Source organism: Canis aureus, chromosome 17 (genome assembly GCF_053574225.1).
Source record: "Canis aureus isolate CA01 chromosome 17, VMU_Caureus_v.1.0, whole genome shotgun sequence".
Taxonomy (NCBI): Eukaryota; Metazoa; Chordata; class Mammalia; order Carnivora; family Canidae; genus Canis; species Canis aureus.
The window spans coordinates 23,715,158-23,780,175 of NC_135627.1; the positions used below are offsets into that span (position 1 = coordinate 23,715,158).

At 36.5% G+C, this 65,018-nt stretch overlaps 1 long non-coding RNA gene across 1 annotated transcript; it reads right to left on the reverse strand.

Moving 5' to 3' along the window:
- Window positions 1-15,058: 15,058 nt before the first annotated feature.
- LOC144287470 (uncharacterized) lies at window positions 15,059-43,466 on the reverse strand. Its single transcript, XR_013355260.1, has 3 exons — window positions 43,102-43,466; window positions 36,709-36,779; window positions 15,059-15,634 (listed from the first exon to the last, which is right to left on the reverse strand). It is a non-coding gene; the product is annotated as an uncharacterized LOC144287470 (long non-coding RNA).
- Between the last annotated feature and the right edge of the window lie 21,552 nt (window positions 43,467-65,018).

Consider the following 65,018-nt stretch of genomic DNA (forward strand, 5'->3'; position numbering starts at 1 on the left):
GTTGTGATTTAGTTCTAATTTCAAGGCATTATGGTCCGAGAATATGCAGGGGACAATCCCAATCTTTTGGTATCGGTTCAGACCCGATTTGTGACCCAATATGTGGTCTATTCTGGAGAAAGTTCCATGTGCGCTTGAGAAGAATGTGTATTCAGTTGAGTTTGGATGTAAAGTTCTGTAGATATCTGTGAAATCCATCTGGTCCAGTGTATCATTTAAAGCTCTCGTTTCTTTGGAGATGTTTTGCTTAGAAGACCTATCGAGTATAGAAAGAGCTAGATTGAAGTCACCAAGTATAAGTGTATTATTATCTAAGTATTTCTTCACTTTGGTTAATAATTGATTTATATATTTGGCAGCTCCCACATTCGGAGCATATATATTGAGGATTGTTAAGTCCTCTTGTTGAATAGATCCTTTAAGTATGATATAGTGTCCCTCTTCATCTCTCACTACAGTCTTTGGGGTAAATTTTAGTTTATCTGATATAAGGATGGCTACCCCTGCTTTCTTTTGAGGACCATTCGAATGGTAAATGGTTCTCCAACCTTTTATTTTCAGGCTGTAGGTGTCCTTCTGTCTAAAATGAGTCTCTTGTAGACAGCAAATAGATGGGTCCTGCTTTTTTATCCAGTCTGAAACCCTGCGCCTTTTGATGGGGTCATTAAGCCCGTTCACATTCAGAGTTACTATTGAGAGATATGAGTTTAGTGTCATCATGATATCTATTCAGTCTTTGTTTTTGTGGACTGTCCCACTGAATTTCTTCTTAAAGGGGAATTTTAAGAGGCCCCCTTAAAATTTCTTGCAGAGCTGGTTTGGAGGTCACATATTCTTTTAGTTGCTGCCTGTCTTGGAAGCTCTTTATCTCTCCTTCCATTTTGAATGAGAGCCTTGCTGGATAAAGTATTCTTGGTTGCATGTTCTTTTCATTTAGGACCCTGAATATATCCTGCCAGCCCTTTCTGGCCTGCCAGGTCTCTGTGGAGAGGTCTGCTGTTACCCTAATACTCCTCCCCATAAAAGTCAGGGATTTCTTGTCTCTTGCTGCTTTAAGGATCTTCTCTTTATCTTTGGAATTTGCAAGCTTCACAATTAAATGTCGAGGTGTTGAACGGTTTTTATTGATTTTAGGGGGGGATCTCTCTATTTCCTGGATCTGAATGCCTGTTTCCCTTCCCAGATTAGGAAAGTTTTCAGCTAGAATTTGTTCAAATACATATTCTGGCCCTCTGTCCCTTTCGGCGCCCTCGGGAACCCCAATTAAACGTAGGTTTTTCTTCCTCAGGCTGTCGTTTATTTCCCTTAATCTATCTTCATGGTCTTTTAATTGTTTGTCTCTTTTTTCCTCAGTTTCCCTCTTTGCTATCAACTTGTCTTCTAGGTCACTCACTCGTTCTTCCACCTCGTTAACCCTCCTCGTTAGGACTTGTAGTTTGGATTGCATCTCATTCAATTGATTTTTAATTTCTGCCTGATTAGCTCTAAATTCTGCAGTCATGAAGTCTCTTGAGTCCTTTATACTTTTTTCTAGAGCCACCAGTAGCTGTATAATAGTGCTTCTGAATTGGCTTTCTGACATTGAATTGTAATCCAGATTTTGTAACTCTGTGGGAGAGAGGACTGTTTCTGATTCTTTCTTTTGAGGTGAGGTTTTCCTTCTAGTCATTTTGCTCAGTGCAGAGTGGCCAAAAGCAAGTTGTATTGGGAAAAAGAGAAAAAGAGAGGAGAGAAAGAAGGAAAGAAAAGAGAAAGAGAAAAAAAAAAGGGAAGAAAAAGAAAAAAAAACGAAAAAAAAAAATAAAAGAAGAAAAAGAGAAAGAAAAAGAAAGGAGAAAAAAAGGGGGTGGGGGAAGGAAACAAATCAAAAAGCAAAACAAAACAAAAACAAAAACAAAAACAAAAACAAACAAACAAAAAAAGAACCACAGGGGAGTATCTTCTGATTCTGTGTACTTTAAGTCCCTTGGCTTCCTCTGGAAGTTGTCCGTCTAGCTGGTGTTCTGGGGGAGGGGCCTGTTGTGCTGATTTTCAGGTGTTAGCAGTTGGGGGAGCTGCTGTGCCCCTGCCTGGTGCAGGGCTCGGTGGGGGTTGTTTACCCCGTGAGGCCGCAGGAGGAACAGCCCCAGTGGCGGGGCAGCTCTGGAAACCTGGAGTCAGCTCCGGCAGGAACTCCGTCTGCAGGGCCTGGAGGCTCCGGGCGGGGCCGCTGATCTGCTCAGCTGGGGCAGGAGCGTCCTTGCTGTCCTGGGCCCTCCCGGCCTCTGCCTGTCCCGGGGGAGGCGGGATCCTGGGCTGTGTCCCGGCGCCCAGTGCTCCGGAGCCTGCGCTGGTGGATTCGCGCTCCCGGGCCGCGCAACCCCCTCCGCGGAGCTGCCGCCCGAGCCCCTCCGAGCTGCTCCTGGAACCGCGCAGCCCCCTCCGCACGGAGCCTCTTCCTCTGCCCGAGCCCCTCCGAGCTGCTCCCGGGGCCGCGCAGCCCCCTCCGCGGAGCCGCCGCCCGAGCCCCTCCAGCTGCTCCGGGTCCCGCCGGGTCCCGCCGTGCGCGCTGCAGCCCTTAGGGCCCTCGGCGCACTCTCCTGGGCGCGCAGTTGCTGTTACTGTCCCCGGGAGCCCGAGGGCATCCCCGCCCTCCTGGGTCCTGCTCCACCTCCCCGCGAGCCCCTTTCCGCCCGGGAAGGTCGGTGCAGCTCCTGCTCCTCCGGGACGGGGCTCTCCTGTCCTGGGGACACTCGCCCCGGCCTCAGCCCGGCTCCTCGCGGGCCCCTCCCCCTTGGAGGCCTTTTGTTTCTTTTTTTCCCATCTTCCTACCTTGATAGAAGTGCGAACTTTTCTCACTGTAGCATTCTGGCTGTTCTCTCTTTAAATCTCAGGCCGAATTTGTAGATTTTCAGGATGATTTGAAGGTTTTCTAGGTAGTTTGGTGGAGACAGGTGATTTGGGGACCCTACTCTTCCGCCATCTTGCTCCTCCCCTGCAACCAACTTCTTTAGTTAGAGTTAGTTTTTAGCTAACCATATAAAAATAATTGTATTTCCCTGGTAGCAAAAATAGCCTTCAAAATGTACAGTGAAAATATACAATTATTCAAACCTTAACAGTCCCTGAGTCAGCATTATATGTACTTAGTGAATCAGAAGATATACGCACAGAAAGAAACCTAGAGGTAATAATGCAATGTTTCATGAATCTCCTTAGTAATCATCTGTAATAAAGATATTTATGTCCTAATACTGGTAATCTGTATATATGTTACCTTATATGGCAATAAGATATTGTGGATGTGATTAAGTTAAAGACCTTGAATTGGGGATACTATCTTTAATGATTCCTCAGCTTTGGAGGTAGAGGAAGGGAGCCACAAGTCAGGAAACATGGGCATATTCTTGAAGCCAAACAAGGAAAGGGAATGAATTCTCCCCCAGAACTTCCAGAAAGAAGTGCAGCCCTGCTGACGCATTTATTTTAGCCCAATGAGTGACACCCGTCAGACTTCTGACATCCAGAGCCATAACAATAAATTTGTGTTGCTTTAAATCACTAAATTTGTGCTAATTTGTTACCTTAGCAACAGGAAATTAATATGCCATCAGCTCTGGGTCACTAGGCAAACAAATCCTTCTAAAGTGCTTCTTCACTCTAGTCTGCCACCTTCTTCTACAGGCTATGCAACCAGGGTCACTACGCATTGTTAGCCTGTGGGATATATACTCAAAATGAAAAATTAAATATACAAGCCATACATGTTCATCTTTTCAAGAACTTCAGAAGAACTCACCACCAATCTAAAATATAAATATTTTCAAGAGTCTTCCTATTTTTTTTTTAGCATCTCTGAATATCAATGAGCCAACTGCATGAGACCACATTCTTTAGTGCTAAGTTCAGTTTGGTAGCCCTGTCCAATTCAGCAAGTTCAGTAACCTCTAATTCAATCATTTTTGATTGCATATTTTCCAGTTTTCAAATATGGCAAAAATAATTACTAGCAAATGACATATGAAATGCCAGAAAGTAAGAGACAATACATTAAATATTTTTTTAATTTTTATTTATTTATGATAGTCACACAGAGAGAGAGAGAGAGAGAGAGAGAGAGAGGCAGAGACACAGGCAGAGGGAGAAGCAGGCTCCATGCACCGGGAGCCCGACGTGGGACTCGATCCCGGGTCTCCAGGATCGCGCCCTGGGCCAAAGGCAGGCGCCAAACCGCTGCACCACCCAGGGATCCCCACAATACATTAAATCTTAAATCCAAAACTCATTGAAGAATTTTCTGGTCCTTTCAGTTTATTGCCCATCTCTGCCTTATATGGAAGGGGAAAACGTCTTCATTCTCACTTTAAGACACTTATGCATATTGTAGCTCTTTTACACAAAGCAGTCATGTGTCAAATATTTAAGTTCTAGAATATCACTATATGTTATACCGGTATGATGTAATGGAGTCTTATATAAAATAGAATGTTTTCTCTACTTCACATAGAAATCCAGAAGTAGAAAATGTAGGACTGTGTTTCTTTTTGTTCTACAAATCCTCAGGGATGTAGACTCTTTCTAGATTATGCCAGCAATTTCAGAGTGTGGTTTTAATTACCCTGTTCCAAAATAGTGGAACAAGATTCAATATCACATCTACATTTTAGGTAAGAGAACAGAATAAGGGTTAAGAAATAAAATAGGCAAAACTGGTACATCACCTATATTTTACGGAAAATTTCCAGAAGTTCCTGCATGGCACTCCGTTATTCAGAACCCAGTCATATGACCATAACTCATTGAAAGGGGTTTTGGAAATTTTGTGTCTTTTCTGAATAAGTATACCCAACTGAGAGCTGGAATTCCCATTACCATGAGAAAAGAAAGGAACATATATTGAAAGAGGCAGCAGTCTTTGCCACATCATACATGGAAAGAGAGAAAAAGGTAGACAGATAGGTTGATAAATAGACAAACAGATAATCACATTTCATCCTCAAAAAGTCTTATGTGGTAGAAAATACTACATTTCTCATTTTATCAATGAGAACATTCAAGCATACAGAAGTTATTATAAATGTTTGAGGTTACATAGCTAGGAGGTGATGAAAAGAATTTGAAGCCACTTTTACCTGAATCAATACTCTCCGCCCATATATAATTAGAAGTTTTACCAAATGCTATCATTTTCAATAATTTTTGTTTTCATATATATGAACAGAACATACAGTATATATATTTTCTATAGATAATTGTCACATATTCTACAAAAGTAAAAGATTAAGTAAACTTTAAATAATACCTTACTTATTAAAAAGACTGAATCAATGATGAGCACTTGGAAAAGCCATAGAAATGTTTTATCAATTCTATTAAGATATTTATAAAAGCAAATGTTTACAAATTTAGCACAATTTTAAATACCTTTAAATGCTTACTATCTCATTACTTGGTACTGTCTACCAACGTGGAAAGTGTTAAAGATGAAATAGGACTGGAACATGAGGTATCACCAGGTATATAGAAGATTTTAGAGTATAAATATTGAATAAATTGATGTACTGAAAATACTTGATTTTTTTTTTTTGGTAAAAATGACTTCCACAAAATTTTTAAAACAATGGATAATTATCTCAAATATTCTAAGAACATGAATAATACAAAAATCAGACACTGTATAAGGCTTAAATAAATAAAATATTATTTAAACTGTGTTGGATCAAAAGGTAATCCAGGTATAAAAAGTGACTTTTAAGTTTATCATGATCTGCATTTCTCTCTGATTGTGTAGAATCGCTTCTGTCCATTACAATTGTAATTTTTCAAGGATTCTTAAGATATTAAGCAGAAATAAAGATGACGATGGGGAAAAGACAGAGGATTTAGAGTTTAAAAGTCACCTTCTCCAAATGTCTATCTAATATAGATAGCTTCAACTTCCTTACCTGCTGATAAGAAGATCTCTTGATAAGAGAAAGGTGTATATATATTTTACTTGGTCATGTTCCTGAACCTTATTTCTCTTAACTATACGTCTATATTTTCACTTTACATTACACCTATTTGTATGTTCATTTATTCACCAGGTACAGTTTATAATCCTTGTGGAACGAATTAATATCTAATTAATATCCAAGAAAATAAGACAAATGAGTCATCTTGCACATGAGATGTTTAAAGTATTTATTAAACCATTAATTTATTCAATCATTTCATAATTTCCTCTATCTACTATAGCCCCCAGAAGACTGTCTAAATGGTTTACATGTACAACAGTCATGTGGGACCCTCTACTTTTTAACTAAGCTGATAATACAACATCATTCTGTAACCTAAATCCTATCAGAATAATTGTTTCCATTAATGCATTATCTTCTATGTGTCAGCTACTCCATTAGGTACATTTCACATATACTAGCTAATTCTCAGGATAATACCACAAGCTAATTAACCTGGCCAAAATTACAAAACAAAAGAACTGTTTTCACATTTGATGTCACATAAGTGATAATTACAAACACTTTCTTTTGCAGAATATATAATTTAATAAAGAATAAAGTTGCATTACAGTAAATGAACATTTATTGAAAATAGCATTATCTTGACTATGATTAAGACAAATATGACAAAATCTATTTATGATATGTTTGTGCTCTTAAAATTCACTGTACACACTTAGTACGGGTGAGAAAGTTATTAGATATGAATGCTGTAGATCCATCAAATAACAAAGACAGACTCTGTGCCACATTGAAGCCAAAAAGAATTGACATTAGAGGGTTTTAGAAAATGATTGTCTGCATCTGTAGGCAGTTTAACTTTCTGCCAAGTTTCTCAAATTCTTTTGTTTACCAAGGATACATTTTAAAGTTAAACATCTTGAGAACTGGCGCCAGGGTTTGTGACATATAGCAGCACTTTGACATTCTTTTGGTTTCACAAAGAAACTAGTTATCTGCAATTTAGTAAACACAATAGCATGAAATCATATTTTACTGGTTTATTTAATAATCTTGCTGTCAATGTTAAAAATACAGATTCTAAGCCAAAAGCTTGCTGTTTGGGGGCTTTCATCAGTAGTTAACAGCAAGTTGATATTTTGATATTGAAGTGAATATTCTATCCAGTGTTTACTCATATATTTCCTTTTTCCTATTTGATGATAATATGAAAATAAGTTAGCAATGATAATGTCGAGGCCAGTGCATTATCATCCTCAATAACCTTTTAAACTCTGATTTAGTTTGCATTATGCATGGGAATCATTTATTCTTTCTTTCATTTACTCAATTCATTAAGCACTTCCTATGTTTCAAAGATACATATTTCTTGTTAGAAAGGTTGCATAGGAGGGACATCTGGGCTGCTCAGTGGTTGAGATTCTGCCTTCGGCTCAGGGTGTGATCCCGGGGTCCTGGGATTGAGTCTCATATCGGGCTCCTTACAGGGAGCCTGCTTCTCCCTCTGCCTGTGTCTCTGCCTCTCTCCCTTTGTCTCTCATGAATAAATAAATAAAATATTCAAAAACAAAAAAGAAAGAAGGTTGCATAGGGGCTGTCAAATGGAGTCAGAAATGCATGTACTGTGATTGGATGAGATAGCCTATGGAGAAGGGGTAGACATTGGTTCTCAACTTTGGTTATGTATCAATAATTTGTTGGAGCTTTTGCAACTCTACTTCTCAGTCCTCTATCCAAAAGTCACTAAATAAAAATCTCAGTGATAATATCAAGCAAGTTATTTGATAAGTTTTATAGACAATAGTGTTTCCAGCAAATGTTAAGGACATCTGTGTAGAGAAAAACAAGAGGAGAGAAAAGATCACTACCCTTCAAAACACCAGTATTTAACTAGGTAATTGTATGATGAGCCAACAGAAGAGACTGCAAAGAGCAATCAACTGGAAAAAGGAGAACATGAGAGAAGGAAACTATAAAAATCAGATCAAAAGTTTCAAGAATGAAATGGGATAAAAAATGTATCTTGAGAATCCAAGAATTATGAGAGTTACATAGAAGCTAACAGATTTTTAATTTCTGAAATGATTGATATTTTTCAGTGAAATCATTGGGAGATTCTGGACTGAGAAAAAAAAAGAACAGAGAACTTGTAGGAAATTTTCAGGTATAGATTTTATTTTGATATAGCGTATTAAAAGGGAATCTCATGTAAGCACACAATTGCCTCAATTTTTTCTATGAGATTTTAGGTAAGGCAAAATGCTAAATCAGACTTAAAGATAGTCTGGTAACTACTTCTGGTTACTACTTTGTTAATAATTATTAACAATGACAAAACCCAGCAATAATGACAGTAATAATAGCAATATTGTTAGTATTTATTAATATCTTTTATACCAGGTGTAGGATTTATGTGTTATTATTTAATCATAAAGTTAATTGACATGTTCATTTCTTCATAGTTACTGTGCACCTGAAATCTACTCTCTTAGTTTCCAGTATAGAAAATGGTATATTAACTAATGTCGCCCTATCATGCCTCAGATCTCTGAATTTATTCATCCTACATAACTGAAACATTGTATTCTTTGACGCATATCTTCTCTCCATTTTTCTCACCTCCACAGCCATAGAACCACCATTCTACTCTCTGCTTCTATGAACTTGACTTTTTAGATTATACATATAAATGAGATCATGTCATATTTTTATTCTACATCTGGCTTATTTCACATAGCATAGTATCCTCCAGATTTATCCATGTCGAACCCTTGTACACTGTTGGTGAGAATGTAAGTTGGTTCAGATATCATGGAAAATAGTGTGGAGGTTTTTTAAAAAGCAATTTAACTACCATATGATACAGCAATCCCTCTTCTGGGTATATAACCAAAAGAAATTACATCAGTATACCTCAGAGTGGTATCTGTATTCCTGTGTTCATTGTAGCATTATTTATAATAGCCAAGATATGGAAACAATGTAAGTGTCTGTCAGGGGAGAAATACATAAAAGTCAGATTCTTTACTAGGAAAAGATTATAGTCAAATAGCTTAAGGCAGAAAATTGGTTGTTCTTTTGACATTTGTGTCAAATGTGTTTTGCTGTATCAAATAGGTCCTTATATAAACTACTAATTCTAGTTTTAGCAAAGTTGTCATTTTTCACTGAGTAGGTGCCCTCAATTAGATACTATGACAAACTACATACACCTTAATTTATGGTCTGGTCTCTCTTGAGTTTTTTTTTTTTTTTCCCCTCAGTTTGTCTTTCTGACATTTTAAATCTTCTTGATTTAATCAACTATAATGTCAGAGCTCATGAAGAAAGCATAATGACAGTACTAACCAATCCTTGTCACATGTTTACTCCAGAAATGCTGGATTCCAGGATTAGAAGGCCTTCAACCAGAAGCATTACATTCCCAATGACTCTTTTTAAATGAAATAACATAATTTGATTGACAGTGGAAAATGCATATTTAGCAATAGTTCTGAAGCAGGAAAACTATAGTATAACCGCAATTTAACCATCTAACTGCACAAAGACTAGAACCTATTTAGAAATAAATTTACCTTGCATTTGTTTCATGAAATTAAAGTTTACCCTAATTTATAGTCTTCCAGAGTTTTGAATTCTAAGTCTTCAAGTATATTAAAATTTCATTTAACATGATACTCATGATTATTAAAAAACTATGTGAAAGAGTAATCTTTTAATTTCCTGACTTAATCATACTGCATGGCGTTGTAAGGAACTATATCTCAAATACCCAGAACAACCTGTGGATATCTCTATTATAAGTCTTATAACTTCAAATAATGACTCTTTGTTTATGTAACTATTTCATCTACCTATTACATTGCTGGAAAACAGTAGCCACCTAATAATAACGGTAAAATTTAGAAACAAAAGCCAAAGGCTTATGTAGAAGGTTTAATAAACATCAAGATATTTGTTCCTGTGGGGAGGTGGTAGGGAATTCAAGATGTCATTTAATAAATTGATCTCAAATAAAATTTCAACTTGATTTTAATGATTTAAAACTTACAGAATTTGGGCTAACAGCTAGTTAATGGATCCAGCCTAAGCAAAAGAGAAAGTAAATTAAATCCATCTTTTTAAACTTCCTCTAATGTGATGCTTCCATAAAAGCTACTTGTGAGCAGATTAGGCTGGTTCCAACTTTTCTGTTATCCTAGTGGGGCCCACTCTTCCAAAGCAATATCCAGGATTCTAAAATTATTTTATTTGCTTCCTCTTCTACTTTAAATCTCAGACTAAGTCATCCTGGATTTTAATTCAGTTCTAATTTTTACTGCCTAAGTTTGAGTCAATTAACTCTTCTGAATCCTTATCCATATAATGGTGATAATAATGGTACTTGTTTTACAGGATAACCTTGAGGGTTAATTAAATCAAAATATTAACATCTTAGTGCCTGAGCATAGAAAGTCCTAAAGTAATTATACTTACAAATATATTACATACAAATGACTATGCTTACTCAGATTTCCTAGAAATGAGTTCTTTTATTGCTCTTAGGTGGATGGATATGAACTCACCTTGAAGTGAAGTGGTATGGGTAGGTTAAGGCACAGCTTAACATCATGAAATATGTATTTCTTCTTGAAATTCTGGATCCTTATTAGAGAAAATATCTTGGAAAGAGCAACTTATTACTGACAGGCAAGGAACACTAAGGGGGTCCTGAAAGCAAATCTCTAAAGTGGTACTGTCCTTAGATATTAGAGCTACTGAGTGACTTATAGATGGCTCCTTGGCTTGTACTGCCGAAGGCAATAGTTGGTTTCAACTGATCCATACCTGGCCCCAGATGAGTCTTTACAAAAGAGAATTAAGTGGCCTAATGTCATTATGCAGAATTAATGTAATTAAAGACACATACACTCGGCATATGACAAGGGGTCCAGCATTACACATAGTTATGATCCTTACTGGTACAGATATGGTCTAGCCACTGGTATTCTAATAATTAGAGCCTAAAATTAAGGTTTGTATAGACCAATTTCCTGTGGATAACAAATATCTAGCAGATTAAAAATCAAATCCTAATGGCCCCTGAAAATTCACATCATATCTCAGGAAAATATTCTCAGTGAAAATGCTATACTTGTCCCCTTAAGTCGGATGGTGAAATTGAAGAGGCAGAAAATGTGAACATAAACTTTGTTGGGTTTGTGAAGGAAGTCATCCTTAAAATGAACATGGTTTTGTGAAATCCCATCAGATTCCTGGACCAAAATGACTAGGATTGGTATTTACCTTCCATGCCTTAAGGCACTGAAATTCTTGTGAGAAGCAGATAAAAGACGTTGGGCCATGTCTTATATGAACAAAACTTATTATGTTCTAACAGAATTTCATTTTTGCAGAAAGTATGACCAAACTTCTTGGATGCTTTCCAAACATTAATAAACTTTATATCATAGAAGCATATATTAAAATGGATTGGATGGTGTAGGCATGACTAGATTCTGTGGGGAAAAGTACCCAAAGGATAGGTCAGGCCCCCTGAGAATCTACTTGCAACCTTTCCACTCTGACTCTAGATACCTCAACCAATCAAGAATGTGCCTGTCTTCTCCCCTGGGTTTTTTTACAATCTTCCTATGTTCAAAGAACTGCAGTTTTATTTTGAATAAAGAACTAACAAGAATAATAAAATGTCCTTTTACAGATTTAGGAAAGTTAAAAGTAATATTCAAATGATTCAAGATATATAAGTCACATCAATATAGATGATAAATTAGTAATATGTCATGAATTAATTACATGTCCAAAACCAAACTTGTACCTCCAACTCTATGATAATATTTTATGGATCAAAAAAGGAAGCTTATCAACCATACTAAAATCATGACTACCCCTATCCATTGTGGGTTTGTTTTACCAACTCAGCTTAAAATTCCTAGAATCCTTTAAATTATATGTTCTGTTAAAATATCTGGCTTTAATCTAGTAGGTCTAGCATCTATAGGTCTAACATTGGACTATTTGCTAAGGATGGAAAATTATGGGTGAATTTTAATTCAAAAAATATAATTCAAAGAATGTTTTTCAATTTAATTAGTCAATTAACAGTATTACCAGTACCTCTGTGAGGGCTAAAATCTATAAGACTATAAGCCTCCTTCCCATTGGTGAAAGAAAGATTTTTCATTTCAGGAGTATATATAAATAGAAGTAAAATTTAAAGAGTCATGGTTTTCATTTGTGGAGTATTTTAGGGATTATTTTAAACTGTATTAAATTAAAATGGAACAATTCTCTGTGCAATCTTTGAAAAGTATTATAATAGATTGTTTTAATTAACCTTATTTATAAAAACAAAAGCAAAAACAGTAAGTCATGTAAAATTTGCCTCCAAATGATTACAATAAAGCTGCATAGGACTGGGATCATTGAAAACTTGTCATCATCTAGTTGAATGCTATTATTTTACTAGTGGTATGTTGTTGCAGAGCCAGATGTGCACCATATCCTTTTTTATTTGTGTCTTGAAAGACAGACAATAAAAGTTTTTGTTTTTGCTTTAGTGCTTTAAAGTAATATTTCTGAATGAACATGTGTTGAAATCTCTGAAGGGATCATTTTTCACTGTCACATGCATCGCATGATGTTTCACACCCCTGTTATCTACCCATTAAATGCTGATAGTTGGCTTTCAGTTTTTAAGAAAGAAAATTTTCAAATGCTTCCTAACATGTCCAAGTATCCCTAGGAGGGTTGAGAACTTCTTTACCAAGCATTGTACCCATCTGTTCCCAATGAATGAAAAATTGCAGGGTGAAATGGGCCATGTGACCCTTGGAGAACCCAGACTCACAGCGAAGGCATTTTGGCCATTATCCATCTGAATATTTTTTGTTCATCTGGGAAAAATTGGGCTTGGAAAGATACCATTGGGAGAGAATTGTATAGAAGGCAGAGGCCATGTAATTCCCAAGGGAGGGGGTTGAAGTATAGTGGGCAGCAATTCTTCTATTTCATAACTTGTCATACAACATGTAATGCTGCACCGAGAGACCAGAGGGAAGCAGCCTCACAGCACCCCAAACTAGAAGAAACAATTATATTTGGGACCACCCCCATCATCAATCATTTCACAGTTAGAAAAGGAGATAGATCACCTCTATCACCTTAAGTAGGTGTTGATAATTTTTGTGTTTCTGTAAAAGACTATATACCTGACTTTCAATAAAAAATAAGAAAAACTTTGCTTTTCTCTGTTTAAGAGACAGAGTCAGCTGTCTCTTAAACTTAGGAATCTTAAATTAACATATTTAGAAAAATATCCAGTTATTATAGTACCTGGGAAACAAAAGTGTCTCATCAGTGTTTTGTCCAACAATTCAAGTGGTATATCATGGCATAATGGTTAAATTCCAAGTTAAATGCTAAATTGTATTTGCTGACTCAGACCTATATTGATCAAAACAGCTTCACTTCCAAGCCTCTGGTCTTCTTTAATTTTTGAAAAGTATTTATCTTTTTTTTTAATTTTTATTTATTTATAATAGTCACACACAGAGAGAGAGAGAGAGAAGCAGAGACACAGGCAGAGGAAGAAGCAGGCTTTATGCACCGGGAGCCCGACGTGGGATTCGATCCCGGGTGTCCAGGATCGCGCCCTGGGCCAAAGGCAGGCGCCAAACCGCTGCGCCACCCAGGGATCCCGAAAAGTATCTATCTTTTATTCTTAGGAACAACAACATTCTCTTTAAAAAGTCTACTTCAAAACTTGAGGTATTATAATACTGATACCAACTCTCAGGAGGTTAAGATAATAAATGAGAAAAAAAAAGAAAGCAAGAGAGAGAAAGAGATTGGGGGAGGGATGATAGAAACACATAAAGGATTGGGGAAAGAGAGAGAAACCAAGTTTGGCAGAATATTTAAAAATGTTGAAACTGGTTACATTAGAGATAACTATTCTAATTTTGCTGCTTTTCTATAAATTTGAAATTATTTTAATGTAAAAGAAAGTTTCTAAAAATAACAGTATGGAGTCCTTTTCCCAGAGAGAAGACAGGAAAAGATGGAAAGAGGAGGAGAGAGAGCGGTGTATAGGGTTCCTGGACAAAAAAAAAAAAAAAAAAAAAAAAAACTCTCCCAAGACCCCTGGCTGGGAGTACAGAGGAAGTGGCTATGATAAGATTTTGTGAACAGCTGAGTTCAGATTCTGAGCTTTTATTTATTTATTTATTTTTAATAGTCACACACACACACACAGAGAGAGGCAGAGACACAGGCAGAGGGAGAAGCAGGCTCCATGCACCGGGAGCCGACGTGGGATTCGATCCCGGGTCTCCAGGATCATGCCCTGGGCCAAAGGCAGGCGCTAAACCGCTGTGCCACCCAGGGATCCCCAGATTCTGAGCTTTTAGATGTCTGTGCCATTTGCCAGAGTCAAGTGGGGCAGGCAGTGTTGCTCCTGGGGAGAGGGGGACAGAAACCAGGGAGCAGAAGGTAGGTAGAATGGTGTGGGGATCCCCTGGGTCACATTGGGAGAAAACATTTCCATTCCTGGAGTACATTTGGAAGAGAGAATATTGCCTCTCCAAGGACAAAAGGCCTGCCAGTCACCATTGATCGGTTGTTCAACAGCAGGTGACAGAGGTGCACAGAGGGCAGATAACCTGGTTGCAGCTTTTCAGGAGTCTTCACCAGAGACTCCAGTTACCTGGCACAGCCATACAACTGCTTTTATGGAGTAGAACAGCATTGAGTGCAGCACTGCCGGGCTCTCTCCCCTCACCCCCAAGGAAGGGAGCAGGTCTGTGCCTTGCCTGGTCCTTTAAGATTTGGAGTTCTGAATCCCAGCTTCTGGCCAGAGATAAAACCCAGGAGAACTGTGGCATTGGGTGCACAGATGGCCCAGACACAGGTTGAGGGCAGGCATCTGATGGATGCCGGATGCCTGATATAAGAAGGGATACTGTTTGCTTTTCTGTGAGAGCTTCCTGAACACTGGTGGGTGTGTGTTGAGGGGAGAAGATGGCCTTCACCCCACCTTCTCCCCTCAAGCTTCTTCCTCCCAGCTTGAGGGGAGAAGGTGGGGTGAAGGCCATCTTCTCCCCCCAACACACACACACCATCACCGAATGACTTCAGTGAGCAGCATAGCACCCCCACTGGAGGAGGAAGCCGCTTACAGAAGACCCTTCACAACCCTGCACTCTGCAGGGGCATCTTTATTGGAGCAGGTCTGACCCTGAGTCAGGGCAGCGGGGCCTCTCCCAGCGGACCAACAGAGGCCCAGAGCAGGTACGAAGTCTATTGATCACAGAGTGCTCTAAAGCATCGGCTTCAGTTCTGCTGGAAATAGGGCTGGTATTTCTCTTTCTCTTTTTTCTTTGGAATCAGGCTTATAGGTTTTTTTTTTGTTGTTGTTGTTATTCATTTGTTTATTTGTTTGGTCCATTTCTGTTTCTTTTTTCCAGTTAGGCTGCTCTTATTTTTCTTTTTTCCTTCTTTCTTTTTCTTTGGACTCAGGCTTAGTTTTCCATTTATCTGTTTTCTTTGCTTTTTTTTGTTCCTTTTCCTTTTCTCTTATCTTGGATCAGGGTTTTTCTTTTTCTATCAGGCTTATTTTAACAAACAAAGCACACCTGGTTAAAGGTCCAGACACTCCCCACTGCAGGCAAGGAGGAACTCCGCAGAGGACTGACCTGTGGGAAAGAGCAGCCAAAACATAACAGCGGAGTGCACAAAGCATACACCAAAAACACGTCTTGAAGCACCAGCCCCTGGTTGGTGCATGACCCCTTCTTAATATTCTCAGAAGCAGGAAACATAACAAACTTTCATAATGTGCAAAAGACAAAATCCTAGAAAAATGGCAAAATGGAGGAATTCTCCTTAAAAGAAACATCAAGAAGAAATCACAGCCAGAGATTTGCTCAAAAGAGATATAAGCAACATATCTAAACAAGAATTTAGAATAACAGTCATAAGAATGCTAGCTGGGCTTGAAAGAAGCATAAAAAGGCACCAGAGAAACCCTTGTTTCAGAGATAAAATAACTAAAAATTAGTCAAGTTAAAATAAAAAATGCTATATTTGAGATGCAAAACTAATTGGATGTAATAACGATGAGGCTTGAAGAAGCAGACAAATGAATAGGTGATATAGAAGACAAATTATGGAAAGTAATGAAGCTGAAAGGAAGAGGGAAAGAAAACTATTATACCTCTAATATAGACTTAGGGAACTCAATGCTCCATATAGCGCCATAGGAGCCCCAGAAGAAGAGCAGGAAAAGGGGGCAGAAGGTTTATTTGAACATATTATAGATGAGAACTTCCCTAATCTAGGGAAGGAAGGAAACAGACATTCAAGTTCAAGATGGACAAAGAACTCCCCTCAAAATCAGCAAAAACAAGTCCACCAAGATATATCATAGTGAAACGTGTGAAACACAAAGATAGAGAGAGAATTAGGAATGCAGCTCGAGACTAAAGATCCTTAAACATCTAGGTAGACACAGTTAGCAGCAGACCTATCCACAGAAATGTGGCAGGTCAGAAGACAGGGACATGATATATTCAGTGTGTGAAATGGGAAAAATATGTAGCCAAGACTACTTTATCCAGCATGGCTGTCAGAATAGGAGAGATAAAGAGTTTCTAAGACAAGCAAAAACTAAAGGAGTTTGTGAGCACTAAATCAGGTCTTTAAGAAATATTAAAGAGGATTATTTGGGCGGGAAAGAGAGACCAAAACTAATAAAGAATAGAAAGGAACAGAGACAATTTACAGGAATAGCGACTTTAGAAGTAACACAATGGCACTAAATTCAAATCTATAAATAATTACTCTGAGTGTAAATGGACTAACTGCTCCAATTAAAAGACACAGGATGTCAGAATGGATTAAAAAAAAAAAAAGAAAAACAAAAAACAGGGACACCTATGTGCTATGCAGTTGAACATCTGCCTTTGGCTCAGGACATCATCCCGGGGTCCTCACTGGGCTTCCTGCATGGAGCCTGCTTCTCTTTTTGCCTATGCCTCTCTGCCTCTCTCTCGCTCTCTCTCTCTGTTTCTCTCATGAATAAATAAATAAAATCTTTAGGAAAAAATCACAAGACTCTTTGATATCTTGCTTACAAGAGACTCATTTTAGACCCAGAGACACCTCCAAGGGGATCCCTGGGTGGCTTAGCAGTTTAGCACCTGCCTTCAGCCCAGGCCGTGATCCTGGAGTACTGGGATCGAGTCCCACATTGGGCTCCCTGCATGGAGCCTGCTTCTCTCTCTGCCTGTGTTCTGCCTCTCTCTCTCTCTCCCTCTCTCTCTCTCTCTCTCTGTTTCTCGTATGAATACATAAATAAAATCTTAACAAAAAAAAAGACACCTCCAGATTGAAAGTGAGTGGATGGAGAATCATTTGTCATGCTAATGGACATCCAAAGAAAGCTGAAGGAGCCATTCTTATATCAGACAAACTAGATTTAAAAGTAAAGACTGGGGGGGAGGAGCAAGATGGCGGAGGAGTAGGGTCTCCAAATCACCTGTCTCCACCAAACTACCTAGAAAACCTTCAAATTATCCTGAAAATCTATGAATTCGGCCTGAGATTCAAAGAGAGACCAGCTGGAATGCAACAGTGAGAAGAGTTCGCGCATCTATCAAGGTAGGAAGACGGGGAAAAAGAAGTAAAGAAACAAAGGCCTCCAAGGGGGAGGGGCCCCGCGAGGAGCCGGGCTGAGGCCGGGGCGAGTGTCCCCAGGACAGGAGAGCCCCGTCCCGGAGACGCAGGAGCTGCACCGACCTTCCCGGGGGAAAGGGGCTCGTGGGGAGTTGGAGCAGGACCAGGAGGGCGAGGAGGCCCTCGGGCTCCCGGGGACAGTAACAGAGCAACTGCGCGCCCAGGAGAGTGCTCCGAGCTCCCTAAGGGCTGCAGCGCGCACGGCGGGACCCGGCGGGACCCGGAGCAGCTGAAGGGGCTCGGGGGCGGCTCCACGGAGGGGGCTGCGGGGCCCCGGGAGCAGCTCGGAGGGGCTCGGGCAGAAGAAGAGGCTCCGTGCGGAGGGGGCTGCGCGGTTCCAGGAGCAGCTCGGAGGGGCTCGGGCGGCAGCTCCGCGGAGGGGGTTGCGCGGCCCGGGAGCGCGAATCCACCAGCGCAGGCTCCGGAGCACAGGGCGCCGGGACACAGCCCAGGATCCCGCCTCCCCCGGGACAGGCAGAGGCCGGGAGGGCCCAGGACAGCAAGGACGCTCCTGCCCCAGCTGAGCAGATCAGCGGCCCCGCCCCGGAGCCTCCAGGCCCTGCAGACGGAGTTCCTGCCGGAGCTGAATCCAGGTTTCCAGAGCTGCCCCGCCACTGGGGCTGTTCCTCCTGCGGCCTCACGGGGTAAACAACCCCCACCGAGCCCTGCACCAGGCAGGGGCACAGCAGCTCCCCCAACTGCTAACACCTGAAAATCAGCACAACAGGCCCCTCCCCCAGAACACCAGCTAGACTGACAACTTCCAGGAGAAGCCAAGGGACTTAAAGTACACAGAATCAGAAGATACTCCCCGGTGGTTCTTTTTTTGTTTGTTTGTTTTTGTTTTTGTTTTTGTTTTTGTTTTGTTTTGCTTTTTGATTTGTTTCCTTCCCCCACCCCCTTTTTTTCTCCTTTCTTTTTCTTTCCCTTTTTCTTCTTCTTTTTTTTTTTTTTTTTTCTCTTTCGTTTTTTTTTCTTTTTCTTCCCTTTTTTTTTTCTCTTTCTCTTTTCTTTCCTTCTTTCTCTCCTCTCTTTTTCTCTTTTTCCCAATACAACTTGCTTTTGGCCACTCTGCACTGAGCAAAATGACTAGAAGGAAAACCTCACCTCAAAAGAAAGAATCAGAAACAGTCCTCTCTCCCACAGAGTTACAAAATCTGGATTACAATTCAATGTCAGAAAGCCAATTCAGAAGCACTATTATACAGCTACTGGTGGCTCTAGAAAAAAGTATAAAGGACTCAAGAGACTTCATGACTGCAGAATTTAGAGCTAATCAGGCAGAAATTAAAAACCAATTGAATGAGATGCAATCCAAACTAGAAGTCCTAACGACGAGGGTTAACGAGGTGGAAGAACGAGTGAGTGACCTAGAAGACAAGTTGACAGCAAAGAGGGAAACTGAGGAAAAAAGAGACAAACAATTAAAAGACCATGAAGATAGATTAAGGGAAATAAACGACAGCCTGAGGAAGAAAAACCTACGTTTAATTGGGGTTCCCGAGGGCGCCGAAAGGGACAGAGGGCCAGAATATGTATTTGAACAAATTCTAGCTGAAAACTTTCCTAATCTGGGAAGGGAAACAGGCATTCAGATCCAGGAAATAGAGAGATCCCCCCCTAAAATCAATAAAAACCGTTCAACACCTCGACATTTAATTGTGAAGCTTGCAAATTCCAAAGATAAGGAGAAGATCCTTAAAGCAGCAAGAGACAAGAAATCCCTGACTTTTATGGGGAGGAGTATTAGGGTAACAGCAGACCTCTCCACAGAGACCTGGCAGGCCAGAAAGGGCTGGCAGGATATATTCAGGGTCCTAAATGAAAAGAACATGCAACCAAGAATACTTTATCCAGCAAGGCTCTCATTCAAAATGGAAGGAGAGATAAAGAGCTTCCAAGACAGGCAGCAACTAAAAGAATATGTGACCTCCAAACCAGCTCTGCAAGAAATTTTAAGGGGGCCTCTTAAAATTCCCCTTTAAGAAGAAGTTCAGTGGAACAGTCCACAAAAACAAAGACTGAATAGATATCATGATGACACTAAACTCATATCTCTCAATAGTAACTCTGAATGTGAACGGGCTTAATGACCCCATCAAAAGGCGCAGGGTTTCAGACTGGATAAAAAAGCAGGACCCATCTATTTGCTGTCTACAAGAGACTCATTTTAGACAGAAGGACACCTACAGCCTGAAAATAAAAGGTTGGAGAACCATTTACCATTCGAATGGTCCTCAAAAGAAAGCAGGGGTAGCCATCCTTATATCAGATAAACTAAAATTTACCCCAAAGACTGTAGTGAGAGATGAAGAGGGACACTATATCATACTTAAAGGATCTATTCAACAAGAGGACTTAACAATCCTCAATATATATGCTCCAAATGTGGGAGCTGCCAAATATATAAATCAATTATTAACCAAAGTGAAGAAATACTTAGATAATAATACACTTATACTTGGTGACTTCAATCTAGCTCTTTCTATACTCGATAGGTCTTCTAAGCAAAACATCTCCAAAGAAACGAGAGCTTTAAATGATACACTGGACCAGATGGATTTCACAGATATCTACAGAACTTTACATCCAAACTCAACTGAATACACATTCTTCTCAAGCGCACATGGAACTTTCTCCAGAATAGACCACATATTGGGTCACAAATCGGGTCTGAACCGATACCAAAAGATTGGGATTGTCCCCTGCATATTCTCGGACCATAATGCCTTGAAATTAGAACTAAATCACAACAAGAAGTTTGGAAGGACCTCAAACACATGGAGGTTAAGGACCATCCTGCTAAAAGATAAAAGGGTCAACCAGGAAATTAAGGAAGAATTAAAAAGATTCATGGAAACTAATGAGAATGAAGATACAACCGTTCAAAATCTTTGGGATGCAGCAAAAGCAGTCCTAAGGGGGAAATACATCGCAATACAAGCATCCATTCAAAAACTGGAAAGAACTCAAATACAAAAGCTAACCTTACACATAAAGGAGCTAGAGAAAAAACAGCAAATAGATCCTACACCCAAGAGAAGAAGGGAGCTACTAAAGATTCGAGCAGAACTCAACGAAATCGAGACCAGAAGAACTGTGGAACAGATCAACAGAACCAGGAGTTGGTTCTTTGAAAGAATTAATAAGATAGATAAACCATTAGCCAGCCTTATTAAAAAGAAGAGAGAGAAGACTCAAATTAATAAAATCATGAATGAGAAAGGAGAGATCACTACCAACACCAAGGAAATACAAACGATTTTAAAAACATATTATGAACAGCTATACGCCAATAAATTAGGCAATCTAGAAGAAATGGACGCATTCCTGGAAAGCCACAAACTACCAAAACTGGAACAGGAAGAAATAGAAAACCTGAACAGGCCAATAACCAGGGAGGAAATTGAAGCAGTCATCAAAACCCTCCCAAGACACAAGAGTCCAGGGCCAGATGGCTTCCCAGGAGAATTTTATCAAACGTTTAAAGAAGAAATCATACCTATTCTCCTAAAGCTGTTTGGAAAGATAGAAAGAGATGGAGTACTTCCAAATTCGTTCTATGAAGCCAGCATCACCTTAATTCCAAAGCCAGACAAAGACCCCGCCAAAAAGGAGAATTACAGACCAATATCCCTGATGAACATGGATGCAAAAATTCTCAACAAGATACTGGCCAATAGGATCCAACAGTACATTAAGAAAATTATTCACCATGACCAAGTAGGATTTATCCCTGGGACACAAGGCTGGTTCAACACCCGTAAAACAATCAATGTGATTCATCATATCAGCAAGAGAAAAACCAAGAACCATATGATCCTCTCATTGGATGCAGAGAAAGCATTTGACAAAATACAGCATCCATTCCTGATCAAAACTCTTCAGAGTGTAGGGATAGAGGGAGCATTCCTCGACATCTTAAAAGCCATCTATGAAAAGCCCACAGCAAATATCATTCTCAATGGGGAAGCACTGGGAGCCTTTCCCCTAAGATCAGGAACAAGACAGGGATGTCCACTCTCACCACTGCTATTCAACATAGTACTGGAAGTCCTAGCCTCAGCAATCAGACAACAAAAAGACATTAAAGGCATTCAAATTGGCAAAGAAGAAGTCAAACTCTCCCTCTTCGCCGATGACATGATACTCTACATAGAAAACCCAAAAGTCTCCACCCCAAGATTGCTAGAACTCATACAGCAATTCGGTAGCGTGGCAGGATACAAAATCAATGCCCAGAAGTCAGTGGCATTTCTATACACTAACAATGAGACTGAAGAAAGAGAAATTAAGGAGTCAATCCCATTTACAATTGCACCCAAAAGCATAAGATACCTAGGAATAAACCTCACCAAAGATGTAAAGGATCTATACCCTCAAAACTATAGAACACTTCTGAAAGAAATTGAGGAAGACACAAAGAGATGGAAAAATATTCCATGCTCATGGATTGGCAGAATTAATATTGTGAAAATGTCAATGTTACCCAGGGCAATATACACGTTTAATGCAATCCCTATCAAAATACCATGGACTTTCTTCAGAGAGTTAGAACAAATTATTTTAAGATTTGTGTGGAATCAGAAAAGACCCCGAATAGCCAGGGGAATTTTAAAAAAGAAAACCATATCTGGGGGCATCACAATGCCAGATTTCAGGTTGTACTACAAAGCTGTGGTCATCAAGACAGTGTGGTACTGGCACAAAAACAGACACATAGATCAGTGGAACAGAGTAGAGAATCCAGAAGTGGACCCTGAACTTTATGGGCAACTAATATTCGATAAAGGAGGAAAGACTACCCATTGGAAGAAAGACAGTCTCTTCAATAAATGGTGCTGGGAAAATTGGACATCCACATGCAGAAGAATGAAACTAGATCACTCTCTTTCACCATACACAAAGATAAACTCAAAATGGATGAAAGATCTAAATGTGAGACAAGATTCCATCAAAATCCTAGAGAAGAACACAGGCAACACCCTTTTTGAACTCGGCCATAGTAACTTCTTGCAAGACACATCCACGAAGGCAAAAGAAACAAAAGCAAAAATGAACTATTGGGACTTCATCAAGATAAGAAGCTTTTGCACAGCAAAGGATACAGTCAACAAAACTCAAAGACAACCTACAGAATGGGAGAAGATATTTGCAAATGACATATCAGATAAAGGGCTAGTTTCCAAGATCTATAAAGAACTTATTAAACTCAACACCAAAGAAACAAACAATCCAATCATGAAATGGGCAAAAGACATGAACAGAAATCTCACAGAAGAAGACATAGACATGGCCAACATACACATTAGAAAATGCTCTGCATCACTTGCCATCAGGGAAATACAAATCAAAACCACAATGAGATACCACCTCACACCAGTGAGAATGGGAAAAATTAACAAGGCAGGAAACAACAAATGTTGGAGAGGATGTGGAGAAAAGGGAACCCTCTTACACTGTTGGTGGGAATGTGAACTGGTGCAGCCACTCTGGAAAACTGTGTGGAGGTTCCTCAAACAGTTAAAAATATACCTGCCCTACGACCCAGCAATTGCACTGTTGGGGATTTACCCCAAAGATACAAATGCAATGAAACGCTGGGACACCTGCACCCCGATGTTTCTAGCAGCAATGGCCACGATAGCCAAACTGTGGAAGGAGCCTCGGTGTCCAACGAAAGATGAATGGATAAAGAAGATGTGGTTTATGTATACAATGGAATATTACTCAGCTATTAGAAATGACAAATACCCACCATTTGCTTCAACGTGGATGGAACTGGAGGGTATTATGCTGAGTGAAGTAAGTCAGTCGGAGAAGGACAAACATTATATGTTCTCATTCATTTGGGGAATATAAATAATAGTGAAAGGGAAAATAAGGGAAGGGAGAAGAAATGTGTGGGAAATATCAGAAAGGGAGACAGAACATAAAGACTGCTAACTCTGGGAAACGAACTAGGGGTGGTAGAAGGGGAGGAGGGCGGGGGGTGGGAGTGAATGGGTGACGGGCACTGGGTGTTATTCTGTATGTTAGTAAATTGAACACCAATAAAAAAAAAAAAAAAAAAAAAAAAAAAATAAAAGTAAAGACTGTAACAAAAGGTTAAGAAGTGTACTATATCATAATAAAGAGGTCTATCCAAAAAGAATATCTGACAATTGTAAAATTTTATGCCCCCAACTTGGAAATAGCCAAATAGATGAATCAATGAATAACAAACATAAAGGAACTCATTGATAATAATATAATAATAATAGAAGACCTTAACATCCCATTCACAGCAATGGACAGATCATCTAAGCAGAAAATCAACAGGGAAACAATGGCTTTGAGTTACACACTGGACCAGATGGACTTAACTGGTATATTTAGAGCATTTCATCTGAAAGCAGCAGAATACATATTGTTTTTGAGTGCACATGGAACATTCTGCAGAATAGATTACATACTGGGTCACAAATCAGGGCTCAATCATTACAAAAAGATTGAGATCATGCCATACATATTTTCTGACCAAAACACTATGAAACTCGAAGTCGACCAAAAAAAAAAAAAAAAAAAAAAATTGGAAAGACCATAAATACATGGAGGTTAAAGGAGATCCTACTAAAGAATGAATACATTAACCAGGAAATTAAAGAAGAAATAAATTTAAAAACTACATGGAAGCGAATTAATTGAAAGCACAACAGTCTAAAATGTTTAGGATGCAGCAAAGGTGTTCATTAGAGAGAAGTAGATAACGATACAGACCTTCCTCAAGAGTTAAGAAAAATCTCAAATACACAACCTTACACCAAAAGGAGCTGGAAAAAGAATAGCAATTAAAGCCTAAAACCAGTAGAAGAAGGGAAACAGAAAGAAATAGAAAATTTAACAGACTCATAAGAACAAAGATTGAATTGGTAATCAAAAATCCAATATCAATTCAAATCCTAACTCTTAAATAAAGCCTTTCATTAGTTGAAAAAAATATTTTTAAGGATTATATCATGACTGTCTTTCAAATATAAAATGACTACAAAACAAAGATTTTATATACTTATTATTTACTGAGAGAATCAAAAAGATGTACTACTAGTTTAAAGGAGAATTCAAAGAGCAGACACACATGCAATCAGAAATATTGTAAATACACAAGACAGTTAACTTCTCATTCAGGAATTATTTGCATTGTTTTCAACTCTTTCTGACTTAGAGTCTTTTAAACTATCTCAATTCTCAATGACAGTGAACATCTGCATACCATACAAAATCCTATAACCCAGATTACTGTGCTAAATAGAATGCCCAATAGTGGATTTCTGTAAATGCCCATTTTAAAAATCTTTTACAATTTTCCCCAGCACTGAGCACTTACATTTGACACTCTTCCCTTCTTTTCAAAACTCTGCAACATTTACAACAGTTATGGTTGATCCCTTAACATCTCAAGGGTATTCCAAGGCCAGTGGTAGCAGAATCATTTGGAAGATTGTTATAAACACACAATTTCAGGCTTTACCCCAATACTTCTGAATCAAAAACTACATTTTAACAAGATCCAGGTAACTTATAAGCACACCAACATCTTTATATCATATAAATGAACACTAGTATAAACAGTATTGTATTGTTCACTATTATACTCTATCTTAATAAGTACCTTTATTTCCACATTCTTTAGGTTATACTTTTAAACAAATAAAGTGATTGATTCAAATAATCAAAAACTATTTTCTCCAAGAATGGTAGCTGCTGCCACATTTTTTTAAGACTTTTTTTTTTTAAGATTTATTATTTATTTATTTGTTTGTTTATTTATTTATTTATTCATGATAGACACAGAGAGAGAGAGAGAGAGAGAAGCAGAGACACAGGCAGAGGGAGAGGCAGTCTCCATGCTGGGAGCCCGATGTGGGACTCGATCCCACGACCGTAAGACTGTGCCCCCGGCCAAAGGCAGGAGCCAAACCGCCGAGCTACCCAGGGATCCCCTGCTGCCACATTTTTTTATGAATTTTATTTTTTTAAGAATCAGACATTCTTTTGTTTTTCAAGATTTTGTTTACTTATTTGTGTGGGGAGCAGGGGTGAGAGAACATGAGTGAGGGGGGCAAAGGGGGGGGAGAGGGAGAGGGAGAAGATTTCCCTACTGAGCAGGGGCCCTCTTGAGGCTCATTCCCAGGACCCTGGGATCATGACCTGAACCACAAGCAGATGCTTAACCCACCAAGCCACCCAGGTATCCCTTACCAGACGTTCTTAACTGACTTTAAAACATTCACTAGAGGATACTTGTGGAGATATGCAAATCAGAAAATTAGAGCTGAGTTCATTTTGTACCGGAAAAAAACAAAACAAAACAGAAACATCAGAACTATGAAAAGGAAATTTTTTTGTACTTCTGCAGAGGTTTACAGAATATGTCACTGCACATTTTTATAGGTAAATAAAAGACAAATACCATCTTTCAAGGGAAGACCAATCAGTAGTTAATTTGCTAATTAAAATTCTACAAGAAGGGAAAGAGTGTCTATTTTACTTGATCAATATGATATTCCCAACAGTGCAATGTTTCTCAAGATATCAAGCAAATAGTTTTGATATCCCAGTCTTGGCAAGTGGGAATTGAGTCAACTCAACACATGAGCAAAATATAATTAAAAAAAAAAAAGATTCTTAATTATGAGTGTGGGTGAGGATATGGAGATAAGGGAGCTCCCCTGCACTGTTGGTGGAAATGTAAATTGGTCCAACTACTATAAAAAACAGTATTGAGTTTCCTCAAAGAAAATTTAAAAAGAGGGTTGCCTGGGTGGCTCAGTGGTTGAGCATCTGCCTTTGGCTCAGGACCTCATCCTGGAGTCCTGGGACTGAGTCCCACATTGGGCTCCCTGCACGGAGTCTGCTTCTCCCTCTGCCTATATCACTGCCTGCCTCTCTCTCTCTCTCCTTCTGTCTCTCATGAATAAATGAATAGAATCTTTTAAAAAAAGAAAATTTAGAAAGAAATATAATGCAAACCAGTAATTCCACTATTGGGTATTTGCTTAAACAAAAACACAAATTTGAAAAGATAAATTCACAGCTATGTTTATTGCAGCATTATTTACAATAATTTAGATATGGAAGCAAGCTAAGTGTCCACTGAGCGAAGAATAAAGAAGTTGATTATACATATGATGGAATATTAGCCATAAAAAGAATAAGATCTTTTTTGACAAGCCATTTTTGACAACATGGATGGACCTAGTAGGTATTACACTATGGCAATTAAGTCAGAGAGAGAAATACAAATGCCATATGATTTCACTTATATGTGGAACGTAAAAAAACAAATGAATGAATAAACAAAAGACAGGATCAGACTCATAGGTACACCAGGGTGGCCCAGCAGTTGAGCGTCTGCCTTTTCTCTTAGGATGTGGTCTCGGAGTCCTGGGATTGAGTCCCATATCCGGCTCCCTGCATGTAGCCTGCTTCTCCCTCTGCCTATGTCTCTACCTCTCTCTCTCTATGTCTCTCATGAATAAATAAATATAATATTAAAAAAAAAGAAAAGAAACAGACTCATAAATGCCGAGAACAAAATAGTAGTTGCCAGAGGGTAAGGAGTTGGTGGCTCCAGTGAAATAGATGAAGGGGATTAAGAGGTACAAACTTCTAGTTATAAAATAAATAAGTTAGAGAGATGATAATTATAGGATAGGGATATAGTCAATAATATTGCAACAATATTGGGTAGTGACAGATGAGGAATACATTTACTGTGGTAAGCATTGTATAATGTAAAGAATTGTCAAATCATGTATTTCTGAAAGTAATATAACATTGTACTTCAACTATACTTCACTAATAAGTATTTTAAATAAATACAAAGAGAAAGTCACAAAGCAAAATGAAATTCCCAAATCCACCCCCATTTTTTTTAGTTTCTTATTAGACTGAAGCATATTATTTCAGCTAATTATATTAACAAAAATAAAGTGTCATAGGGATAAATAAATATAGGGATAAAAACAAATTTTCATACAGGAGCACATAATTCGTTGTTGGAGGGTTGTTTTGTTTTGTTTTGTTTTGTTTTTGAAATTAAGCAATTCTTACCATGAAAAAAATACCTTTAAGTGTAACAGTGGTTCACCTGAACTTTCATTTAGGGTCATTTGTTAATTAATATTGAAGTATTTTACTTTTTTTAAAGATTTTATTTTTCTCTCCATGAGAGACACGGAGGAGGCAGAGACATAGGCAGAGGGAGAGACAGGCTCCCCATGGAGAGCCCAATGCAGGACTCTATCCCAGGAGCCTGGGATCATGAACTGAGTCAAAGGCAATGCTCAACTACTGAGCCGTCCAGGTGCCCAGTATTTTATTTTAAATGTACTGTCTTTTCCCAAAATCTCAGATGTTTTTATTCGCGAGATCTGTTGGGAATAATGTTTTAAAAGTTCAAATTTGGAAATACAAAGTTCTATACTACTTATTTCTTGTTGCTAAAAAAAAAGAGTAGTCCAAGAATTAAATGCAAGAACAATGTCATTAGTTGTTCAGTATTCAATAACTACCTGTTCATCTCTACAGAATTGTTTTGCTAGCAGTCTTTTAAGATGGGAGAAAATGTAATGTTTAATATACACATAACATTTCCCCATCTTGTATAATCTTATAATAAAGGAAAAACATCATTCTATGTATAAATAATGGCAGAAAGTTAGATCATGTGCCCTGAGTTCCGCAACATGAGACAGGACTCCCTGCTTAGTTCTTGAATTTCAATGGACGTGAAATACATAGATCTATAAATGTGTGTTGTATTCAGGTATCATAAATTAAAATCTCAAAAGTTAATTTTTAGACATTATTATACAGCAAAGAGAAAATTCCACCAACGCTCACTCAATTTTTACTTTTTTTCCCCAAATAAAACAATTCAAACCATTGTAGTCATTAAAAAGAGCTTTCCAGTTTTCTTTCTTTTTTTTTTTTTTTTTTTTTTAGCTTTCCAGTTTTCAAAACTTTTGAAAGTTATATCCAACCCTCAGGGAAGCTTTTCTTCAATTGTTTTCTTAAAGATCAAGCTTCTGCTAGTTTTGGTTTGCTGTTGAGTAAGGCACTTTGTCTCTTGCCCAGTCTTGTTTTGGTGTATCATTTTGTGTTTGAGGGTTGGATTAACCCAACTTCCTGTTTTATAATCTTCTGACTCAACAGGAAAGAAAGATGAGTTTTGAATCTCATGTCTTTTTTTTTTTTAAAGATTTTTATTTATTTATTCATGAGAAACAGAGAGAAAGAGAGGCAGAGACACAGGCAGAGGGAGAAGAGGCTCCATGCAGGAAGCCCGACCTGGGACTGGATCCTGGGGTCTCCAGGATCACACCCTGGGCTGTAGGTGACGCTAAACCGCTGAGCCACTCGGGCTGCCCATGAATCTCCTGTCTTAAAATATTACTGTACAAATGTACATTAAAAAAATGGTTGAACTTTAAACTTCTTTACAGTTTTAATTTGCATTTTAAAAAAGTTTTTATTTATTCATGAGAGACTTACAGAGAGAGGCAGAGACATAGGCAGAGGGAGAAGCAGGCTCCCTGTGGGGAACCTGATGAGGGACTGGATCCCAGGACCCCCATGATCATGATCTGAGCCAAAGGCAGATGCCTAACCACGGAGCCACCCAGGTTCCCTTTAATTTGCATTTTTAAGGCAGTTTTTTTCTTTTTTCTTTTTTTTTTTTTTAAGGCTGGAATGAAAAAATCTGATATGATGATGATGGTTTTTTTGTTTGTTTTTTACCTATGGTGTTTAAGGGACAACTAAAAGACATAAGTCAAGTTGCAAAAGCATTTAAGTGAATGTTGATATTTTACTAACAACAAAGATTTTACTAAGGCATTTTATAGAGCTAAATATTTCCCAAGCTAAAAAATATTTCCCCTTTCCTCATTTCCCTGCCAATCTTGTCTCTCTAATTGGGTTTCCTGGTTCAGTAATTTGTGCTTCTCTCTTTATCCACTCAAAAATATGTATTTAAATCAAGATGGTTTATTGGATGCATGCCTGAGAGATATAAGACATTCACCACAGGTAAAGAAAACAAGTTTAAAATTTATATAATTCATAATGTGTTTTCAATGATTTCATTTGAAAAAACAGCTCTCTCTCCCACTCTGTCCTCCTCTCCTTCATCCTGCACTCCCTTCCAAAGCGTGCTGCCCATCTCCAGGAGGCAGGAGCATTAAGATTCTATTGGTCTCTGCCCATTATAATTTTAAATAAGCCTATATTCTTTCTATTATATTATCCTGTACCTCTCTTTGTCCCTGCAGGAAAGGGAGGGAACTGCAAGATGAAGGATATAAACACATGAATGCCATTTGATTATTTTATCTTTTAGATTTAACTTCAGGATCATTGGTTTTCTTAGTAATGGGAGGAGAGGAATCAAATTCTTTATGAAGGATATAAATACTTGAAAACCGAATTGGGAGAATCAAAACTGATCCTGGAGTATGGTATTCTGTAACACCATGAGCCTCAAGAGGAAGTAAACATGGGAAACAATTGTACAGAAAAATAGTTATTCTGAAATACTTGTTTAAATATAAAATCTAACTTGTAAAACAAACCAAGTCTCTTTATTGCTGTAAAGGAAAGGGTTGTTTATCTTTGGAATGCTATCTCCTGAGAACTGTTACAATTTAAGCAAGAAATAGAAGGCTTGATTTCTCTACTGGAATCTCTCACTCTTTAAATCTCCTATCTAAACTTGAAAGTAGACATGTGTTGTTTCCATAGTCATCAGAACTAAACATTCCTTTTCCCTGGTTAAAATGCTATTTTTTTACAAGAGAAGTAATTTGAAAGAAATTTCCAATCTGTTCTTAGAGAAATTAAGTTTCCATAAGAAAGTACACAAAAGTTACACCTTTATCCTTTATAATCTAGTCTATTTTTCTGTTTACCTCCTGAGAGTCTGTCTATTAACTTCTGGAAATTCAGAAGAACTACATTGAAAGGTTTATTCTCTTCAGTTAAACATTATCACTCTTTAGATGTTTATGCCGTGTTAATATTTGATTCAAGGGTTGCAAAATGATGAAGTCAACTAGTTCAGGTGAAGCACATACATTGCAAACCCAAAGACATCAAAGCAAGTTGTTGTACCCACTCCAAACTGCTATTTAATATTAACACTAAGGTCTATAGCAGAAGAACATGGCAAATCTAAATACACTTGTTATTAGTCCTTTCCTGGATATCTGCTTTCATATATCTAGTTGGTTTTCAGACAATCTTACCCAAAATAAGATTTTGAAGGTCTTTATTACTGTTGTTCAGAAGATACCTTGTTTCTACTCATTTGACAGACATTAAGAGTTTAGGTCTGCAAATGTATAATACATAGCAGAGTTTCAAAGATGAACATTTGTGCTATTCACATGATTGTATTTTGTCATTGGGTACCTTCTAAATTTAGAAAAATTGATTTAACATAATTTTGCTATTAGGTGACTCAGGAAAATACAGTCATATGATTGTTAATTAAATTTTGTTCATATTTTGAGGTATTGTATAGAATGAAAGGTGAGTTTAACACAAATGTACAAATGTACATTTGGCTCAGAGGATAAGCAAATTTAATTCATTCAGAGAAGTTAAATATGTTGATTCTAAAGACATTCTCCTCAACAATTAGGAACAAAATTTATCAGCTTAGATTTTACCTCTCCATTCCTCTTCACAGTATTTATTCAAAAATATTTACTAAAGTTTTGATCAGTGATTATTGTGTTAGATTCAATAACAGTAGTATCTAAAGCATAATGACAAGTAGAGAATCCAAAATTATATAAAATAATCTAATGAATTGGAAAGGATTAAAAATGATAACGTTTGTTGAGAAAAATCCAAAATGTGTTTGCTATCTATAGGTAAGTGAAACTTTAGAAATACAAACAAATTATATTGAAATTTTCTACCACAACTGTTGAAGCACAGTAGGTAAAGAACAAAATTTATTTAACTTCACTATATCATTTGGCCCTTAAAGCAGTGATGTGAAGTGGATTCTAATGATTTCATAAGAGGAAAAGTAGATGAGAAATGATAAGAGTCAAGTCTAACACTATCCCATTCATGGATGACAAGCCTAAGATTCAAACCCAGATCTCCCTTATTCCAAATTCCATGTATCTTTTTTCCCACACGGCAATGTTCTGAGAATAAATATCTCATTGAGGAAATGACTCTTCATCAGGTAATATAAGGGACAGAGTCATGGTGAAGAGATCAGTTGAATGCCATCTTGAAGGGCCTACTCAGTATCATGAAGAGATAGAGCAGAGAAGGAAGAGAGAATGAGCAACGTAAGGGATAAGTTGGCACAAGGCAAGTATCAAAAACTAGCTCTTTTCAAAATATCAACACTTTCTTTTCAGAAGACCAGCTGATTTTATTGCTTTTAGCAGTAAGGAAAGCACTGGCTTGTGTTACTACTGTCCCAGGTCAAAATTAGGATATTTATGAAATCTGGATGTCAGGTTTGGTGTGTGGTTTTCAATGCTTAGTTAGGACTGGGGAAAGATTGTGATATAAAAGTTTGAGATTGGGCAGCCCGGTGGCTCAGCTGTTTAAGGCCACCTTCAGCCCAGGGTGTGATCCTGGAGACCTGGGATCAAGTCCCACGCCAGGCTTCCTATATGGGGCCTGCTTCTCCCTCTGCCTGTGTCTCTGCCTCTCTCTCTCTCTCTGTCTGTCTCTCTGTGTGTGTGTGTCTCTCATGAATAAATAAAATCTTTTAAAAAAATAGTTTGAGATTGAGAGATGCAGTGAGGGTCTGCTTTGATATAAGGGTCCATGGAGTTTTGGGATGTAATCTGTGCTTTAGTAGTTTCCATTTAAGATTTCATGGGTCTTTGGCAAAATGGCCTCCTCCTGTTTTTTGTAAATAAAACTTTATTAGAACACAGCCACACCCATTGATTTACTCCTGTCTTTGCCTGTTTTTACACTACAAAGTAGACTTGAGTAGCTATAAAAGGGACTCTTTGACCTCCAAATTATAAAATATTTATAATCTGGTCTTTTATACACACACACACACACACACACATATACAAATTGTGACTCTTAATTATAGATGATTTCAATTCTCACAAACAGTTTGGTTTGCTCCAGCACTGAGAACCAAACAATCTTGTTTCTTCAACCCTTCACACACAATTCCTCTTTCAGCTGAATGAAGTCCTTTTGTTTCCATATACCTGTAGGCTAGGAGACAGAATCTTATTCTCTGCTGCATACTGATGCCTCTCAGCATCAGTATTTCCTAGTTAATTAAAATTTTATTTGAGCTCAAAAAACTCTTCTTTCTTTCTCTCTCACTCCCCCTCACTCCTTTCTTCAATTTTGAATTTTTTTAAAATTTCTTACTTAGTAAGATAGTATTTGCTTTGATGATGCCTTCTTCCTAATATATTTCCTAGGGCACAGTTTGGCAATATAAATATAAATATAAATATAAATATGCTAAACACCAAACCCTACTCTCTATTTTATATACAGTCAATGAATAAAGACCAGGCTCCAGCATTCAAGTTGTAGTAATAACCTAAAAGAAAAAGGGAAATTTTAAAATCCCATTTTGGTAGGTATTTAATTATTTAAGACAAATTATCCCACAGATATATATGTAAGTAGAAGACAAATAAATTGGAAGGACGGAAGGGAGGAAGAAAGGAAAGAGTCAAGTCAGAAGGAAATTTCTATTAATAGAGCAAACTTTAACTGAAGTGGCTGCTCAACAGCACAGATGAGGGTGAGGTCTATAGTTATCTACCCTATTTTCTCGCCATCTATCTTCTTGCTTCTCTCCCAATTTAATTATTAGCTTTGGAGTAGGTAATTACAAATTGCTATGGAATTCTATACTTGCTACAATATAGTCTATTGCAATTTGTAATTACCTATTCTAAAACTAAAGTCCCAAATTTAGTTTCTTTGGTTAAACCACTTTTTTAAATTAAACACCACTACATTTCATATAGTTGACTATCCTCTCATTGTAGTAATTCTCTCTTCTTTCTTGTCACATTGTTCTTTTCTGATTTTTCTCATATCCCTGGGCTTCTTCCCCATGGGTGTCATTAATTTCTCTTCTTCTTTTTAGGTTTCAGTGGGAACAAGCTCTGCTCCTTGTTCTCATTTTCTTTCTCATTAATTTTTAATGTTAATGTTATTAACTTCATTGCAGAGTGGTTGAAAGCACAGCCCTTGGCATCACACTAACTTGGTTTGAATTCCAAGCTTCAATAGTTAATACTTCTGTAACTTTGAGGAAAGTCACCTGACCACTCTGGGGGGCATTTTCTGCATCAGTAAAATGGAGTTAATTCTATCTCATAGATTCTCTAGGTTAATACTGTTTAGATATTAACTAGGTACATTAAAGCTAATATACATAAAATTAAACATCATTTAATAATTTTAATTTTTTTCTCCCTCTATTTCTGTTTTGGCTGCCAAAATCCTCCCGCTATTGTAGATTACACACTTCTTTGAACTACTTCTCCAGTGTCTATATAATTAATTTTCATACATTGTACCACTTTTCTTTCTTTTGTCATGCATATCTATTATTCCCTTCCCACTATTTTTTGCAAAGATATTTAAAACTCTTCAATTACTCTGCATAAACTTGAACAAGATTTTCCCACGCTAAATATTTTTTCTTCAAAAATTGCCATTTGAATCTCTAGATTAGTCTTAAATTAGTGACATTTTTCTTATTATATAAGCTTATATTATAGAGGAGTAAAAAAGGCCCGATGAAATATGTTTAAATAAAATATGATTGTATCTGTACAAGTGTGAAGATGTTCTAAAGATGCTCTGAATTCTTTTATTATAAAATTCACAATGTGAATAGGTGAACGAAGGTTTTCCAGTAAGAATAATTCTAGAAAGTACATCATCTTTAAAATTTTGCATATTAAATCACTTAACCCTTGTTGACATATTAAAATATGTTTTGATTTGCCTTTGAAATCATTAACAGGAAAGTTCACTTTCCATATATTATATATGTGAATATAATTTATTCAGATGCATAGATTTATCATAATAGTAATATTCACAAATATTAACAGAATTCAGCACACTATATATATATATGAAAAAAATATATATATATTCAAAATTCAGCACACATATATATATATGAAAAATATATGTAAGCTGATGAGTCTTGTCAAATGCTCTTACTCTGTGAAGGGATGTGACTAAAAGTCAACAATCAAATTTGTGATTTTCAGGAATTTTCATTGGCTGGAAAGCTTACAACTGTTTCAGAAAAATTAAGTGGGTAAAAATAGCATGCAAAAAAGTTGAGAGTTTATACACAGAAAAATGAGAAGAATCTTATTTTCCTATAGGAAGAAGATATCTCACTTTTTTATATTTAACAATGACAATATAAATAATATGGACAGAAAGAGCGAACCTCATGAGAACTTTTACTCAGCAAATGGAAAGGTTATCATCGTATATTTAACTTTTAAAAGATGACTTAGATTATACTTACAGGTTATAAACTAATTTTCTGTTGGTGTGAAATAAACTGCTATGTCTAGATTTGAGGAACAATGTCTTTATTTCAATATCAATTCTTTCTCATTTTCTTTATAAATTTTGTAACATATTTTTAATCTAATTAGTTTTACTGCTTTCACAAGTTTTTATTTTTTTTAACATTAAAACACATGTTTATAGTTGCAGGGACCTACTTTCCTGAGACTTTTGCCAGTATTCATTGTAGTCACACTTCTGAGGAAATTCATAATGATAAGGTTGCATCACAGATAAGTCAATCCTCCATGAATTTAAAAATGAAGATGCAGACCAGAAGTTTCTATCATATTTAGTCATGTGTATTTATATTTCTTGATATACAAGAATTACTGATTCTGAACTACTTGTTTCCAAATCTTAACAAATGTCCAATAAAGGAATGTCTTATTTATTTCATTGCATTCCATTGCCTTTGATTGGTTTGATTGTTGCAAAGGTAAAGTAAGCAGCAGCCAGAAAATACATGTAAAACCTCTGTATTAAAACACACAGGGCATACCAAACACACTAGATCAAACAGACAGGGAATATGTTCCCAAAAGATCATCAAGTATTCATTCCCTCACACAATGAGATCCTGCTGTGCTAGGATGAATCATTTAGGGTCCTTACTTTTAGAAAGCTAATGATTTAATCAGTGAGACAGATACAGGACAGAAAATGATATGGTGTTCTGGCACATATAACGATAGCAATTTTTACAGGCAGATGAGAGTACAGAAGAGGAAATGGGAAGACATAAATAAAAGGTTTGTAGATAAAGGAAACAATTTTTTTTAAAGTTCAAAGGGGTTGGCATTTTCCATAATAATATTGGTAAAAAGATATTGCAAACTAAGGGACATCATAAGCAAAATCAATAATTTAAGAAGACTCCCTGAGTCCACAGTGAATATGGGAAAATGTAAGCGTGTAGAGTTATAGCATATAAAGCGTGAGTTAAGGGGTAAACAGAGACAGAGGTACGCAGGAGCCAGATCAGAGAAAACTTTTCATGTCCTATTAAAAAGCTTTCCTTCTATTGAATTGGTAGTTTGGTGCTACTGCAGAGTTTGAAGCAAGGTATTGTATATGTGAAAGTTGAATATTAAGCAGACTATTCTGGAAACCCAGTGAAAGATGGATTTAAATGGGACCAAAACAAAACTAGGACCCTCTGGAAATTTTCTGAATTAGAAACATGATTACCATAGAGGTCATAAAAATGGGAGAGAAGATTAATGTTTGAGAATTTTTTCAGAAGAGTTAACAGTAAGATTTGCCTAGGTAATGCAGATAAGACCAGGAAGGACTCTCAGCTTTTATTTGCCTACATGATAGCAGTAATAGCTGGTAAGTAGCTAGGTAACATTTAAGAATGTCATATAGATTTTGAAGTGTCTGTTATATACAAGTAAAGATGTTGAATAAATACCTGATTATTGAATATGGAGTTCGGGAGAGACATCTGTGCTAGAAATGCAGCTTAGAGTTTCTTCAGCATATCTGTAATAAAAGAAAGAGATTAGGTCACTCAAAGAGGGGACTAATGAAGAAGAAGTTCATAGAACCAACAATAAATCCCAGGGTTTGGGATCCCTGGGTGGCGCAGTGGTTTGGCGCCTGCCTTTGGCCCAGGGCGTGATCCTGGAGACCCGGGATCGAATCCCACGTCGGGCTCCCAGTGCATGGAGCCTGCTTTTCCCTCTGCCTGTGTCTCTGCCTCTCTCTCTCTCTCTCCTCTCTCTCTGTGACTATCATAAATAAATAAAAATTAAAAAAAAAATCCCAGGGTTTTATTAAGTGAGAAGAAAGAAAACAAATCAGGTACAAAAACTAGAGGGACATTTTCAGGAAGTTAAGAGATCTAATGATAGAAAAATTAACAGAATAGAGAATTTAAAGAACTATGCATTCTTCAGGTGTCGAATACAGGACAGTCTGTGTTATTGGTCAAGTGGGTCTAGGAAGAAGTCTCCTGGCAGGAAAATCTCGTAGGAAATAGAACTATAAATGCAGCTCGTGTCTCCTTGTTCATGGCTGCATTTATTGTTTCTATATCAAATAGTAGAGAATCCATACCCTGGAAAGTACAGGTTACTTTTATTTTTTTCCTCTCAAGCTAAGGTTATCCACATAAGTGTTAGGTAGACATGAAATATAAATCTGGAGTTGAAATAATGAAATAATAGAGCTGTGATTTTAGGGAAATACATTCATTTTCCACTGCTGCTATAACAAATTTCCACAAACAAAGGGATTTATAACAACACAGATTTAGTGTCTTGCAGTTCTATGAGTTAGAAGTCCCACATAGCTCTCACTGAGCTAACACCAAAATGTTGGTAAAGCTGCACTCATTCTGGAGATTTTGGGGGGAAGTCTGTTTCATTGCCCTTTCCAACTTCTAGAAACTGTTCCCATTCCTTGGTTTATGACTTCCATCTCAATCTGCCTCTCTCTTCCATTTTAAGGATCCTTGTGCTTATAGTGAATTTATCCAGTTAATTGAGGATAATCTCTCCCTCTCAGTGTTGTTAACTCAATTGAGCCAACAAAGTATCTTTTAACATTTACTGCTTCCAGTTATTAGAACAGAGACATCTTGGGGGGGGGGAGTAAGCATCATTTTTATTCTGCTTACCACACCCTTACAATCACCCAAGGTTTGTGTGTGTCTGTGTATGTGTATGTGTGTGCACACACACGATTCATATTATTTGTGGTACTTAGGTTCTATAAAGTCACTGAGAATTCTGAATTAGAGAATACAAGACCATTGCTGTTTAGAGAAATACAGACTTAGGTTCCTGTGAGCCACTGGTCATATGTTTGGGTTGACTGATCAATAAATAACCTTGTTTTATGTGTATTTATTTAAAGATACCTTGTTTGGAGCGCCTGGATGGCTCAGTCAATTAATTGTCCAACTCTTGATTTTGGCTCAGATCATGATCTCAGAACTGTGGGATCAAGCCCAGAGTTGGGCTCTGTGCTGGGGCTTGGAGCCTGCTTGAGACTCTCTCTTTCTCTCTCTCTTTCCCTCTCTCTCTCTCTGCTCCTCTCCACCCCACTCGGGTGCACTCTCTACCAACCCCCCAAAAAACTTGTTTAATATATATTGTTGATTCATTAATATCAAACTCATAACCAACAGCACTATAACTCATATTTGAACAAAGCTTATCTAACACAAATATTTTCTATGTAAAGCACATCACGGCCTTTTTGCTCTTAAGAACAAGAAAAAGCACTTTACCTCTATGCTTAGGTATTTCTTTAAACAGTGACATTAACAATAAGCACAAAAAGTGAAAAATGTGGCAGTAAATAAAGAGACACCTGTTTACAATATGAGAGTTAAAACAAAAGGGCAGAGCCAGGACTTGTTAGACCTCAGCTAGCAACGTGTGTGCCAGGCCAACTCAAATTTTTCACTAATCTATGAATGTTCGTGTCCATAAAAATGCCACAAGTATTGGTTTTCAGATTAAAAATACATTTAGTGAGTAGGCAAATCTGCAAATATAGAATTCATGAATAATGACAATAACTATGATTGTCTATTGATATACACGCATGTATCGCACACGCATATATGAAATTATTTACAAAAGATAAAGTGCAGTGTAATTCATATATTAAACAGTTCAGAGAAATATATTAGGGTCTTAAAATCTCTCTTGACTTAAATTATCAAGATTTGTGATGCTGAGATCACTTTTCACTTTACAAAAACTTTTCCTGAGTTTATTATCTCTTCCCAACATCATTCCTTTCTTGTCTAATTTCACTAAAAAATAAAATTAAAAAAGTAGTAAAATCAATAAAATGATAACATTAAAAATAGACAAAGACAGTTGTCCTGCAGTTCTAAAAGACCACATAAAATTACTTCCATGAAAAATGGAAGAAACTGTATTCCATTAGGCCAGTACAGAAGAGAATTGAGCTACTCCATTGTTATAGAATTAGGTAAGTTCATGAGAAAAAGGCTGCGAGCCAGGAGAGAAATACAGGAATAGACACAATTATTTTAAAAGGATGAAAACATAGTTTATGCTTACATCAGTTTACAAACAAGGAAAATCACACTGTGGTCCTCAGGAGGATGAAATGAGTCAACAACTTAGAAAATACCACCCATGCATCTGAAGACCATATGGAAATATGGAAAAGAAAATTCTTTGTGTGCCTTTCTAAATTAAAACTGGGCAATAACCAACCAAATTAGATCTTATTGATATTATAAATGTAGCTCCCTAATTTTCCTTTTCTGATACAGTCAATATGCTCTGGCATGTGCTATGAGTGAAAAATCCAGCAGTATACGTGTGTGTTCTTGTATTTGTGTGCAAGTATCTGCATCTCTAAATCTGAGTCTAAATCTGTGTTTATGTAGACATGAAACTTAGCAATTAGTGACAATTTATTTCTTGTCATCTAAAAGCCAGAAACAAGTAACTGAAAATGCTGCAGCTCTGTACTGAGTTGTAGACTTCATGACCCACATGTGAAAAACAGACCTCTTGACTATATATTAGTAAAACCCCAAACTTGCTTCTAATCCTATTCTCTCTCACAAAAGAAAAATCACATGCATCAAATTGTTCTAGCCAAAAACTAAGAATCATCTTTTATTTCTGTCTTTATTTTACCACTCACATCCAAACCATTCTCAGATTTCACTTCCAACTTTACTTTTTAAAGAAGTTTTATTTATTTGAGTGGGGAAGGGGCCAAGAGAGAGGGGAAGAAAGTCTTAAGCAGACTTCACATTGAGTGCAGAGCCTCAGCCAGGGCTGAATTTCATGACTCTGAGACAACAACCTGATCAGAAACCAAGACTCTGGTGCTTAACCGACTGGGTTACCCAGGTGCCCTTCAATTCTTACTTAAAATGTATCTTGATCAATCTACTTCTCCCCATCTTTACCTCTACCATCTACCACCTTATTTCCATATCATTTTTCTTCTGGACTACTTCAATAGCTTCTTCAATTGGTGTCTCAGGTTATACTTGTGCCTATAGAATCAAATCTGGAAAGTAGTTAATTTTTTTTTCTCCCAAATGTGATTCGTGTCATAGCACTTGCTGCTTGATACCCTACGGTTACTTTCTATTTATAATCTAAATTCCTGAGTAGTTGACAAACTTTTACATAATCTGACTCTTGCTGACCTTCATCACTATCTCCTCGACACTTGTCTCTTATACCACAGTCATCCTGGCCTTATTTTAACTTCCCAAACACCAAACTCAGCCCTATGCTGAGACCTCAACCCCTGTCTCTTTGTAAAGTCTGACAACTTCGGGGATGCCTGGGAGGCTCAGTGGTCGAGCATCTGCCTTCAGGTCAGGGCGCGATCCCAGAGTCCTGGTATGGAGTCCTACATTGGGTTCCCAGTGGGAAGCCTGCTTCTTCCTCTGCCCATGTCTCTGTCTCTCATAAATAAATAAACAAAATCTTTAACAACAAAAAGAAAGTTCTGACAACTTCAGACCCAGTTGCTTTCTATGTGTTTTATGCTTTCCTAACACTAAAGCTATTTTAAGTAACATCTATTATCTATTTAAAAATTCCTCCCTCTCCCCCTACATTCAATAGAATATAAACTTTAGAAGAATGGGGAATTATTTGTCCTTTAAATACTCTTGGTTATAGCCTGATCCCCAACACCTAGGAAGGTTTCACTGAATATGTGTTGAATTTAGAGAGAATTGTTGCTATAAGACATAACAAAATGTCATATTTAATATTAGTTATGAAGAATTAAGGAGCAGTAAAAAATATTAATTACATAAGGCCAAGGGTTGGTGGTATGCTGTGTGTAGTATCATTCATTAATTATTTATTTAAATCCTCATTGTTTCTCAGTTTTAGAGGAATTGCAAATAATGTTTGTCACAGATATCTCTTGTCAACATATGGTATCAATTTACCCAATTTTTATTAGGACTGGACATTGATGATGTGAAAATGTCAACATTCTCAAAATTGCTCTTAGTGTGAATGGTCCTCAGCAGATAGGATACTCGAGGTGTGAGGAAGAAATTCACAGCACACTTGAACACATACAAGTATTTTCAATTTTACTTAAAAATTCAGAGTAATCTTAAATGCATCCTTTTATACTTCTGAGATAGTTATTTAAAAGTATAAATGGATCACATATGCAAAGGAATACAAAGGGAACATAAGTTATAGGCAAACAAACAAAAAAATGCCTTCCTAAAACCAAATATAAGGGATAAGGATGAAAAACAACATGGGAGCTTAAGCCAGTAGATAGGATATTTTTAAAAAATTCAGATAATTGAAAAGTATAGAAGTAGCTTGATTATGGATAAGGCATTGCCCTGGGTATATTTGGAGGAAACTGCACAAGGATAGAAAGCGACCTATTGGTTGTGATTGGAGATACCCTGGCCTCCATGACAGCAGGTATTGCCAAGGACAAGTGTAAATCCTGAAGTTCAAAAAGTGAGGAGTTTGTTTAAAAACAATCTTTCAAAGGCATGATCATAAATGAAAAAAAAAAAATATATATATATAACTGGATTTCATCAAAGACTTCTTAAGCTACCAATTTAGAGAATATTTTGGCAAATCATGTATTTGATAAGGACTTATATCTCATGCAGAATATATAAAGACCTCTTAAAATAGTTATGTTCAGTGAAAGAAGCAGACTAGAGAAAGAGAGAGAGAGAGAGAGAAGGAAAGAACATATCCTGTAATTCCAATATATGTAAATTTCTACAAAATTTGATTTAATTATAAAGTGATAGAAAACAATCAATAGTTGCTTCTATAGGGAGGAAAGGAGTGTTTACACAGACTGTCATAAGGCAACTTTTGCATAGAACTTTTAGAAATGAGAAAGGTTTTCATTTTCTTGATTGGGGTGACTTCACAGGTGTATGCATGTGTAAAAGCTTACCAAATCACATATATTAACTTTAAATATGTGCTGTATATGATGTGTCAGTTATACTTCAATAAAGCTGTTAAAAACAAAACAAGGCAAAAAGCTAAAACAAAATAAAGCCTAGATTGGTCCTTTCTAGACCACACGTGCTAAAGAACTGTCACTTATTATTTATTCTCAAGACATATTTAAGAGTAGTTTTCTCTAGAGAGCATGCAGTTTTCAGAGAAAACTAATTTTATTCTAGATGACTGTGCCACACATTAAAATAGAAGCCTCTGTCAGAGGCCAGATCCCAGTCTTGCTCTGCAGTCAAATTTACCAGTGATAAGACAATCTTACTTATTAGCAGATGAAATCCATCTAGGGTATAAGCATTATGTGTCCTAATCAATATTATGTGTCCAAAGCTGATGAAGAATCACCAAGAATTTATAGGGAATCAGAAACATAAGAAAAAAATAAATAAAACAAACAAGCAAAAATAACCAGGAGAGTACCAAGCTAATTATATAATACCAGGCCAAACTAGAATGTAACTAAAACAACACAAGATTCTTAAAAATCCCTGTAATTGATATGCCTAGAGAAATTTGTGAAGAGATTTTAGCTGTTAAACAAACAAAAATACTACAGAAATCGAATAATCAAGGATCAAGACTGAACTCTTAAAGATTAATAAGACACAAAACTTAACTCGGTATTAAATACATATTTACATGGATGACCTTTTCTCTGTCACATTTATATCATAACCAGCCAGATTGCTTTACACAGTTCTAATTATTTTTTCCTGTCCAGTCATTAGTGGAAGCTTGTAGTATTAGCTACTTTCCTGAGTTAGTAGTCAAGCCTCTACAGGCAGCAAATACACACACACACACACCCCCTTCACCTTGCTTCATCCTTTCTTTCTAACTCCTCTCATGGATGCGAAACTCCTTCTTTTTCCAAAGTTTCTTCCAGAACTGACAGAGTCCACTGCCAATTTGCATTTGAATCTTCAACTCTTGAAAGTCAAAACAGTATCAGAAATAATAATGGCAACAAAACTTCCTGCTGTCCTAAAGAAAGTTATGGTAATATTTTATCTGTTTGTTTGTTCTGGGTTTTCTATTTTCCCAAGCAGATTCCTAAGCTGTATTTTACTTTTTTCAGTAGTTTCCAGCAGAACTTAGGGTTTTTATAGCAAAATAGATGTACTAGGGATCGCACGAAAGAAATTTACAAGAACTTTTAAAAATCTTCCTCAATGTGGAAAACCTCAGAAAATGAATGTATCAAACGGCAAGTTATAATTTATTTGTGTTTTCTTGTTGTTGACTGGGATCATGTGTCTTCTGGGAAATTTATAAGTCAGAAGTTCAGGAAAGACCGCAACCCTGAAATACAACCACAGCTTCTTGTTCAAATCCAAACACCAAACACTGATATTCAATTTCCTTCATTTACCAGCCTCATTGCAACTACCTGACCTCATCTTTTTTTCTTTTTTAATTTCATTTTATTCAGTAAGCATTTATTTATATCCTAGTCTAATTTCACTGTTCCCAAGGTTTTCAACAGAGTGGTTTGTTCTTAAGTAAACATGAAGTGAATTATTTTCCATTAGTTAAACTCATAGAAATATTCTAAATGTTTTCTTTGCCAGCCAAAGAGCTTATCCATGCTACCTACATTACAGAGGCTTAAATTAGCTCCTAAGGTGACCTTGAAACCCAAAGGAACAAAATTTTAAAATTCCAGCCCCTCTGCTCTCCATAAAAGATGGCTGATCTACCACAGAAGTCAGAAAAAGATTCAGGAGATAATCTTAAAAGGAAATTTTTAATATTTATTTTTGTCATACACCTTTGTTAAAGATGCATTTATAATTTTAGTTAAGTAGTTTATAAATACATTTATATAACACATGATTTGTTATATTGTTTCGTTAATATAGAGTTTAGACCAAACTCAAATGCCTTCAAGACCCATGCAAGATAAATATCAGTCTGTGAAGTAGCCATTTATATACTGTACTTCACCATTTCTAAGGTGTCCCGTCTGTAAGACAATCATTATTTATATTACATTATTTATATTATATTATTTATATTACATTTATATTACACACTGCTGATTAAAGTATGATAAAATACTTACACATTATTTAGAATACTTACCTCATAGTTATTTTTTTAAAAAATGATTAAGCGAAATTTAAATATATTTCTATCAAATACCTTGTTCATACATAAAAATAAAATATTAATAAATAACTAGTAGGTACAGATTCCTACAACACCTTCCTGTTTAGAGTCTCAATCTTTTCTTGGCTTGGAGACACCCACATCCATAGTTTATTGAACAATATCATCAATTGTATATTAAGAATAATGGTGGGGATCCCTGGGTGGCGCAGCGGTTTAGTGCCTGCCTTTGGCCCAGGGCGCGATCCTGGAGACCTGGGATCGAATCCCACATCGGGCTCCCGGTGCATGGAGCCTGCTTCTCCCTCTGCCTGTGTCTCTGCCTCTCTCTCTCTCTCTCTCTGTGACTATCATAAATTAAAAAAAAAAAAAAAAAAGAATAATGGTAACTGAGCTTATCTTAAAATGATGCTCTACACTGGTCTCTGTGATTTTCATCCAAGCCACTGCCTCCTATTCTGCAAACCTTGACATATTATATCCTTGATTTCTAGAAATTGTAAGCAAGTTTTTATTTAACAACCAGGCTTCCATTCTTTCACTTAAGTATGCTAAAACAGTTCTGTTGGCTGAAACATCAAGAATTTGCTGTTGTCCTGTCAGGCTACTTAGGATTCCAATCAGACTATGCAGCCATTTCAAAATAGCTGCTACTCAACAGCATTTGAATAATGGCATCAATCTTAAGACCCACCCAATTTTAGAAACCACATAACGTGACAAAATGTCCATACTGGAAACAAAGGAATATGTTAAATAAATAGTTTGTTGAAAACTAGATAGTATACACAGAATTAAAAGACATAAATTGAAGAATCCTGTTTTTTAAAGATCATGGCAGTCATATAAAGTAAATGTGAGATTCAAATTCAAATAATAAGCTTCAAGTGCACCATCACTTCTTGAGACTGAAAATACCAAGACAATGAAAAAGCAGTACTATTTTGCATAGATTATCTGCTTCTTGACAACTCTACCCTTACCTAGGTTATTAACTTATGTTATTTTCCCATTCTTTTCTAGTATTTAAACTCTTTTTTAGGTTAAAAAATAAAACCACAAATCTACATGGTTTTAATTTGTGAATAATTTAAGTTTAAAAAACTAGCAACAAAAAATATTTCACACACATTCATAAATGAGTTTGTTTACCCATTTGTTTTAATATCTAAAGTATATTTATTACAAATATGTAAAGTATGAAAGGTAGTTATTGAATGACTGCCTAATAAATTATCCCAATCTTAACTTGAAACAATGAAATTATTTCTTAATTTCTGTGGATCAGAGATCCACTTGCAGTTTAGCTGGATGGCTTTAGCTCAAGGTATCTTATTAAGTTGTATCACAATATCAGCTAGACCTATGGGCTCATCTAAAGAAAGGCTTAGATTGTGTGGTCATTGACATGGCTTGCCATGTGAGCTACCTCTTGGTAGGACTGCTGTAGGCCATGCCAACTGGTTTCTTTCAGGTCAAGTGATCCACAAAAGAGCAAAAGATATCACCCTAGGCAGAAGCCATAGTCATTTTGTAACATAAACTTAGAGGTGACATTCAATAATTTCTGCTATATTCTACTTGTGAAAACTGAGAGATGCAAGTCTTTGGAGCCATCTCTGATTCTGCCTACCACACTCAGCTATACATGGTGCTTAAGAAAAAGTTGGACAATTAAATTTTATCATCATCCTTTTGTTATTTTCCCCATAGATATTTATTGAGCTGCTACTAAAAACCAGTCTTTATGCTTGCTGCTGAGGTTGTAATACTTAACCAAAAAAGAATGACTGGAAGCCAATAAAGGCATAAAGCATAAAATATTTTGAAAGATGAGTATATGTTAACAAGCTGGAAAAGTCCAGGTTGAGGGAATAATAGCAAAGTCATGGACAGATGAAATGGCATGCCAAATGTTGGCAATTGTAAATAGTTGGTACTACCTGGGAAAGAGGCTGAAATGGATAGTCAATAGACATTAATTTGAAAAGTAGAAAGAATCCATAAAGGATCTGGCGTACTAGTCAAAAGGATTTGTCAGTTACTATTTAAGATACGGGAAACCACTCCAAACAGAGGTTAACATGACCATGGTAATGTGATAGGAATAATTTATATCACAATGTTAAAGATTAATTTTTTGGAATGCTAGAGCCAGGAAAATTATTTATATAAGGTCCCTAGTTGAAGTAGGATATGATTAAATTAGTACTACAGGTAGAGTCTGAAAAGGACAGAATCAATAATTATTTAGGAGGTATAATTAATGAACTATAATCCCCAATGGAATATGGTAGGGACATGGAGGAGATGATCAACACTGACATGAATTCAGGTTATTATTGGCTTTGGAGAAAAGTGGTATCATTTAAAATTACAAGAAATGCAATAGAAGAAATAATTTTGCGGCAATTTAAATAATATAATTGTGACATATTTAATTTGAGGTGCCTGTGGCAATAAAGTATAGTGGCTGAAAATCCAGTCTTTAAGGAAAGAAATAAATATACACATTACAATACTATTGGAGTTTACAATATATATGTGACAGATTTTTAACTTCTCAAAGTAGAAACACAAATCTCTCTGCAGGCTTGGAAACAAAAAGAGTGCCTTGACACATAAATCTTTGGAAAAGTAAAATTTTATTTCAATAGCCAAAAAGATATATTATTTATTAAAGGGATTCAGAATATACCTGGCCATGGCTATTCAGTGAAAGGATTACCCTGAGTATCCCCATATTATCTCAGGAGATCCTCAAGTGGGTGGCATTGGTATTCTGCAGCCAAGCCCTGAGTGGGGTATTAAATAATCTCTTCCACCCCATTTATATCACAAAAGCATCTACCTTTAGCAAGCTTCACCTTCTCAATCCAGGCTGGAGTAAAATACCTTTTTTGTCTTATCAGGGTCAATTTGCTGCATTGTTCTCATGTTTTATGATGATAACTCAGTATCATGCATTCATAGATACAATTCCACTGTAAAATTATAATCTGCTTGTGGGTATGAGGTTACAAGAACTGGGACAAACATAGCCTAGCAAGGCTGTCCAAAGCTTGCCACATTCCAGCTGCTGATTGTGGACTTCAGTGGTGATCTCTTGTTCTCTGATCAAATTTAATAACCAAGAACTACATGGTGGAGATAGTAGTTCTTTCTACTTTGTTATGAAACATGTTATTGCTAACTTAATAAATATTGCAAGGTACATTATCCTATATTCAATAAATAGTGTACTGCTCTCATCCTCAGACACCGTTGGAACTATTTTTGAGCCAATTTCAATTCCAGTTGCCTTGTTTTAAGAGACAGAGACTAAAAAAAAGCCTTGCACTTTTAAAGTATTTTTTTCCAAAATCCCTGACTGATTTGTGTACACAGAACATAATATATTTCCCAGAGTGCATAAATCCTTTAAACTTCAAACAGGAAACTGAAGAGCAAGTGATTTAGTACTACAATTTCATAAAATCTGTCAACTAACTTTCTATAGAAAATCTACTTGACTTCCTATAATGATGTTACCAATAATTCTTACAGCAATGAAAATATTAGAAATCATACTTGTCAAATTCCATTCTCTTATTTCTGGCATCCTTTTCTCCAATAAAAGGGACTATTTTATGGGTCATCCAGTCAGTAATATCATTTTAGTAGGAGAAATTACTGGTATCTAAGTTTTATTGTAGTATTAGCATGAATTGTGGCCATCTGTAAGTTGAGACAACTTGTGCAATCCATTCTCCCCATTGTGATGGCTCTTGGAATGAGGATATACTGCTTGTACTCCAGGGAACTTTTGCATAATTAACATCATGCTTACTCTTGCATCCTCAGCCATCATTACAGAAAACTTAAATATACTTTTTTTCTCATTCAAGGTTATTTAAATTGGTTAGCTATGATGACTCCTTTAGCTAGATATACAGTTACGATTGGTATGGGCATCATTCCACATTTCAGTTCTGGTTAGATAAATGGTAAGTCCAAGGCTTACTGCTAATTTCTGCCTGGTCCCTCATAACTGTGGTTGTAAAATTATGTTCTTGGTTACTGGTTATCACTTTTCAATGTAATTAATGAGGATGGTAAGAGTTATGGTTGCTATAGTCATAGTCTCCTCATATCCAGAGAAGTAACGTAGTGTAGTGAGGTTAGACATATTATTTAACTTGAACATGGTAAAGACAGTAAAGACCAGGTTAGTCCACTCACCAAATGTGTGCTTCCTATGTCCCATGGGAAACATTTTCTGATGCTATTGTTATGGAGTTTCCTTGCTGGCTGTGCAGGTTGTCTGAGTGCCTGCTTCATTTTTGTTTAGTAGCACCAAATGTTTTCCAGCCCACAATAGAGCACCCAGCCCCCCTGAGCATGTTAACTGTGAGCCCAGGTGCAGACTCAGCCATCTGCATAAGAAAGTCTATTTTGGAAATCTAAAAAAGCATGTGGGGAAATGTTTCTTCGGTAAGTATTTCTATTTGGCATGTTGAAAGATTTGTTCTAACTAGAGGTGATAGAAGGGGAGAAGGGTGGGGGGTGGGAGTGAATGGGTGAGGGCACTGGGGGTTATTCTGTATGTTGGTAAATTAACACCAATAAAAAATAAATTAAAAAAAATTACCTAACAGGAAAAAAAAAAAAAGAAAGATTTGTTCTATTTCTACTCAAAGCCTCTGACTTCACAATATAGATCCACAAATGAATCAGTTTTTGATGGACTATTCTGTCAAGCCCATTACAATTTCATAAGCTTTTGTCTATATTTGCCCAAGGTACGTGGCTATGGTAAACCTTGTTGAACATCATCCAGGATGAGTCCAGTTCTGCTTACATTGAACAGATGGACCAAGTAGGCTACCAGTGGTATTAAAGCATCTGTCCTCCAATTTCTATTTTTTTAAGACTTTACTTATTTGTTCATGAGAAACACACACACACACACACACACACACAAGGGGGGGGGCAGAGACATAGGCAGAGGGAGAAGCAGGCTCCACACAGGGAGCCCGATGTGGGACTCGATCCTGGGATTCCAGGATCACACCCTGAGCCAAAGGTAGATGATCAACTGCTGAGCCACCTAGGCATCCCTGTCCTCCAATTTCTAAACAAATGATATCAACTATCTGAGTCCATAAGCCAAGGTTAAACATATATGAAAGATACATTCAACTTAGGTGTCCAGGAGACAAGAGCCTTTGAATCGGAGACCCAGACTCTTTCACAGCTTCTCTCATTATGGCAAATCTTCTATCTTTTCAGGTAGTGTACCAACCCAGTAGGGCAGTTAGACATATTTCCGGATAAGCCACTTTCATATGAGGTCTGATGATTGATATATTTTGCTAGATTGACTCTGTTAGATGAGTTATCCTACAGTGTCAATACTGGTATGTGTATTTTTGGATTCTAGATGACAGCACGTTCCATCATATGTATTTCAGTGGCCTCCAGGAAGCAATAGCATTGAACAGTTTGGGATTTTTCCCTCATGTATCATTGGTGAGTATAAGAGAATAGAATATAGATTGTAACAAAAAAAAGCTAATTAGAGTCTACACAGGTTCTATTCAATTTAGATGGGACTAAGATTATAATAATACTATATTATATATTCTTGACTATTCTACACCTCAAGATTTAATTCACTCTAGGATCTGGGCTTAATGTTCCTTTGTTACATTTAAAATGACTTCATAAAAGTGTACCAGAAGGTTCTCAATATGAAGAATATTGGCTCTGCTATGGGCTGAAGAAATGTTGATCCTCTTGCTTCATACTGGATGGGGTGATTTTAACAGCTCTAAGTAAACCTTATTAATAACTTTTTTCTATCATGGGGAAGCCCTAAATTTTCTTTGTATTGATTTCCCCATTTTGTATCTTTGTATCATTTTCCCCATGAGTCTTTACCCTGCTAGAGATACAATCTAGAAGAATTCAACTTTATTTCGTCAAACCAGTTTTGACCCACTGCCCCCTAGGTTTGAAAATTTGCCCTTAGTTGCTACACATCTTTCTAGGGATACATATGATAAAATAGAGGTTTCTGAAGATGTACTACCTTGTGGTCATTATTACTTAACTTATCTCTTTGCCCATTATTAGCCATGCTGCAATTTAGGGGCAGTATACCCGTGTACCTAGGAACATGGAATCTAAAACCAGGCTACCTGGGTGCCAGTCCTGGCTCTACTGTTTTTGAGATGTACGGAATCCTCACAAATATGGATCAAACAGTACCCATCTTAAACCCATGATTGTAGAAAGAATTAGAAGTGAATAAATGCAACATGCATTTTAAAACAGTGTCTGGCACAAAGTTAGTACCCCATTAATTAAAATTAACTGGGCAGACACAGTCAGCAGGCATCTCCTGCCTGAGGAAATGCCTTGTCCCATCTTCTGATGATGAAAAGGCAGAAAATAAAGCTGGATCACCAGATCACTCCGTTTTTTCATAGATAGATAAGACTAGGAAAACAGGGATTTTTTCTTCAGGGGACACTCCTCACCATATTCTCTTTGATCCATCCAGCTTAATTCTATCTCAGTAGCATAAATTTAACTAACAGGAGAAACTTGTGCATGCTCGGAGTATGCCTGTGGGCTCCAGCCTCTCTACACTTGAGTAGTAATTAAATCAATCAAAGTCTTCCTCTGCTATGATTCCAAGTGCTTTCAGAATGTGCAAGCTGCCTGAAACAGTTTCTCCCCTTCTGCTTTCAATTAAATTATCTCTGCCCCCACCTGTCCACTGAATTGAGAGAAAAGGTAGCATATGTCTTCCAAGAAGCCTTGTCCATTCCTATGTTTTGTGCTTCTTGAGTGGTACAGTGTAGCCGCTGGGTCTTCCTTCCTGTCAGCCTGCAGGGGAATCTTTCACAGGCCCCCATACCAAGCAACAGGTACAATGGATTGCTGGCCATCCCTATAGAGAAGAATCTATACCCTCACTATCATTTTAAGACTTAAACTATTTTTACTAAAGCATGTATTTTGTGCCCCAAAATGTAGAACACAGGGTTGGATGCTTGTAAAAAACTGAGCACTCTTGGTGGGAAAAATTTTGCAATAAACATAAAGGAAGCAATGTCAGGGCAGGATGTGCCTGGCTGAGGGAGGCTGGTCAGCATGCTCCAGCTCTCATGCTGGATGCAGTGGTGTTAGGTACTGATGCCTTTAGGCCTTCCATTTAGTCCAGGGAAGATCCTGACAGGCTGCAGGAGCATCTAGCATAATCCTGAAAAACTCCCAAACCTATGATGGTGACATTCCAACATAATGAATTTATATCAATATGAAGATAGTTTCTAAGCAAATCACTTCACCTGGATTTAACATTTGTGTTCTGGTTACAGTTTTTATTGCCACAGTAGAATCATCATGTCATACTATGTGCAGGAAATGCACAGTGACTAAGCGGCACTTGACTACTCACATGACAACTGCATGACCACGGTCAGAATGTGCACAGTACATGCAGGGTGTCAAATGACCCTGAAGAGCCAGTCTAGAGTCCTCTGTTCTCTGTCACTTAGTAGTGGGGAGCTGCTAAACAAGTGCTTCCTGCTGTTGCACTGCAATTGCTTTCACTGTTAAATGGGGATAATTATATGTCAAGATACTTGAGATGATTAATTACATTAATTCATGTAACCTAGAGTGATTGGTTCTACTGTTATTGTTATGTCTATTGTTGCTAGGGTTGTTACCTGCCTTCTTAGCATGTAAGAGTTATGCTTCCTTACCTAGTAATGATAATAGTATATATTAAGTTTATACTCTGAATTTCTGCACTATATGAATTATAAGAATCATTTTTTCTGAAGTTTTATAACAGTGTACAAAGTAAGTTTATTCATAATCTCATTTTCAGATAAATAAATTGAGGGCAGAAAGTTTAAGTAGTTCACCAAGAGCCATTCACAATAAAAAATACTCTCATCTTGCTATTTCTTCTTCCCCCTACCCTTACCCCTTCCTTTCTTCCTTCTTTCCTTTTTAACGTAATGCTGTGTAGTTTTGTCTGAATCTAACTGGATTTGGCAATTTTCACAAGTATGGAAACCTATCTTGACTTATTTTTCACCCCGCCAGTACTGAGTGTAATCACACACATGCTCAGCACACTTTAGGAGACTGTACATGTGGGTTACAGAGTGTGGCCTATGGAGGCAAGCCAAGTTCCAATAGAGGAAAAGGAACATGGGAAAATGTGTGGACTGCATAAAGTCATTGAACACCTAAGGACTTTAGTTCATGCATCTGCATTCATTAAATTATCTTAGTTGGTTTTGAGGTAACATATCATCTATCATTGAAGGTGGTGGCTGGCATTCAGGAACCACTCAACAAAGAAATACTAATTCATACCTCCAAATCATTTACTTCAAGAATTTGTTATTGGGCTTCGAACACATTATCTGACCATTTAACCTCACCATAATTTAATTAATGTTTCTTATATCAATAATGTAATAATTCCATTTGGATAAAGATATCAGGCTTTTTTGGTTTTCTTGGCTACAGTATTGGGTGGGTCTATCTAGTTTAATACTTCAGAGTGGAATCAAGATGCATTCATTTCCAAAAAGTCACAAGTCCTGCAATGGTGAGTGTATAGCTATTATTTCGTGGGGGAAAGGATGGGGTGGGGAAGAATGTTTTGGTTTCAAAATATCTTAGCCTATCATACAAGAAGAAGGTTTGTCCTGTATTTGAGGTAGCAGAAACAACTGGAATCTGTGGTAGATATCATGATGAATATTGGCAATTCAGTCTAGTGTAAGGGCTGTTCATAATTAAAATGAACACAGGAATGTACAGTATTTCAATGTAAGAACTGTTTAAATAAGTGGTCTCTAAGGTACAGCTGGCAAATGAGGTGAGAAACATCCTCTAAATTCTTGCTTTAAGCAGCATTTTCTTGCTTATTAATTTGACAGCTTTCTCTGCTGCTCCCAAGCTAACTACAGCAGTTTTAATCAGAGAGGGAACATGTCAAATTGCTGTGAATCCAAGCCCATCAAAAGTGTGGAATGCCTTCAGGATTTAAAAGAACCTTGAGGGGTCAAAGCTCTTACTCCCTATTTACAACGTCTAATGCCATCAACTTCCAAGAATGTACCCAAGGAATTAAAACACTAATAATGCCTATCTTCTGCTTACCATCATCTACTTCACCTGCTCTGCAGGATTGTGCCAAAATCATGTCTCCACTCACTGGAGATGTTATTTTATAAAGTGCTGCAAATTTCGAAACTGTCACATATAGAGTGTGCTATGTTTAAATGCTGTGACATAAAGTCAGTTACAGAAAAATAAGCACTAATCCTACTACTGCCCGACTCTTTGATTTTCTTTGTTGTTATTTTCCCCATGAATATTTTCCTGGAATGGCACAGACGGCAGAAACAGTCTTTGCTTTGCACTGCATCCTGTTTAATTAAAACACATGCATCTCAGAACCAAACCCATCTCTTTGCACTGTTCCGTGGTAAGTGAATATAGGAAATATCTCTGAAGTTCCTGGCTTACGATTCTTTCTTGTATATATGGAGTTAAATTAAGAAAATATTACTGGGTGTCAGAAATACTTTCTATTTTATTACTAGTGACTTACTTGTTTTAATGAATTTCATCCACTGTGTCTCTCATTCTCTGACTTGTCACCCCTCAATAGTATAGCTTTATCATCCTCTCTCCCTACTGACTGTCAACAGCTGAACTGAGCTGGAGAGTGCTGAGCTGCCAGGTGTCAAGTGGTCAATTAAGTTAAGTCAAAATGAAAGTAACAGTCAAGCCTTTAATTACTTATTGTGATAGAATAAGCAACATAAACAGGAGAAGGCACGAGCTCCCTCAGTGTTCTATTTTCCCCCATGGAACAGCACTGAGTTGGAGTCTGGTGGATCAGTGTGGACATACATATTCCCTCAATGTTGAGGGAGCCCTAGACAAAAGGCTCCTGTCATTTTATTGACTCAGGAGCCAAGGAAGGGAGGCAGAAGGGGTTAGGAGTGGAAAAGTACTGAGTGTGAGTCAGAGTAGAGAACAGTAGGTTTAAGGCCCTCCTATAAGGAGGGGTCTTGGCAGAGCGAGGCCAATGGGTAGAGCTGCGTAGGCCTAGATTGCAGGTCTACGTATGTGGAAAAGCAAGCTAGTCAGCAGGGTCTGCGTCCTTGAGCTCCTGTGCAGAGTGCAGTATCCTGGCCATGCACCAGGCTCGGTGTGAGACTTGCCAGGTAGAATCTTTGTAATTGCCTATGGTCCGGCCTGAGAAGTCAAACACAGGATTTGGGCCTGGAGCCCAACTCCTCCCCAGTGCAATTCACTGTCAAAAATAAAACACAGACTTGCAGAGTTATTCATGTTGTTAAAAGATGCCTCTGTGGCTAGAGAAGAGGGCTTGGTAGGAAGTGTTGCTAGTGTTTGCTACTCTTAAAATATTGAAGTCCTTTATTATTCATGCATCACTAATAATTTTCTATTGAAGAAAAAGGCAGAGAATTCCTTGGGCATCTTAGCAGTTGTCTATGTGAAAAGCATATTATTAGATGTAAGTTATAGGTGATAGAAATCTGTATAAGCATTTCTAAAACATACAAATTAAACTGTAAGATCCTTAAGGATGTGGACCACACTATACGTGCCATGGCATTAAGTGCATGAAGACGGAGTAATTTACCTGACATCTTCAACTCCACTGTATGGGAAATTACAACCAGATTTCCAGATAATAGTAGCAAAAGTCAGCCCATCCTATATCTATACATATAGTGTTGCCCTTTTCTTTCATTTATAGAAAAAGGAATCCTTTATATAGGAAGTAACTAAAAATGTAAAGATTTCTTATTTATCATTATAAAGGAAGGGAAAAGATAATGGAACATCATATGTACATATTTATACTGATACATGATGCACAAGTTTATAAACATATGTTTGTACATAAGTAGGGAATACGTGCAAGTATATAAATAGGAAATATTATGTATATACATGCATACATATATTCTGTTTCAGAAATTTAAATTGTTATTTAAATTCTCCTACCAGTTTATTTAGTTCATTTTTCACTGTGTAAAATCCACATCCTGAGTTTTTTTTTTTTTTTTTTTTTTACAGACAGAATTTTACAAACAAAAATATTATGGCCACTTGCTTTGAAAATTGGTTGTTAAAAGTCTTTCTGTCATACCACTAAGAAGCATACCACCAAATTCTCAAATGCTTTATATCAGTCCCATCATGTCAGTATCATTATTAGCCCTAATTTAGGGAAGAGTGAGGTTAAGACCTAGGATCTGCAAACAACTTGTCTAAGACAACACAATGCAAAAGCAGAACCAAAGTTTGGAGGCCAACAATTGATTTCAGACTATTGATCTTAATCACTTTTCTGTGTTTAGGCCTTCATCCTAATTTAGTGAATGTGTGAAAAGTGTGAAATTATATTATTAAATAATACAATTAGTAATGTGTAATCATGTATACCCATGCATATATGTGCACACACAGAGATACTAATTCTTATTATTTATGTGAATGATACATTTATAAAATAGGCTTTCAACAATATACAGTTTAGCCAGAATTAAGTTAGATATCCTAATTAGGTGAGCCTATTGCTGTCCTACAATGTGGCACCGATTCCATTATTTTATTTTGAGCCACACAACATTGTCTCTGGAGGACAAGAATGAATCTCAGTCAAATCTAGTTTTGGACACTAATAGAAGTCACTTAACAAACAGTAAACTGGAAGCAAAGATATTTGACACAATGTTAGTAATTCCTGATAGTATGGCTTCATGGTTGTGTTAGATGCCACTGTAAACAAAACTCATAGAGATCAATTTATAAAGCATTTTATTAAGTGGTCTGCATATATGCACAATAGATAGTTCTAGTTATGCAAATAGATACTTGTAACGTTGGATAAAATATCCAGTGACAGCACCATACTTGGATTATAAAGAGCTGTTTTACTTCAGACAATTTAGATCAACATGATATTATACTTTGGAAAATTGTTAATAATTCAAAAAGTGGCCTCATTCACCATGAAGATTCTGAAACAATATATATTTCACTAATTTGAATGTCTTTTTCATAAAATGTAACAATAGAAAACAGCGCTATTTCTAAAAATAAAACATATTGTTCCATTGTTTTATCGAACAAATAAATTAAATGCAAGTCGTGATTTAACCACATACTTCAAGTTTGTCTCCTTAGAGATGCGAGAGGTCATCTTATATTCGCAGTTGCCTTATTTATTTCATGATATATACATGTTAAAATTTCTGCGTCTAACATTATCTTTGAGCCTAATACAAAATCACTAAATGAAATGACAAAGACCTCACTATGTTAAAGAGAACTTTATAAAGAACCATTTGATTAAAGTGGATAAGATAAGCTTTTCAATTTTACTCTCAGAAGAAAGAGTCCAATCACAAAACCAATGCCTATTTAGAACAGGTTTTGATTGTGTTAGGAGGAAAGCACCCAATTTCATACAAGGTGATACAGACCAACTGAGTCATTGAGTCATTCGTGCCCTTTTTTTTCTGGCCCAGAAACAAAAGCTTTTTAGTGTTATTTACACAAGTTTGAAATAAAGGGGGAAAAAAAAGAGATTCCCTATTCCAATGTGTTTTTTCTTTTTTTTCTAGTTCCCTGCTTTTGGCTGAGCTTCATGTAAATATATTGCCTTATGTAATGCCTTATGCCAACAGATTTAAAGAGTCTTTTTTTACTTTTGATTATACAGGTAAGAATTTTTACAGGACATTCTGTTTTTACATATCTACTTGCATGCTTTTTTTTGGCACAAGATATACTGAGATGTCTGCTGTCTGGCCAGGAGGTCCAGCAGAAGGACTAGCCTCTCCAGTAGCTGATGTTATTGTAGCTGCTTTCCCAATTGCCAGTAAATGATATAAATTGTAGGAGACTGAAAAGGTCACCTTTACAACAATCCTACTTAAATGAGCTTCACAATCACTAACCTGCAGCCACACAAAGAATCTCGGGCCTGGAACACACAAGTGACCATGCCTGCTGAGGCAGCAGGCTGGTGTCTTAAACCCACGTTAGTTTTCTTCTGAAAAGAAAAAAAAAAAAAAAAAATCAAAGCACCATAGCAGGTGAAACTGCCTTCGTTAGACATGTGAAAATTAAATATTTTCTAGATGTCTTTTTTATTTACAATATTTAACTATGTACATTTTGTCACTTCAATTAATCAATAAAAACATATAAGATAAAAAGAGAACTAATTTCAAGATCTAACCTAAACTTATACATAGATAATATGTATACGTATATAGATATGTCTGCCTAAGAGTAAAATTGGTCTGATCATTCCTTTATGGTTCTCTAAAATTTTATCAAAATATGAGTATAGATGTAATGTCTTCCTTTTAAAATCTTTGACCATACCTGGGACTATACAGAATTGCTTATAGAGCTGACTTCTGAGTCAGATTGTTTGCTTATAAATTCCAGCTGTCATCGGGCAAGGTTCCTTCATCATTTTGTACCTCAGTTTTCACAACTACAAAAAGAACACACTCAGAGGCACTTAACAGCCAGTCTGGCAAGTAGTTTGTATCTGTATCATTTCTAGCAGGATTTTGGTGGCTTCCTGTGGGGCAGCTACGGACTTTTTAGTTGCTAGAACATGGAACGATAGTTTCTAAGAGGTTGATATGGCCAGAGTGAAAGGGAGAGATATCAGCGTAAAACTATTTTGAGACTTTATCATCAGATGTGAGGACACTGAAGTATACTGACTAAATATTGGCCTTTTTTTGTGAACATAGGGTAAGTTAATAAGAAAATGCTTTGGATAGCACTAAGCATATACATTCTCAAAAAAACCTATTTTAGATCCATATGCCCAAAATATTACTATTCGATCTTAGAACCTGAAAGATACATTAGAAAACAAATACTGGGGGATTTTGCTATCCCCAAAGAGGTCTCTAGTGTTCTACAGCACATTTAGACTTTAACCAGTTGATTAGAACAGATTATAAAAGAACCTTTCTTCTAAGAATATGAGATGATGGAGACACAGCCACAAATAATATTCCTAAAGAAATTGCAGTAACTGAAATAAGATGCACATAGATAACATCCCAAAATAAATTCTGTTGATTAAACTTATGACAATTTCTTAGGTCATTAGTCTGACAGCTTGTGAAGTGTAATGCCTATTTTCTTTTCTATCATTTATACATGGGTAAGAAATAATGCATCATAGTAGGGGGACATGTTTTGAAGTTGCACTGTGTTTAAATTGTGGTACATACACTTACTAAAATCAAGAAATAAAACATACAACCTGAGTTCTGTGAGCCCATACATATACAAATATATTTAAATCATGAGCCATACTAAAAACACTCAATACTTTGGGTTTTAACACATTTGACATTCCTGTAGAAATAGTCCTGTACTTATCAAGTCCTTAGTAGAAAATCTAGGAAGGAAAAAAAATTATATATATATGTATATTTGCATGTATGTATTATTAATATATATTATTATATATGCATATACATATATACATATATAATATACATGTATATGTGTATATATGTATATACGCATATACACGAAATATATGTATATATTATTCATATATGTGAATATGTATGAATAATCTGAAGATATTTAATTGCTTATTACTGAAATTATATGCATATTTACCAATTTTATTAAGAAAAAATATATGCATGGAAATGCTAAGATAAAGATAGATAAAGAATTTTAGACTATAATGAGATTACAATATTGTATTAAAAATATTATGTTAGGGAAAACAGGGAGAAGTATAGCTGCATGTAGTAGAAATACAAACTTAGGCTTGAAAGCATCAGAAAAACTGATCTGGCTATTTTCTTCTTCTACACCTCCTTTTTCTGTTTACAGAAACACACATAAACAGACCTCATTGCCAACAGATTCTGGCAGCCTAATTTTGAAGCATAGAGAAGCCTCCTCACTTTCTTCCCTTAGGTATCTTAGTGATTTTGTAAGCACCAAACTCCTGCAGTAAATACCTTTCTGCTTGATAGAGTGCCAGAGTCGTGCAGGGTGTTGAGTCTCAGACTCTTGGTTTCAGGTCAGGTGGTGATCTCAGGGTTGAGAGATGGAGCCCCAGGCTGAGCATGGAATCTGCCTAAGACTACTTCTTCCTTTCCCTCTGCCTCTCCCCTCCATGGTCTCTCCCTCACTCTCTCAAATAAATAAATACCTGTCTGCTCGAAAAGCCTAGAAAGGTCTCTGGGGTTTTTACATTATACTCTGACTGACACAGAAGACTTCTTAAAAAGTAAGTAAGTGTGTTTGGGCAGAACAAGGAATTCAACCTAGGCATATTTAATTATATTATCATATGATTAAAATCAAGCAAAATTTTTCTTATAAAATTTCAGATTTATCCCTATAAAAAGCTAATCTTCATAATTAAATTTTTAAGCAATTGCTTTTAAGTTTAGCATGTTTGACAGAAAACACGTTGTAATACAGCTGATATCCCCTAATGAATGTATCAATTTCCTACTACTGCTGCATAACAAGTTACCACAAATATGGTGTGGCTGCTTAAAATAACACAAATTTCTTACCTCCCATTTTCCCTAGGTAAAGAGCCTAGGCCCAGGGTAACTGCTTCCACTAGTTTGAGGATGGCTAGTCTACAACTGAGATGGTAGTTTGGGTTGCAGTGTGACCTGAGGCCCCAGCTCCTCTTCCAATCTCACCACCTCTTGACAGACTTCAGTTCACTATGATTGTAGGAGCCTATTTCCTTGCTGGTTGCCAGCAGGAGTTCACTCTTAAATCCTAGGTCCACCTTCATGTCCTTGTCATGCTGCCTTCTCATAGGCAGCTTGTGAAGTGTTTGCTTATTCAAGAGTAACAGAATTCTGTCGCAGGAAACCTCTCTGACTTCTTTTAACTGCTCACCTGGTTAGACTGAGCTTACTCTAGTTAATATCCCTTTTTACTACTTCCAAGCGAGTTGATTGGGGACATGAATTATAGCTGCAAAATTCCTTCATGTTTGCTATGTAATGTTGATGTGAGAATGGCTTTCTATCATATCCACATGTTCTGCTCACATTCAAGGGGTGGGGATTACACACGGAAGTAATACACCAAGGAGCAGGAATCCTCAGGGCCACTTTAGAATTCTGCCCCTAACAATGCAGTTTAGGTTATTCAGAAATTCGGGACATTTTATAAGCCTAATGTCTGCAAATTACCTCTTTTCCCCCCAAGATATTAGTCAATAACTACTTAATGAAAACAATCTTCCCAATAGAATAATATACTCCAACCTACATACAAATAATTTCATGAAAAATGTATGTATGGTTTTAATTTTAATTAGAATTGGAGTTATAAAGACTATAAAGTCTGTAAAGTCTTTTATGCTTTTATTCTGGATAGCCATATTTTTTGGAATAAAGCAGACATTCTGTGCTAGGTATTACAATCGTAAAATAATAGAAAATTAGTGATTTTGATGCTGCAGAGGAAATAGAGGAGACTAAAATTTATCATACTGATAAGAAAACTATTTTCTTTTATGGCAAAGAACTCATAAGCAAATGCTCTTAGAAAATGAGAATGATGTTTTTTATCTTTTCTAAAAAATATTTTATGTGTTTTTTCATTAGAGACACAGAGAGAGAAGCAGAGACCTAGGCAGAGGGAGAGGTGGGGAGCCCGATGAGGGACTCGATCCTGGGCCCTGGGATCACCACCTGAGCCGAAGGCAGATGCTCAACCATTGAATCATCCAGGCATCCGTCTCTCTCTCTCTCTCTCTCTTTTTTTTTTTTTGTATGTGGTTCAATGAAAAGTTTATTTCAGGCCTCAGGCAATATTTAATTTAGTCATTAATTTATTTATATGAAAAATGTCAAAAAAAGAAAAATGTCCCACATAATCTTAAAGCTTAATATATTATAGATTATAATCAACATTTTAATGACAAACATTTAAAAAATAATTAAGTGCCTTCTGATATTTTGAAAGACTGCCGCTGAACTTCCAATAAAAAAGTTCAACATTACTGTATGCTGAATAAGGTTCTATTACGTGACATTTTATCAACATTTTTATTACTTTTTCTATTATCAGAGAATGGCAGCTTAAGGCAAAACAAAACATTCTTCCTTGAGAATTACACTGGTATATTATTTGCATTGACATATTTCTGTGGATATTGGAGGCAATCAGGACCTGTGCTCATATTGAAAGTTTTCTATGAGTGTTAACTTTTCAGAGATAAGAAACTCAAGGGTTCCTCTAGGGCAGAAGGAATAGTAACAAAAATTATCTGATTTTAGGGAAATATATATGAAATTGTTTAGTTAGATGGCCAGCTGTATGTTTGCATGAATCTCATGTTTCTGGAATTGTGTTGATCAGAGTTAAGAAATGTGTTATTTCTAGGAGAATATTTGTAAAATACATAAGGCTTTAATAAGTCATGTCTATCACTTCATATATAGAGATATTAATTTGATTGACATCTGCAACATTTTAGATTAAATATTTATAAAAAATCTCCAATTTTCTAGAGTTACTTATTTATTCTAGGTTTTTCAAGTAAAACATCAAATATCGATTTGGTCTCTATTATATGTTCTCTCATGTAGCATATTGGAAAGAATATTTTCTACTCTAGAGTCAGATAAAACAGGCTCAATGCAGCTAGATAAATCTAAGCCAATCCAGATTTTAAATTATGTAAGCTTCTGATATCTCATGTGATAAAATGTAGTTCTGATAGTTAACAGAGAAATAAACCTTAAAGTCATGACACTGGGATGCCTGGGTGGCTCAGTGGTTGAGCATTTGCCTTTGGCTCAGGGCGTAATCAGGGAGTTGGGGAATCAAGTCCCACATTGGGCTCCCTGCGGGGAGTCTGCTTCTCCCTCTGCCTGTGTCTCTGCCTCTCTCTCTCTGTGTCTCTCGTGAATAAATAAATAATATCTTTAAAAAATAAAAATAAAAAAATAAAGATCATGACACTATTTTTCACGGCAAATGATGTAACTCCCTGGAACCTTCAAAAATCAAGTCGTGTGGAAAAACTCCTATGGCATTGCCTTCCTCTCTTCCTTCCACAGATAGAAGTGGTTGCATCTGCTCTTTGACCTCATTAATTATTCCTTTTATCATAGCACCCATCACTGTGTCTCCCTTATTTTTCTATCCCTAGCACCTACAGGAGTGCTAGAAGCATTGTATTTGTTCAATAGATAATTGTTGAAAAAACCTCAACATTAGTAAAAATTGTACTTATATATTTTACGTAGTCTTGATAGTACAACCCAGTGAACTGATTTACATTGTTATTATAAAGATGAGGAAACTCAAGTTTAGTGAACTTAAGTGATTTTTTCTTGATTCCCCAGTTGAATGTCAATCCTATAAGCCCATAGGTTTTGTATATTTGTCCACTGTTAATTATACTTAATAAGAAATGTGTGTACTTAATTATTTTTGAAAAATTAATTTACAATAAGTAATATTACTTATGTAGTGGCCAGCACATGATTAAGTATTTATAAACATTAGTGATTTCACAAATTCTCTTTCCCACAAATCTGGGATCTTATTTATTTGTTTCATTTTTTATCTTTATAAAGATCTTTATATCTTTATAATGATTCATTTATTTATTTTAGAAAGAAAAACAGAAAAAAAGGAGAGAAAGAGAAAGGGGAGAGTGGCGGAAGGAGAAGGAAAGAGAATCCATAGACTCCTTGCTGAGCTGAGTCTGACACAGGGCTTGATCCCAGGACCCTGAAACGATGCCCTGAGCAAAAATCAAGAGTCAGCTGCTTTACCAAATGATCCATCCAGGTGCCCCTTACTGATTTATTAATTGACTTTATGCTTGAGATGTTAATATTTTGCATTAAAAAGATCCCTCTATTTATGAAAGATAAAAATACAGTGCTTCACTTAACTAGTAACATAAATAAATTGAATGATAGTCTCCAGAAAATATAGATACTGATATAGATCTAGGTGATACAGAAGTTAGAGGAGTCAAACTAGAGCTCTACCTTGGAAGGCAGAATCATACACACACACAAGAAAGAAAGAACATTTTAAGAAGGAGATCTAAATTGCACAAAAGTGCAGAGGCTATAAAAATAAAATTGTAAGAATAATAAAACAGTAACTGTACATAAATACAAACAAAAATATAGATAAATAAAAAATAGTATAACACTAGAGTTATACCAACCAATTTTATGTTGGACGATAGTAAAAAATGATTTAGATAAATCTATAGTGAAGCTAAATAAGCAAAGACCATTTCTGAAGCACTGCACAGGCAGTGTATTAAATATACAATTGTGATTTTTTGCACAAGTTATTATGGTGAAAAAATTACCAATATCTGATTCCAAAATCTTATTGCTAATATTCCTAAATTTTATATAAGCTGCTCTTCTTTGAAAATTAACTTATAATTAAACTTAATAAAATTAGTATCATCATCAACACATCCACAGATTTATTAAAATGACTTCCAGAATGATGGCATTTGTGTTTATTGTCTTTTTTCTTTTTTTTTTTTTTTTTTTTGTTTAACAAGTAATGAAAACCTTGCATGTGGGAAACATTTTTAAGTGTAACTCATGGGAATGATCTTATTCTAAAATCCTCTATGGGAACTAATTGTTAGTATAGATAACATGAGAATGACCTAGTTTCCAGGAGTTTCTCAAAATTCCAGCTAAATATATATTGGATGTTAGCCTAAAATCCTTGGCAACCTTTATTGCTCACTGCTTACAGATATAGTTGCTTGAATGAATGAAATACTTCTCAGTAGTAATTACCATGAATGGAACAATGAGTTCCATAAAGAGTTGGACAAAATTTCTATTCTGGTATAGAAAGATTTTGCACCAAAAATTAAACATTTAAAAATTATGATGGTGCTAATATCTTTACAGCCAAAATGAGCCCTCTATATCAAATGATTGCTCTGTTTTTGTCTTAGCTTTTTTTTTTTTATATATATATAGTGCATAAAGAAAATGCTTTTTCTTTTTTCATTTGGCAATCTGTTACTTGGCTATAAACTCTAATTTTGTCCTCTTTTTTTGAATTGGTAAAAAAAGAGAATAGCATTGAGTAAAAAACAAGTTTTACTCCAAACCTTTTGCAAATAATATAAAATGTATTCTAAAATAAGGATACATTAAAGAAAGTATGATCTCTATGATATACATCTAAATTTTTTGTCCAGTAATAGGGAATAAATTAGGAGATAAAGAGTTTGAAACTTAACAAATATGAAAACAAATTAAATTTTATCCTAATCTTATCTCCTAACATATTCTAATCTCTTAATATTTTAATAATCTATTTTCTCCTCATAACAAGGATATGTGGCTATTTTATTAACTTTATATTGCACAATATATATCTTGTACTTTTAAAATTCTATATTTTCTAAATGATTTTTTATAAACTATTTTAACGTATTTTTATTTCTCAATTTAGTGAATAAGTCAATCTATCACCAGTTTGCCCACTGTAAAAGTTTCAA